Raw genomic sequence first — 71,202 nt, forward strand, 5'->3', positions numbered from 1 at the left:
CACCACAGGAAGTGCAGAGAAAAGGAGCGTGCACTTCGTCTTCAGGTCACCAGACTGAAGCGTACGGTAGACAGCTACAAAGAAGAACTGCGGAAACTGAAAGAAGATAGCAACGTTAGTACCTTCCTTGGTGTTGCAGCTGACGCTGAGCAAAAGAGCGTGAAGGCTGCGTTCATAGTAGACCAAGTAAAGAATTACACCAAGAAGAGGGCAACGTGGGGAGAAACTACTGTCAGGTACTGTATAGTCCTCAGAAACTTATCAACCAAGGCGTACGAGTATATTCGCTCTGAAGGGCTGCTACGCTTGCCGTGCCGAAATACCTTGAACAAGTATATAGGAACATCAACTGGTGAGGTTGGTTTCAGCCCTTTGGTCCGCTTGCGACTTAAAACAGAGATTGAGAGCTTACCTGCGGATCAATCAAAAGTGTGCAGCCTAATTGTTGACGAGATGCACATAAAGCAAAAGCTGGAATATAATAAGCAGCGAGACGCTTTTATAGGTGATGTTAATATGAGCCCTGATTTAGAACACCTGGTGCCTAGTGATCGAGATGATTACCTCGCAAACTCGCTGCTATGCTTTCTTATTTGTGGCCTGGCTGCACGTTTTAAGATACCGGTTGGGTATTTTTTCACCAAGTGCTGCACAGGACCTGACCATGCTGCAACCATCATCCATGTTGTAAAGAAGACTGAACTATTGGGTTTCGAAATTGTCCGCCTTGTGACTGATAATCACAAAACAAATGTCTCGGCAATGGAAATTTTGTGTAAGGGACAGCAAAGCACATCAGCACCACATCCAGCAAATTCTTCCAGACGCCTTTTCATGGCATTTGATCAGTGCCACATCTTGAAAAATGTGAGGTCTCAGTTTCTTGCGAAGTGCATGGGTGGACACAAAGAGATCTCATCAGCTCCCTTAAAGGAGCTCTACAAGATGCAGAAGGGCTCAACAGTGAAACCAATAAGGTTTCTGACCCGCAAACATTTGTACCCCACAAATATAGAAAAAATGAGCGTCAGACATGCCGTACAGATCTTTTCGCCCCCTGTCACAGCTGCACTGCAGTACATGAAGGATCAGGCAGGCCACACTTGCGACATTGAGTTCGCAACAGTTGGCCCAACTGTGGAATTTATGGTTGCGATGCACAAGTGGTTTATTCTAATGGATGTTAGTAACACGCAGCAACATATCCATAAGAATGATCCTGACACTCGGCACTTCACTGATCCAAATGACTCTAGGTTGGAATGGCTGGAGAAAACCTTCCTGGACTATCTGAAAAGGCTAAAGGATGAAAGTCACCCTGATAGCTTCTTGAGCAAAGAGACTTACAACGCACTGGTGCTTACTACAACTTCAAATGTAATGTGCATCAGGTTCCTGCTCAATGAAAAAAAATTCATCTTTGTGCTAACACGAAAATTCTCTAGTGACCCAATTGAGGCACTATTTGGATTTCTGCGGAGAACAGCAGGGTGCAACGATGCTATGGACGTAAGAAGTGCACTATCTGGCCTTGAAAAAATATTGAAGACCGGCATCGTTTCTTCATCATTGCAAAGCAATGTGAATGCTTCAACATCATTCTGTGCTGCCACAGCAATTTCAAGCCCCAGCACCCTGAACGCTAACCACCCAGACAAGAAATTTTTTCCAGTAGCAGCAGAAAATAGGCTGCGAGAGGTGTGTGTTAGGCAGAATCAATGGCTTCCCAATCCAGAGATTGCCAGCTTAGCTCTGATAGGAGGATATTTGGCCCGTGTTGTGGCAGAGAAGCTGTGCTGCAAAGGCTGCAATGAAATTGTTGAGAAGCCTAAAGGAAATGCTCCTGTGGATGGCCTCATTGCTTACCAAGACAGGGGAGGACTGAAGTACCCGACCAAAGAGCTAGTTTCTGTTTTGATAAGCCTCAAGAGGTTTGTGGACATTGTGCTTGATTACAGGAAAGCAATTGAAAAACCTCTGGAAACTTGTGTGGAGCGTGCTGTCAACATTCTGATGGACCTTCCAATCTTGAAATGCAAGAACGAAGACATGGCTCACAGGAAACAGTTTTTACTGCTTTTATGTCGCAAGTTTATTAAGCCGCTGCTGAGCAATCACGCCGTGAACATCACAGACAAGAACTCTGTGGCAAAAATGTACGCGAAAAAGCCATTGTCGCGGAAGGTGCTCAAACTGTAAGGAGTGGACGTCGTGTTGCTTTTGTCATTTCTAATGTTATGTGATTTTGTCAACTGCGCCGAAAATATAATCTCCCTGCCTTGTATTTGTGTCGTCATCATTTGTCATTCATGAAGCTGAGAAACATAAAAGCATTTATTGCTCAGGATAAAGTGGCATATACTAAACGAAAGCGCGTTGCATAGCTTTTTGTGAAAAACAACGGCAGAGCTAGTGAATCGTAAAATCCACCTGCTTGCGACATATAAGAGTAATGCAAAGTTTTTGTATTCGATAAACCAAAACGTAGCGTGGGAATTCAGCCGATTCAGTAACCTGCACAGCAACCGTGCAGCGCGGGTGCTGGGCCGGTCATCGAGGGGTTGGCCGGCGATAGTGTCAGCTGGTGGCGCCGCACTGCGGCAACGGTGCGAAGCGCGGCGTCCCGCGAGCTCTCATTGTTCGGCGCACGATCTGACCGGCATCTAGCCAAACCTACAACGTGGCTACGACCCGGACGCCATGGCCTGGTCCGAGGTTCCAGCAAATCCAGCGCCTGATAGCCCTGACTCTGCGCCCATCAAGAACTTGAAGTTATTCAAGCTAGTGGAACGCCGCTCCCGCAAGCGGAACGCTAACTCCAAGAAAGCGGACGCCACGTCACCAGGCCGCTCAACACGGCACAACGCTGCTGCGCGCGCTGCAGCGCTTCACGGTGGGCCCCAGGGACCTGCTTGGAAACCAAAGCCGCTTCCGCGGCTTCATCCCGAAGACACCGCTTCCGCGGCTTCATCCCGAAGACATCGTTATCATCATGAAGCCCCGGGTGACCGTCGCTCTGAAGGATGTCTTTCAACATGGTGAGCTGGGAGCAGCGTTCGCGGCCTACCTGGGCACCAAGGCCGCAGTATCGCTCAGCCTGCTCCCCACATGGGAGCAAAACCTGATCGTGGCAGGCACCCGAGAGCCGCACGTCGCCGACAAGCTACTGCGGGACTTCGAACTAACAATACCGAAAGGCCAGCTCTCTATGTACGGCCACTTGAAGCTCACTGGTGACGTGTGCCGCGGCGTCATCACCGTGGCCAAGCACGAGACCAGTGAGTCCCTGCAAAACAAGATCCAGTGGCGTGCTGGAGAGCTTGCCGATATCCGCAAGCTTGGAACATCAGACGTTGCGGCGCTCACCTTCGTGGGCAAGGTGGTGCCGCGATACGTTCATTACAACTCAGAAGTCACCCTTGTACGTGCATATAAGAAACCGATCCCGGCCTGCGTGCGGTGCGGTACTGTGGGACACCGAGCGGACACATGCCCCTGCCCGGATCAAAATTGTGGCCTTTGTGGCCGTGCGGTGTCGACCGTCGACGGGGTGGAGACACCGCATGAGTGCACTCCGTCCTGTGCAGTCTGTGGGCAAGCCCACGCCACCAACTCCCGGGACTGCACGGGGAAATTCAGGCAGCTCAAGGTGCCCGGCCGCAAGGCTAGGCGCCCAGAGCCAACACCCCCTGGACAGGTTTTCAGGCCTGCGCCCAAAATTCTGACGTCACGGCCCGCCGGCCGACGTTCCCGGCCTCCCTTCTTCCCGTCAGGAATGTGGTTAAAATTGAGCCGTCACGGAAGCGGCTACAGTGGCCAGAGTGACCCTCGACCTCGCCTTGACGGCCGTGCTTTCTCTGTGCTATACTGCAGTCAGCATTTCAATGCTTGCTACTTGCTGACTTCCTATGCGTGTTATAGGAGGTTGAAGGTGCGATGCCCAATAAGTGTTGCGTGCCGGGTTGTTCTGGCAATTACCTGAAGGGAAAAAAGGTGCAGGTGTTTTCATTTCCAAAAGACGAGAACACCATGAGAAAATGGACACGTGCCATTCCTCGGAAGGATTTTGTGCCGACTTCGTACACCAAGGTGAGCTCATTCTTGCATCTCTGTAGCTTTTCTAGTGCCACTTCATCTGCGTTAATCCTGCTTTATTGAAAGCATTAATTGCTGATGCAACGATGTGGCAGGATAACCGGTAGTGGTAATGTTTGTGAGACTGAATGTGTACTCCGTGTTTGCGCAGGTGTGCGCCGATCATTTCGATCCTTCGTGCTTCGAGCGAAAAAACGTACACCGATCCGAGGACAGGAAGAGTGCTTGAGGTGGACTTGCCAGTGCCTCATTTACGCCTCGGATCTGTGCCGAATTTGTTCCCTGAATGTCCGTCATACCTATCAAAGGCAGGTCACAGCACAAGAGAGGCGCCCGACGTGAAAAGAAGCCGACAGGAAGCTTCAGAACTAGCTCGGGCTCTCGAAGAGTCTGTAGCGTCATATGAGGAACAGCGTCAACAACGTCTCTTCTCAACGCTTGAAGAGATGCGAGTGCGGCTCGAAACTGCACAAGTACCCAAAATGTGGACAGTCATTCATCAGACCCAGTGCACAATGTTTCTGCAGATTGTCGATGAAGGAACACCATGGCTGAAAGCGTCAGTGACAGTTTTCGGCAATCTGCAACTCAGTGCATGCCATTATGGCGTTCAAATCAAGAGGGTAGCAGAAGGTGTTGTGCCTGACTCTGTTCGCAATGTGAGCGACTTGATGGATTTATTAGAACGTCTTGGCTCGTTAGGTGATGAGCACCAAACCTGTTCTCACTTTCTGAACACAATAACTGCTCTCATCGACAAGCTTGAGACGTCTCTGGATGAGAGCAAAAAAGAGACCGTGAAGTTTATGCGGGAGCAGTTGCTACTAGTTGGAAAAGAGCGCATCCAGTACAGTTCACAGACTATGGTTCTTGCATGTATTTTGCACACAATTTCAGCACACGCGTACAAATTTTTAAGGAAAACAGCCTCAGTCATTCTGCCGCATCCCAGCACTATCAGGAATGTGTGTTCATCTTTCCGATTGTCGCCAGAGAATGAGTGCTCAAACAATAATTTCTTGCAATATGTTGCACAAAGGTTCAAGAATCTACAGCCTCATGAGCACACAGTTATTCTGATGCTGGATGAAATATATATAAAAGCTTGCTTAGACTACAAAGGTGGCAACATATGCGGCGCCGCTGCCAATTTCAGTGAAGCAGCGACGTCGGCGCATGTGTTCATGATTCAAAGCCAGCTAAGTTCCTTTAAAGAAGTGGCACACATTCTGCCTGTTAAGACGATAAATGTGATCAGCTTCATGCTGTTCTGAAAACAGTCATTTTGGGCTTAGAAAAAATTGGGTACAGAGTAGCTGCCGTCGTCTGCGACAACAACTCTCTCAACAGGAAGGCGATGATGATGTTCTAAACACCACGTAAACTTCGCATTGTTTATCAGAATCCAGCAGATTGTTCGCGACCACTTTTTTATGTGGTAGATTCTGTCCACCTCCTGAAATGCATTCGTAACAACTGGCTAAATCAAAAAAATTTTGGCACATGCTTTTTCTACCCTCACTTCGACCTCTCGGACAACAGTGTCCATCCCGAGAGCATTAAAACAGCTTCGTTCAAAGACTTGCGCGAGCTGCACAAGAAGGAAGCTTCAGAACTTTTAAAGTCAGGTTATGGGCTAACATCAAAGGCACTGATCCCCAGCAATTTAGAAAGGCAGAACGTAAAACTCGCACTTCAAGTATTTAATCCACATGTAGCGGAAGCCCTCAAAGCCAAGAACTCAGACACTTCTCTCTACCATGCGGAAGCGACTTCGAACTTCATCAAGATCATCAATCGCTGGTGGAGTATTGTTAATGTTAAATCTCCAAAAAACGGATTCCACCATCGCAATGTGTTCGAGGAGCCCATTTCATCTACTGAAGATGATCCAAAGATAGCCTTCTTGTCTTCCTTCATCACATGGCTTGATGCCTGGGAATTTTACCGTCACGACACAGGCGTGCTGACAAAGGAAACGTTGAGCGCTTTAAGGCTTTCATCGTACTCTCTAATGGAGTTTTCAAAGTATTGCATTAGTGACCTTGGCCACAAGTACGTACTTCTTGGAAAAGTTCAGACCGACTCTTTAGAAAGCCACTTTGGGCAGTACAGGCAGATGGCAGGGGGACAGTATCACATTTCTGTTCGTCAGCTGTACGAAACTGAAGGAAGGATCCGCCTCCAGAACTCTCTTCCCGTAATGAGTACCGAGGACTTGAGAGATATTGATGACACTGACTCCAGCAACGAGATGGAAAACAGTTTCCACATAACAGTTACTGACGCTGACCTTGATGCTCTGAAGTCGCGTATGCCTGTCATTGCTTATGTTGGCGGCTATTGTGCTCATGCTGCATTAAAAGTCGTAAAATGCGACAGCTGTCGAGACAGCCTGGTTGTTGGTAGGGTTGAAAGTGCGCCAGATGATGATGCCCATTCATTAATAGCCCAGCTTGATCGCGGTGGCCTGAAATTCCCATCAGCATTTGTGGTCACCGTGGTGATGCACGCAGAAGCCGTTGTCAGGAAGCTTGTAGCAGAAAGCACCTACGCACACTTTCTACAAGTCGGAAATCAAAAAAAGCTTGTAAGGTACCTGACAATGAAATCACTCCCAAGCTTTGAAGAGGTGTCTACTTGCGAAAAAGGTCACACATCCGATTTGCTGGGGGCGTTAGTGACTAACTGTGCCACAAATATTTTGCTCAATAATCTGTGTAAGCAGAAAAACGATCTTGACCGTGTCGCACGAGAGGATAAGTTGAAAAAAAGGAAGGCGAGCATTTTTGTTGAAAAGTAAGTTTTGCCTGTCTTACGCTTTGTGTACTTGTGCGCCGAGTGATATATGTAAATACATGTTATATTTATTTGGCTATGTTTTTGATTCACTGCTTGCAGAAGTCATGTACGCTTGTCCTTCGCCCCCCATATATTTTGAGTGTTTTTCCTCATGTACACTTTGCAATAACGTTAGCATCTAAACAAGTTCGCCGATCATTTTTGGTTCACGCGTGAGTGATGCTCAAAATAAACAAGGATACTTCTGTTTGATTTCTGTCTGTCATTTAAGGATGTATGGCTCACTGGAATCTGAAACCGTACAAAATGTGTACTCTAGCTCCTTACCAAAAGTTTGTCTGGGAGAACAACCTGTTTCTTCGTGGGTCATCAGCACAATAAATGAACACCAAACGGATGTTCAGCCGGCGCGTCATGAGCTGCGTTCGTTTACATCTCTAAAATTCCTATTTTTATACGTAAAACACACGTCCGTATATGCCGATGCTTCCCTTTTCATGCTCATGCGTTCGCAACGCGCGCGAATGAATACCAGCCAAACCGGCTGGCCTTCGCGCCGTGACGTCGCCGACGTCACATTAGTGACGCGCAGGCCTGAAAACCTGTCCAGGGGGTGTTGCCAGAGCTCCCTGGAAAACAGCGACCTGGCCGGCAGCCAAGTCATCCCAATTCAGGTGCCGGTGGCGGAACGTCGCGTGGGGCTGACGCCATCGACAACAAAATGTCATCATCATCATCCTCGGTGACGTCACCGCCCGGGAACAAGACTACGCCCCCACCGCCACCGCCCAGCGGCAGGAATGCTGGCCACTTCCCGGCGCTCAAGACAAATGGCGCTGCCGGCGCCCGGGCATCAGCGTCTCAACACGGCAAACAACAGGTGAGCAGCTGGGCTGAGATCGCCTCCTCCTCCTCCCATTCCCCCTCCTCCCCAGTTACCGTCTCCGCACTCGACGCGGAATACAAAAAAAAAATGGTCTGGCTTAGCTTACGGTTAAGCCTAGGATGCGAAGCATACATCGCTTGGCAAGCCGTACTTCTCGTTCTTCTCCCGTTTCCGTGGCTCTTTGTAACTTGCGCTTTGCGGTCTGGCGAGCCGCCCTCTCCCTGGCCGACATCTCGCTGCTCAACTGACTCAACGAGTGCGTCGCCTTTTATACAATTGCGTGACATCAGTATATCCTAGCGGTAGGAGCGGGAGTTAGGCCGCCGGCAAAGGCTGCGCGTCCGCAAGCGAGCGCACGAGTTCAGCCAACACCTCCTATATACTTGTCAAGGCCTGCGCCTTCACCTCTGACGTCACTGGCCGCCGGCCTAGACCGGCCTGGATTCGGACGCCAGGCAGCCGGAGCGAGCGGACGCATGTTCGATGAGCTCCGTCGAACACGGCCGCTCTAGCCCAAGTTTGGACCGTCAGTGCACAAACCATCGTTGGAATCAACTATCAGCGTGACAAGGAGTCTATGGGGACCGCAACTCTCGAAGGTAGGCACGCGATCTGCCTATTTCTTGACGACCACGCGGGATTGTTAGGCCTAATCGCTCGGCCTACTCGTAGGCCCAGCAGAGGAGAGACATTCTCGGCGGCGTTTGCCGCAAAGGAACATGAATAGCTCAATGGAATGTGTGGAGGGGGAAACCATCGACCCTGTAGAACTGAAGACAGGGACGTGGTTCACCAAGAAAAAGGGCCGCGTGGGGCCCCTCGGAGATGAAACCCGGGCCGCTACCAGGGATGGGGAGGAGCGGCAGACTACAGGACATAAGGCCGCCATCGGATGGAGACTGGCGGCAAAGTCAGTGGAAAGACAAGCAGTGTGGATGCCCAAGGACGCCGAGAAAATAATAATACGCCCCCGAGGCGGAGTCAACCGCCTCATAAAAGGAGGAATGATCGAGCTCGCAGAATCAATTGCCCGCGCCGCCGGCATCGAGCCTAAGGACGCTGAGGACGACATCTTCTCGGCAAACGTAAAACAACAATCCATACTAATCGCCACAACCAGCGAAGAGCGTGGAAGAAGATACTCGATTTTACGCACCGTCCTTTACGACAACGAAAACATCGAGGTAACGGCGTACCCCACCATGTCTGAAGACTGTGGCAAGGGAGTTGTGCACGACGTCCCACTGCACTACTCCAATGAAGAGCTCCTGGAGCGTATATGCAGGAGAAAGGAAAACCCTACAGTACTTGGCGTTCGAAGACTGGGAGCGGCCTCTAAGTCAATACTGATCCTATTCGAGGACCAGAAGGTGCCGCGCTGGGTATATCTATCTCCCTTCGCACAAAGATGCGTCTTATACAAGAAGTATGAGGTCTGCCTCGCGTGCGGCCGCATGGGACATCGAGAAGACGTCTGCCCGGACCCGACGAATAGGAAGTGCCGGGGGTGCAGCATAGAAAACCCTAAAGATGACCACCAATGCGAGCCGAAATGTCAGCTCTGCGGAAAAGGACACCTTCTCGGCGACAAACGCTGCCGGGAAATATATAGGGCCCCATATATCTCCAAAAAGAGACAATGGGAGAGGAAGCTGGACCAGCAGGACCAACAAAAAATGACCGATACACCACGGGCCGGCGAACGCGAGGGCCGCTCGAGAGCCAAGAAAAGTGACGAAGAATCCCGAACACCGGGAAGAAGATCCAGATCCAATAGCAAGGACTACTACCATTTCACAGCCAAGGAGGGAGACTTCCCAAGGCTGGAGGAAAGAGCAACCGCCAACTCCATGCGCCGCCGCTCCAGCTCCGGTACCAGGAGCCGATCCAGCTCAGGGCGAAGGCGCTCTAGCTCGAGAACCTCGGCTGACTCCTCCTCCACGGCCAGCAGTCCCGGGCGCTTCACACGGGACCCCAAGGCACCATGGGGGCCACCTGCAAGCAGACGCGGTTCGAGTGGAGATCGAAAATCGGTAAGCTTCACAGCCAGCAGTCCCCAGGCAAATAGAGAGGCAGATGAGAGAATCGAAAAGCTAGAAAAAGAGAATCAAGAACTCAAGAGCATGCTCCGCACGCTCACTGCCGAGATCCAAAATCTAAAAATGGGAGAGTACCCCTCCTTCTCCACCGAGGAACCAATCGGTACCCCAAAAACAGGCACAGAAACAGACGCCCTCTCTCCCGCCTGCGAAGGCAGTAATCGCGCGCCCCGAGCCGAGGGACAACGAAGGGGAGAAAATGACTACTGAAACAATCAGGCCACCCCTGCAAAAACGCAAAGGGGATGAGACGGACCCGCTGGTGGCACTCGAAAGTAGAGTAGAAAAGAAACTAGAGGCTAGAGATGCTAAGTACGAAGCAAGATTCGAAAGAATCGAGACCCTCCTCACCCAACTAATGGGTGCAATGAATCAAATACAGACGCAACTCGCGCAATTCACTGCCGTGCAGAACGCCTTCAACGAGAGGCTAACTACATTAGGAAAGACGGTTACTCAAATACAGCAAAATGGACAGGCGCAGCAAAAATGAAAACACTCTGGTGTGGCAGTGGAACTGCCGCGGTTTCCAACGCAAGCGAGCGCTCTTGCAGCAGCACATAGAGCAGATTGAAGAAAAACCTTTAGCTATAGCCCTTCAGGAAACTGGAAAGGGACCACCAAAATTATCGGGATATCAAGCGTTCCACAGTGACCGAGGAGAAAAATCTCGCGTCTCCACGCTAGTTAAGACATATAGCGGTAGTCGAGCATGAGGTCAACTCACGGGATATCGAAGCCGTATTAGTAGAAATTATCACCGGTCGCAAAGACAAGGCTAGTCTCTTCATCTTAAACGTGTACAGCACCCCCCCAGCAAAGAAAGGCACGTTTCCGCGCCCTCTTCCGCAAGGCGATTAGAGCAGCTGGAAACAACACACTCATAATCTTAGGGGACTTCAATGCCGCCCACCAAGAATGGGGCTACAATAGACACGATCCCAAGGGCAGACAACTATGGGAGGACATACACGAACTTGGCCTCACCCTCCTGACGGACCCTAACTGCCCGTCCAGAGTGGGAAACAGCGTCTGTGCAGACACCACCCCGGATCTCACCCTTGGGAAAAACACGAGAGACGCGGCCTGGAAAAACACGGCTCAAAATTTAGGCAGCGACCACTTTATTCTGGCTCTCACCCTCAGCAAGGGCGTCAAAACACGTCGCCTCAAAAAACTCAAGATCACTGATTGGGACATGTTCAGGCAAATTAGAGAAAATAGTGAATCGGAAGGCGATATCCAAAACATAGAGCAATGGGCGGAGGAACTTAAGCAACAAGTCGAGAGGGCAACCACGACCCTGCGAGAAGACGATGCGCCAGCGACGGTTGATAGCAAACTCCTTCACATGTGGGAAGCGAAATGCGGCATGGAGAAACGCCTCCGGTCACAAAGATGGAACAGGAACCTTAGAAGAAGGATAGCAAGGCACAACAAAGAGATTGAGGATTACGCAGCAAAACTCTGCGAACAAAATTGGTGCAATAGATGTGACGAGATGGAAGGGAACATGAGTCTAGCTAATACGTGGAGTCTACTCAGACACCTGCTTGACCCTGATAATTCGAAAACCCAATCGGGCATAAGACTTACGAAAGCCAGGCACACGTTTGAGGGCTCGGACAGAGAACTCGTGGCAAAATTAATTAATATGTACATAGGAGATACAAAAACCTCACTCCTGCCGGAGTACGAAGGACCCCCAAACGAGGCCCTAGACGCGCCGATCACGGAAGCGGAGGTTCGCGCCGAAATATTAGGCCTAAAAACAAAGTCGGCCCCTGGTCCAGATGGCATTACAACCAAGGTCCTCCGAAACTTGGACGATAATTCCATCCGCATGCTCACCAAATACATGAACATCGTATGGGACAGAGGCCGCCTCCCACAACAGTGGAAGACGGCAAACGTGATTTTAATACCGAAGCCGGGCAAACCCCCTAAGCTAGAAAACTTACGGCCAATCTCTCTAACATCCTGTATTAGGAAATTGATGGAACGGGTAGTCCAAACGCGCCTAACGCGTTTCATGGAGCTCAACGATCTGTGGCCGCACGAAATGGTAGGGTTCCGACCCGGCCTGTGCACACAAGATGTAATGCTCCGCTTGAGACCCGACATCATAGAAAATAGCACCAAGGACGCGAGGGTAATATTAGGTCTCGACCTGACGAAGGCCTTCGATAACGTAAAACACGCGGCAATCCTATCTGGCCTCCGAGAGCTGGGGATCGGAAACAAAACGTACGGCTACATAAAGGACTTCCTGTCGGGTAGAACGATAAGAATAAGGTTTCAGGACATTGAATCCCCCGCCGTCAAACTAGGTAGTAGGGGTACGCCGCAGGGTTCAGTGCTGTCCCCATTCCTCTTTAATGTTGCCATGCGAAATCTCCCGGCAGAATTGAGAAAAGTGGAAAACTTGAAATTCAGCATGTACGCGGACGACGTCAACCTATGGGTCACCCAGGGCAGCGACGCGAACATCGAGGAGCGCTTACAAACGGCAGCAGACACCGTAGTGTCCTATGCGGCTGAAAGGGGCCTCTCGTGCGCTCCCCAAAAATCGGAGCTCTTTATCTACAATCCGAAGGCGCTCAGGCACAAACGGCAGATAAACATCAACATAACAGTAGAGGGCCAAACAGTGCCAAAAGTCGAGCAGATTAGGATCCTGGGGCTATTTCTACAAGCGGACGGGTACAATGATACAACGATAAAGAAATTGAGTGCGTACGCCACGCAAGTCATGGGTCTGTTCAGGAGAATCGCACTCAAGGGTCGAGGCCTTAAAGAACGAAGCCTCCTGAAACTAATGCAGGCTTACATCATTAGCCGCATATGCTACGCCACACCATTCCTAAACATCAGATCGGACGAAAAGCAGAAAATAGACGCACTCATCAGACGATGCGTGAAGAGGGCTCTGGGACTCCCCATCTCGACCTCTACTGAACGCCTCCTCGAAATGGGTGTGCACAATAATTGGACGGAGCTAGCGGAGGCTGTGCGCATGGCACAACTGGAAAGATTAAGCAAATCTACCACGGGCAGAACCATCCTTGGCTGGGTGGGGCTGCAGTCAGACAGGGGGACATGCCAACACGCGGACATTCCACGAGGATGCCGCGAACACATAACAGTGCCCCCGCTACCTAAAAACATGCACCCCACATACAACGGGGAGAGGAAACGGAAGAGGGCCGAGACTCTCGCAAAAAACGCGGACAAAATAGGGCCGAAAGGAGTCGCCTACGCGGACGCGGCTAGCGGAAAGTTGGGGGCGGCGGTGGCTGCGGTCGTTGACGGCCGCGGCGTACCCGTCGCCGCCGCTTCCGTTAGAAGTCGAAACATAGACACGGCCGAAGAAGTTGCTATAGCGCTCGCTTGCGTTGGCACGGAAGCCAGTACGATCATTAGCGACAGCAAAACAGCTGTCTGGAACTTTGGAAAAGGGAGGGTCTCGAAGGAGGCAGTCAAAATCATGGAAAAGGGAAAACTCGATAGACGAGTTCGAATAATTTGGACCCCCGCGCACGAATCCGTCCCCGGCAACGAGGCGGCGCACGAGCTAGCCCGAGCACTCTACTTCCGGGCAGCCGCAGAGCCGCCTGGTTGCGAAGGGATGGACGAGAGGCTGCAGACATACAAAGAGATCATAGAGCACTATAGACTTGGTAGACGGTCCCTGCCACCACCGGACCGAGCGCTAACAAACAGGGAGGCAGTCGCATGGCGGCGCCTGCAAGCTGGGAACTTCCCGAACCCCGTCTGGCTCTACCACACGCAAGTGGAGGAAAGAGCCGACGATAAATGCGCGACATGTGGAGAGAGGGGTACTTTAGACCACATAATCTGGCAATGCCCTGGTTCCCCGGGCGCCAAGGAGAACATAAGAAGTACAGAAGCCTGGGAACTGATGCTGCGAAGCGAGTCCCTCGCCTACCAGCAGCAAGCCATCCGCCTGGCGGCTAAAGCCGCGAAGAAACACTGTCGCTTCGCCTGTCTTTAGTCGCGGAGACCCCGGCCCCCGTTCTCCAGGCCTGCGTGCCGTGGGTTTAATGTCCAAAAGCGACTCAGGCTATGAGGGACGCCGTAGTGAAGGGCTCCGGAAATTTCAACCACCTGGGGTTCTACAACGTGCACTGACATCGTACAGTACACGGGCCTCTAGAATTTCACCTCCATCGAAATTCGCCGCCGCGTCCGGGATCGAACCCGCGTCTTTCGGGCCAGCAGCCGAGCACCATAACCACTGAGCTACCGCGGCGGCTCAAGTTGAATGCCATCCATACGAAAGGAGTCTGGGAGTGGGCTTGGTAACAAAGAATTTATATCTGAGTTATTCACACTGGTATCTGAAGAAACTCCAACGGCAGTAAAATATGAATTAAAGCTGTTTACAAAATTTTGATCAACCACGGCAGGAAACATGTTTGAGTGGCTTGCCTATAACACTATTCCCGATTTCTCAGAGTTTTTGGAATTACCAGAGCTCTGTTCAATTAAACGTGTATTCTTTTTTTCATGTACACATAACAGCCACAGAATTATTGCGCATCTTTTTGTACTGACCCAAGTAATAGCTGTTATCCTTATGCTGTTTCCATTTATGACACCAAAGTCCTTCTGCTGTAATACTGCTAAAATCTGCTCCGTCATCCAGGGTGAGACAGGCACCTTATATGAGCGAACAGATCTCTTAGTTCTGGTTCTAGATTTAACACAAGTCAGAATGTCACCCAGATTGGAGAATTTAATGTTGACGTCATGGTGGTATATGGTACTAGTGTCAATTAATACCCCTGTCACACGGACACAGCTAAAGTCCTTTCAACTCCCTTCAACCAAGGATGTCTTTATCTCGAGGGAGATGCACGCCGTGTCACACGGCAGTCCTTTAGCAAATGAAGTTTAAGGAAGTTCCTAGCGAAAGGAGATGGAAGGTCTCCCCTGCAGACTGAAGGGAGTATTCTTGTTCCCAGCGTGCTTGAATTTTGAGTCAAGAAATCACCCTCATTTTTATTAATTTCATTTTTACCCACAATTATAACTGTTTTTATTGCATATAATATAGCAGTTGAGCACTGACAAAGACATTTGAGTTAAGCAGCTACATTCGTCTCTAGAACCGGGCGTTTTCGGAATGGCTGCTGCGTTTGCCCTAACTGCGCCATTTTTTGTTTTGGTCAACGCGATCGCACGTCTCGCGCATGCGGAGTGAGTGATTCCCGTCTTTCCCAAGAGGAGCGCAGCCGGCCGCCTATTCCACGAATGACGTGGACCGAAGCGGAAACGTGGCATTAATTCGCCTTTGGGAAGACTGTTTAGAGCAGCTGCGAGGGGAAAAACACAATGCGAAGGTGTACGATGCTATTGTGCAGGCTCTGTGCGCCAACGGCATTGTCAAGACACGCAAGCAAGTCCAGCCGAAAATCGCAACTTGACTCAAAAATACAGGTGAGCGTCGTCCTTCTATGCATGCATGCGCTACCGCCCAGCGATCGGAGTTGGCAGTAATGAATGCAAAGAGGGCAGATGTGTCTGAGCAGTTTGCTCCCACTTGCACCTATACTTCAGTTTCTTGCTGTGCTAGCTGGTGTTAGTGCTGATGTTCAAGTACATACATTGATAGAACTAACACTGTGCTGCGTTGAGCGATCTGCATGCCTTGTATTATTAATTCACATGCATTCTTTGTCCTATTTCTTAACTGCGCTTGCCATTTATTTTTAGGAAAGAGGCAAGGGATAACACAACGGGCTCCAGAGCCACAACATGGATTTATTTTAGAGAGCTCCATAGATTTTTAGTTTAGGTAGCCTTCCTGTGAATGATCGCTCTCTTGTGCAAGAGAGCGTGTGCTACCCGGAAGAAACTGTCGAACAGGTGAGACGCACTTCCACTTCCTGTTCACCTAGCGAGCAACATCAATATGAACCTAAATGAAATAAATACCAAACTTTCTTCCTTCACAGCCTCGGCATAAAGCTCATTTTTAATCACAATTTATAAGTTCAACTCTTCAAAAATCTGCAAAAGCGTTGTGGTTCATTTATTGCAAATTTGATCAGGCACCCGGCGCTATGCCTGGCTGTTTTAACAACTTGCATTGTTGTAAATTAAAACTGTGTTTCAAGTCCATGCAAATGTTGCCTTTTAAAACAAGCACATTACGTAGGTCAAACTTTTACTCGAGTCGCATGCTTTTGCTGTTGCTTGGTAATCATGAACTTACAAAATTTTGCATGCCGCTAAGAGCATCACCTTCATATTTTCTGAAGCCATACAAGAAACTCTCTTTGATATCTTTATTTCAGATCATTTCAGGAATGCGGCCGGAAAACCAGCCATCGATGCTCATTTCAGAAATGCAGCCAGCCAGCCATCGACATCAGATGACGAGCTTGGAAGCGTTTCAGGCGAGCCCACTGTTGAGCGGGCTATGGAACATCGGAATATGGACCCTGAAGGCATGATGCAGGCTATAGCAATGCCTTCAACCTCTGAACTCAGTGGAAGTTGTAGTGAACGCCAGAGGCCACACCGGAAGAGAAAACGTGTCCCAACAAGAGAAGTTTCAGGAAGCGCTCTTGGAACAACAAAGACAACTTACTGTAGCCCTTGATGAGGTTTCAAAAGATGAGCGGGCGCTTAGGGAGACGCAAGTAACAGCACAAGAGAAACTGGTGGACCTCCTGGCAGATTTCTTGAATAAAACTTAAGCATGTGCTTTTACTGCTCTTTTCAGTGCTGTGCGATTTGCTGCAAATATTTAATAACAGCGCCTCTGACTTCTACTCCACTTGCAACTTGCATGTACGTTGCATGTGAGGGTTGCTCATGCAGTGTGTCCTGAAGCTCTGCTTCATTCAGCCACTGCTGTGATATGCAGTCATTGAAATTTTCACAGATATTGTTCAGCACACAGCACGCACGCACAATTGGCACATTCTTGACATCGCATTCCATGCGCTTCATTAAGAACCTGAAACGAGCTTTTAGCCTTCCAAAGGCATTCTCAACGCTCCTGGCGCAGCCACGAATAACGCCACAAAAAGGCGTCGTGGTCCGATCCCGGGCAGCGGGGGTCAGCAGCAATAATCTTCAGGTTGGAGTCGCACACCTGAGAGAAAGCACACCACAAGGTTAGTTGTGAAGTTCCGCCACCAAGGCCCGAGCTTGCAGCCGAACATGCAGTCAAAAACGGAGAGCGAAGCGTACTCACTACCATTGTGTTGAGGGCGTAGTAGCCCTTACGACCGCAAAAGGCGGCCTTGTGTGCAGCATCGCCCCACGGCGCCTTGATGGCGATAAATGTGCCATCCACACACCCAACGACGCCGGGGATGCTGCCGTGGCGAAGGAAGCCCTCCTCCGCCGCCGCTTTCTCTTCCGGGCTCGCCAGGAACCGCACCCAACCGTCCCGCGACCCCACTTTGACTACTTCTGCTGACATCCGCCGCACACACTTGCTGACCGTGGGCTGGGCTATCCCGACGTTGCCCTCATTGCCCACGGCGCCTTGAAATCTGCCGGTGCCGAAGAAGCGCAGCGCGCACAACACCTTTCTCTGCACTGACAGTGTCACCCGCGCACCTCCCAGTTCATCGGCGAGTTGGTCGCACAGCCACTGTGCAGTCTCCTTCCCGAGTCAAAATTGGCGTCGAAACAGCTCGTCCGGCAAGTCAAAACCGTCTTCGTGCACCCTCCTACGCCGTTGCTCAGGCGGCCAGCCGTGTATGGCGAAGTAAACAGCCGCCATTTTCTGTCTCAGAACGCTTTGAGACTACATTTCCCAGTCTCAAAAAATCGTCTCAATCTGCCCGCATAATTAGGTGGGCAACGTCAACACTTCTGGGGCCGTTTACGACGTCAGTCAGTGATGCAAAAAATCAAAATGGCCACCGTCCACGGCCAACCAATAGGAGGGGGGCAAATGAGACTGTTTTTGAGACAGTTTCAATTGAGAGCGATCCGTAATTCCACCCCTGGTCACCAAATAAAATTTGTCACCAACATGACTGTGGATGCCAAGTACTTGCGTGCATGTGCTTGTTTCATCCCTGTATTCACTGTTCACCTCTGTATTAGATGTTCCTTCTAAACAAAACAGAGCTGGGAGTCTAAGCATGCCTAGTCTAAACAAAACAGAGCTGGGAGTCTAAGCATGCCTAGTCTCCCTTCGTCATTGTACCGCACATGTTGGCGCAGTAGTGCTTCTAACAGTGCGTGTATTAGTACCTTCATCTGCACTTCTTTCCCTCTACCCACAACTGGCTGAGTGGACACACCCACTGTCAAAAGTTTAGGAAATGAATCACAAGACACAGACAGGACGGTCTCGTCAGTCTCGGACCGTTACCAATTCGCCCAACAAGTTGATGAAAAAAAAAAAAACTTTTTGCCAATGTGTTCTGCAAACTTTTAACAGCAGGCATACAATGCAGAGAGTTGCAAGGTTTATTATCATTTCTGTTACACGTGGTGCCCTTTACTAAACAGCTGGGATATTAGAAAAATGGAAAACAGCCAACAGTTTGTACTACAGCTGCAGGCTGTGCTCTCATTATTCCTGCACATTCTTGCTCAGATAGAATACTTTTGAAATGGTGCCACGCATTCTCAGATGTGTCTGAAAACACGAAATGTCATGGAACAGACTCACCACTTGTGAGTTGTCATGAGTAGCTGGCAGTTTTTTCCCTGTTACAGTGATGGCGATAGAGGCCCCTGCATGATATACGTGAAGATAAGGTGCAAATCAGAGTGCATGAGAAACATTCATTCGTATGTCAGCACAAAAGAAAGGACGGAAGTTCTAGCTCAAGAGGTAAAGTAACAAGGTCCCGCTGCAGACATAACTAAATTCAAAGCTTCCCACACTGACTTTAATCCCCCCCCCCCCCCTCTCCTCCAAACCAGAACTCATTTAAATGGAAGACTAGGTGGTTGCAGGCAAAATTTTTTTCATTTTTAGTGTAGAGCATTGAAATCTGGCATGCTTATTGCAAAGTCCACTGAATGCCTATAAACAAAATTTCACAGAAATATCTTAAAGAGTTCTGACGTAAATTTTTAAATACATTGCTAAATTAAACTTACAGGAAGCTGAGAGTGACAACACGCATGGTAGGAGCCTGCAGTCGCACTTAAGTTTTACCCAAAGAAATGTTTGATGCAGTGACATTCGCCAATTATTTTTAGGAGCCAAATTTTTTTTTCTACGCAATGTTGTATCCACGCTTGCATAATATCCTCCTAATCATCATGCTAAATTAGTGACAGTGAAAAAAATGAAAATAAAATTTAAAATAGAGAATTTATCAAGGAACACAATGCAACAAACCGCATGAAAATCCATGAAGCCATTTTTATGCTATGCATTCTGCAAGCAGAGCACTCAGTCGAAAAACAGTCAAGAAAAAACTGTCATTTTACAGATTTCAGCCAGTCTATGTTACCTAAGGTCACAAAAGCTTTTTAAAGTCACTTCTGGGCTGTTTTCAGGGGAAATTTTTTGAATATATTTAAAAGAGACCTTACTGATACGAAAGCTGGCATATTCTGAAATTCGATTTTTTTCGAGATTTGAAAGCCGCTTTCCTCCTCAAGCGCTAACCACAAGACGCCGCGTGATGAGCCGAGGGCTGCCGGACCACTGTTGCTTGCTTCTGGGTTTGCAGAAAATTTTGCCCATTGCCGTGGCTCACATAACTACCCAAACGACAAAAATAAAACAAAAGTCACTCAAGTCAACCATAAAGAGTCAGTTGCAAGTTCTTAGTTAAGTTATCCAGCAATACTTTTCCCATTCAAGAACTTTTAAGACAGTTTCATATTTGTTATGCCTAGGGGTAGGACTTTTCAGTTTTTATTTTTTTTAATTAGGTGCAGCTTACTCGGTTTTCACTTCAAGACGAAAAATTGTTGTTTCGGAAAATATAATTTTCAACGAATGAAATGCTGAATTTTTTCAGCCACTTACTGTCACAAATCTGTGTGGCGAAAAGTCACAGTCTATCTTGGTGTTTTTGTCATCCTGAACATTTTATTTACCAATAATTGATGTTCAAATGGTGGTGCTTGGAGCTTTGCTTGTAGAAGAAATTGCTGTAGTCTTTATATAGTAACTCAAGTTGAATGAGATAGCCGGCAGACAAAAACGGAAGTGGAAGTTCCCTTCTAAGAACTAGGTTTGTTGTGTTATCATTGTGTCACCACGCTGTGGTGAGCTCTAGGATGGGACATCACGTGGTCTGTGTGTTGATGGCAGTGGTGGAAGGATGGAACTGCCGCTCAATCGTCACGGTAGCCAGAACATACCTATTCATAAAGCCCACGCCCGGTTTCATGTCAGTGTCCGACGTGCAGCTGATTAAACTACTTAACCGACTAACTGCTCTAAGCAGGTGATGATAGTGAACAAAGAGTGTTTAGTCAGAAAGCAACAAGGAGGTGATGATGCTTCCCGGTCTGCAGAGACGTCTAAGCTAATTAAGCTTACCCACAGATTGGAAAACTGTGCTGCTTACCCACAAGACTATCGTTGCATCATGACCTACTTAGTTATTTTTAACTCTGACTAGGTTGACTCGCATTCAACAGCCAGCTAGCTACACCTTGTATGCCAGGAATACTGACCTTTTTCGGTTAAAACCGGATTTCAAAAACTGAAATCGGCATAGTTTGGTTGGCTACTTTCGGTTTAAACCGAAAAGTCCCACCTCTAGTTATGAACAGGAGGTATCGGGTTCAAAACAGCCGTTCTGCAAGCATAACTAAAGAGCACCATTACGTTAACCCTTTATAAGGCACAAGCTGTCAACCTTTCCGGTAAAAGGTAAATGAAAAAAAAATTTGCCATATGAATGGTACAATGACACTCGGAATGACTAGGAACTGAATGACATAACTTTCAAGCAGCTTCGACTAGTTTTGTAGAAAAAAAAAAAGGAGGGGGGAGTCAGAAACTGGTTTAGAATTGAAAGTTGCCTCAAGGAGTATCATGAGGCAGTTGACCGATGAGAAAGGCTTCAAGGCTCAACAATTTTCCGGTTTTTTTTTTTTTTTACCCGTCAAGAGCGGTCTAGCCGAACTCGACACCCGTGCTTGCAAAGCACACAGAACACCAAGCAGGCACGAGATATAAAAACACATTGAATATCGTTTGATAGTTCAATATTATTATAGAAGCAATAATATTGTAACTACGTAGGTGCATCTTTTTTACGTTTTTCGGCACTTGAAGACGTGTCCCGCTGCCGCAAATAAAATGTTTAGCAAAACGATGGGAAAACAAAAAAGGAGCAGTGTCGCTGCGTTCAAGTTGTTCAACATGATGCGCGCTGCAACTTCTTGGATAAAACATTTTGAGATGACTTTTTATTTCACTTGTAATTAAAGTTGGCCTGCATTAGAAAAACTCTGCCTTTGTGAAGCGACTTCCTACTTACCATAAAGGCTTTCTTCCAACTTCCCATTCAGCACAGCGTTTTGCATTGCGTTCGGCGGCTGTCAGTCACTGCAAGGAAGCAGATGTCTGCGAAAGTAACGAAGGCAGCCAAGTCGTGCCCATGGGCGCATGAGGCGGGCTTCTGCGGCAGCGTGCAGCACATAGACTACCGGTACTACATACATGGCATGCTACATGGGCTATTTAAACAAAAGTCACGTGATTAACCAGCACATTTTTAAATTTTTTGCTTTCATTACCCTTGCATTTATATTCTAAAACCGGCGTTGGTCAAGCGTTAACTGAAATAACCCGCAATTGTTTTCGCGCGCTGTTTTAATCAGAAGGTTATCTGTTGGTGATCAGCGACGAAGGTTGGCCATCAGCGAGATCAGCAAGATCAGTGCGTGCGAAACTACGGAGTGCATGATTCAGCTACGCCGCAGACGTCACAACAACGTTCATTATCGCCATAAAGAAAAGCCACGCACGTTTGGGTGTAGTCGTCACGCATAGTGTGCCCGGCCAGGTGCGTTAACTCGTTGTAGTGTTTCTGTTGCGCCGGCTGCCTGTGCTGTTTACCACTCGCGCAAAGCAGGCCGCACCAGAAGAAAGATGGCCACGCTGACAAAGGCCAGCCTCGTGGAAAAGCTGCAACAGAAAGGCGTCGCAGTGCTACCCAGCTACCCGAAGGAAACGATCGTGCGACTCTACCGCCAGCACTTTCCGGGATCAGATACGACGCGCGGCGACCTAATGGACTTTTCGAGTGACGAAGAGGCGGATTCGAAGGTATGTCTGCAGTCCCCTGCGGCCGGAACTGGACTGCAGCGTCTCGCCGGCAGTTTGCAGCCATTGGCGCCGCTTTCAAAATGGTTGTCTAGCTGGTAGCGTGCGTCAGGTAGTACAACGCCTGCCTCTGTTGCGAGTCGGAGCAAAGGGAATTTAGTGGCAGTTTGCCAAGTCGCACAGTTCGCTGCCGCTTTATTGTTTGTTGGTGCTGAGGTTACCCGAGTTCATGCGTTGCATGGCTGAGCTGTCGCTGCTAGATAAACAGTACGGCGTACAGGTGTGAGCAAGAGTGGACAGACCGCGGGAACGGTGTCAGAACTTTATCAGCGCAATCTGACGGCGCATGCTTGTTGTCGAGATATGTGCAGTGTTGCGCCCTGCATAATATGCTAGCCTGTTTGCACAGGCATTTCAGTTTAGCACTTTTTTTTTTTCACAAAAGAGCCGAAAGGGACCCCCCACTTTACCTCCGCGGTAGCAAGTAGAGTGGGGCCCGGTCGAGTTATCGCGCGCAAACCGTTCTGTCGGTAAATCTTTTATCTGAAGCAGCTATCGTGACACAACTTTGACACAAGTTCTGCACGTGGTTCTGCGCGAATAAAACGCGAACGGCGAGTGTGGTAAAAAAGTTCGCGCCGTGTAGCATCTTGCTGCAAGCTGATCCCAACGATCCGTCGTCTTCCATTGACTGTTATAGGCGGCTACTTCCACAGCAGGCACAGCCCGGCACGAGAAATTGGCAAACATTGCTTTTCACAGCATTTACGCCTCGTTAATGTGGAAACTCGCAGTTCGGATAATGGAGTGTTGAAATGCGCAGAGCCGATTGGAGCCCGTGCACCTGTGTATGTGGGCAACATTGAGAAAACTACTTCCATTTGTTTTCAGAGGGGGGAGACCCACTAGGAATACGAGACACGAAAGATTGACCATGTGAATAAGTATCTAGGCATATGGCTCAATGAAGGGGAAAATTATCTGGAAGAGCATGATTCTGAAGGACTAAGGGAAATAGGATTCAGACATTATGAAGCATAGAGCACTACGGAACTATAATAGATATGAGGTGGTTAAACGTATATGTAAGGGAATCATGGTACCAGTCCTCGCATCTGGAAATGCAGTCCTGTGCATGAAATCAGAAATACAATCAAGTCTAGGAAATAGACAAAGAAGGGTAGTAAGGCTAGCCTTGGGAGCACATGGGAACACTCCGAACGAGGGAGTCCTGGGAGGCATGGGCTGAGTGTCGTTCGAGGCAATCGGCCAACTGAAATATGATCAGAGACTAACCGAAATGGAGAAACAAGGTGGGCAAGAAAGGTGTACAAGTATCTCTACATGAAAAGTGTTAACACAAAATGGCGAAAAGAACCCAAAAGCTAAGAACGAAGTACCTACAGGTGAGGGAGGGGGCTGAGCAAAATACTAGTTCAAAACGGAGGTAAGGGAGGCAGAAAAAATGGTGTGGAAGGAAACAATGCAGGGAAAATCAGTGCTAGGTATATATAGGACACGAAAACAGGGCAGCTCGTTTCTTTTCGGAGCTAGGACAGAATGAAAAACGTACAGGGCCCAATTTAAAGAAGTGGATATATTATGCGCTGCCTGTAGAACTGAACCACAGACCGTGGAGCACTTGGTTTTCAGGTGCGCAGAACTTCGTTTTGTCAGCCACTAAATTGGTAGCAGGCTTGCTGCACGAGGGCCAGCTTGGCCACCTACATGACCTCGTGCGGCAAGCCCATTGCCAAGAAAGTGTTTTCTGTCTCTCTTTCTTAGTGTAATATGGTAGACTTGTTTAAACTTCCAATTGACCCAGAGATTTTTGTTAAAATTATCAGAATTGCACCTTAAAGTGATCCATGACTAAATATGGTTTGTTTTATGGACATCTAAGCATGCACAGTATCTTATAACTATTTCTCTGTGCAAACATAGCTAAAGGCTTTACCACAACATAAAATGTGGGTGAAAGGCACTGGCGTCTTTACTGAACTAGCGGTCTCCAACTGGTTGTGTTTTTGAAAAAAATTTTTTCAGTAATGCACTGATTTCTCATAGAGTAAACCCACATAGAGACCTCAGGGGACTGGAGAAAAGGTTCAAATTATCTGAAGTTCTAATAGACAAATGGGTACAAAAAAAACTTTCAGTAAGCAGTTTTGCACCACAGCAAATTTATTGATGAAAGAATAATCAATGGTCGCCTGCTTTGTGGCAGTGGCAGTTTTTCTCAATTCCGTCATGGTGTACTGCACGCCCAATGTCGGGATTATCAGAGCACAACTGCTCCAAAGATAGCAAAGCCTTCCGTGGCCTCCTCCACAGCTGCGGTGCATTACCGGTGGGGCCTCCACACAAGGAGAAGCTCGTGATGACCGCACATCATCGGCACACATGACCACGCTGAAGGAATCGAGGGAAACACACATTTGCGCCAGAACAGCGCGACACCTAAAAAGAAAAAAAAAATACCAGTGACCCGTCAGCCAGCGTCTGGACCGGTGCTCAAATGGCCTTGGCTCCCTGGTGCATGGCCGATAGCAGATATCGTCGCAGGCTCGTAGCGAAGCTCAGAAACTGAAACTATGCGGAGGCGGGCGCTCGCGCGGCACAACATAACTGGCGCATCCAACCTCAGCTGCCGCTCTTTTGCTCGCCAGGAGCGCTTGAACAAGCCAAAAAGTTTGAATTTAAGTGAATCCACGGTACGAATTAAGAGACTTTAAAATGCATCGAAAATGTCGCTAGCCAAACAAAATTTTGCTGTTTGTTCGAGTTAACTGAAAGTACGAATTATCAGCTTGAATTATCGCGAGTCTACTGCGTTGGAACACTACCTTGGGTAATAGTTCAATCAGCCTCAGTTTGTTGAAAATGAAATGCAAAAAGGCCTGTATACAGTGTACTTGGAGAGCCTTCCGCTGCATTATGACTGTAGCCCGAGGGCAGTACTGCTTGGCACTTACAAAACCATTACTTGATAGAAATGGCATAGCTGGGCAAATGTACAGTAAATGGCATTGTTGTTGGTGTCTCTATCTGCAGAACAGCCTTCCTGTGGAGGTGTCGCACGGGGTGCGCTCCCTGACCAATGATCAGCTCTACACAAAGCTGCAGGAGTTTGGCGAACCAGTTGGCCCCATAGTTGGTGAGTGTTCGCCTGTGCCTGTTAGCCAATGCGTAGCAGTCCCCCTGCTGGACCATGAGAGGAGTTGTACTTGCCTTTTGATTGCCCCCTCCCATTCTAGTGTTTTCCTCCCGGAATCCTGGTTGCAATTGTTGTGGGGTCACTTAGTGCGGAACACTCTCGGCACACTCTGAGGCCAATGCAGCGGAGGAAGGGAAGGCCAAGAGATGCCCTCGCTGTAAAGTTGCATGAAGAGAAGTGTGCCGAAAGTCGCATGTTTCTGCAAAGTCTACTGGGATTCTTTGGCTCATCACATAGTGACGTTGTCTGCATCACCCATAAGGCAGTGCGAGATCATCTACTCGCCTCGGTCTTCGCAGCACAAGCGGCTCATGCGTAAGCGCACAGTAACGAGGAGCCAACTGACTGCTGTAGCCCTCACTTAAGTCTGCAAAAAATGTGACTTAACGGCTTCTTTCCTTTCTCCATAGCCAATGCAAGTGCAACTACTTGCAAGAGGACATGCCTTTCGCACATTTTTCGCTCTGTTGTACGCTTGTGCTTAGATTATGGTGCATAGTTCATAGGTCTGTGAGCCGACTGCATAGCTAACCGACTAGGCCAACTGCCTAACCTAATTTTGCACCTCTCAGCTACTGCATGCAGAACATCTCCTATAAGTAGTCTTTATGTAGAACAAACGAACCGCCACTTGCAGGCAGGAGAACAATTCTTACATGCACATATATACTGAAAATAAGATCCCTGCCAAAACGTGTCCGTTATCCCGTAGTTACTAAGTGCACATCCAGAACACTGCTCTGTAATAATCCACAGTATGATACAGCCCTCGTGCTGCTTGTGACTTTACATTAACACACTTTCAAAAGCACCCATCTCATGAACGCATGTTACAAAATACCTCGCACTGCAAGAAAAATGCGTTACTCCACTTAGTTTTATGCAGATGGCTACGTCGCAAACTACGTCGTAAGTGCTGTAAAACAAAATACATGGAGGCTGCCGAATTCTGCAGCCATTTTTACTGCCAAATGTTATGCGGTGTGTGTAGCTGTAGACAAAATAATAAATGAGAACATAGCAAGCAGCATACTCTTCACTGATTCTCTGAGCCTATTCACAGCGCTAGAGTCAAGAAATGCTGTTGAACCCTTAGTCGGAAGCATCATACACAACATAGAAAAAGTCATGACATAAGGCTATATGATAAAATTCAGCTGGTTTCTAGGCCATGTCAGGATAGATTGTAATGAGAGCCGACTTATGTACATGTGCTACACAAGCTCGCAGTAGTGAAATCAGAAGGGTAAAGCTGCCGTGTAGAGACTGCACGAAATTAATAAACAATAAATTGAAGGATAAAAGGCAGGCTACTCGTGATGATTAAGTAAACAAACAGCACTTTGTAGGGCCCATCTTGGAAGAATGGAAATCATGCAGTCGTCAAGAACGCTTCATCAAATTTTATGCGATCTTCCTATTGGGCACACACACCTTACACATGTAACTTCTTACAAAGCAAGGTCGAACCGTTTTGTAAAAAATGCGGAGATGAGCTCACAATAAACCACGTCTTACTCTCGTGCACAAAACTTTAACACTGGGAAAAAGTATTTTGCTTTAGTTTTTCAATGAACACATCCCTTTTTTTTGTGTGAAAATCTATTTTTGATCTGTCACCAATTTTGCTGAACTTTGTGTGGCAAATCTTGACCCCGAAGAACAGGGCTGAAAAACTGCCTCATAATGTAGGGGAGGAGAACAGGAGCAGACTCGCTGCATGGAGGAAGACTGTAACCACCTGTAGCGGGTGCCACTCTCACCTCGCTTGGCTCAACCAATCCGAGCGTGCTTCACAACAGCTGCAGCCAATGAGGAGCTGCATCTCATTTGCGTAACCAATCGTACGTAGCACGCACTTTCCACAGCTGCAGGCTGTGAGAGTATGTTTGGACACTTTTAACCATGCTTCATCGGGTCGTGACATTCGTGTGTAGGGCGTCCGTGCACGAAAGGCGGAATGACGAATGTGCTTTTTGTCCGAAGGCAGGGTGTCCTGCCCAGTCTTCTGCCTCCGTGAACGGCACAATCATTTTGTGTGGTGTGGTGGGGCCATGCAGAAACGACGCGGGGCGTGTATGAGAAGCGGCTGCAGCAGTACCTGAACAGCCAGCACGCACCACCACAGCAGCCACCTAGCCAGCCTGTCAGCGCAGCGGCTGAGTTCTCTGCGGAGGAGGAGGCAGAGAATGATGACGACGACGATGGCACCCCGCTGCAGGATGTTCCTGTATCGCGACTTGGCTTGAGGTATGGTGGCTTTGGGTGTGCAAACTCGTCTGAAGGGCAGTTTTTTGTTTCCGTTGTCTGAAATTGAATGATCAGCACCTCTGTCCTTTTCGGGGAACAAATTACAGGCACGCACCTTGTAATTTTACCCCTTCCTGGTGCTCGTGGCATTATTCTGCAGACTGTATTTAAACACCACTGTAGCCGTGCTTAGTGATAAGCAGATGCCTTGTTTGTGTGGGAGGCATTGGGTTAAAGGTAGCAGGTAGGCACGAGCATGCCTGAGGCTGGTGCTGTAATAATGAAATGCCCGTTTGCTATGGTACACAAACCACTAAGCCACCGATGTGGTCTATTGGCCATTACTCATTCAGTAAGCTGCTTAACTGCACACGATGTCTCACAAGGTGCAAGTGGCGAACTTGGTCATTAGTTCTATGTATGACCAATCTGTAGTCTGTGTGTAAGTTTTGCACTTATTTTGTGCTGTAGCTGTACCTTACCTCATCAAGAGGCCCAGTGGAGGTGGCTGCAGTACTTCATTAAAATTTTATTTAGTGGCACACTGCATAACTGTCTGTCTGCAGTTGTTTAGTGAAATTGTACATTCGTGTCTATGGCAATCAGAACAGCAAAGTTAAGTGCTAAAAGAGAACAAGTGGCTGTGTAAGTTGTACCAAGTTCACCGACCCGATGGAATCATTGCCATCTTGTCGCCTGGCATATTCGGTACCTGGCAGTGCTGTCTTGCTTTTGCTTTGAGCATCTGCCTTGTTGTATGTGAGAGGTGCGAGATTCGATCCCCTGTGCTGGTGAGCACCCACATGTTACCGATGGTTGCAGATTTTCCCCTGACCTGTTGCTCAGCTTCTATGGGGCAGAATGCTGGGGAAAAAAAAAAAGGCTGGTAGCTTAGCGCTGCATAGCATGAAATATTGTGCAAAACCACGGTTCTTTCCACCACCACTACCTCAGGGATCCAGGTGTCCGCTGACCCAGGGAGTCATTTGACTGCCTTTCCTTTCCTCAAAATCAGTCTAAACTTTCCCCTGGTTTGAAGAAAAGGAAAGGCACATAACTGCCCTGATTTGTAGGTGGGCGCCACCACCTACTCACAGGGTGATTGAGGTGTCTTGGACCCAGTTACACTTGCTACTCTGATGCTTCACACACGTACACATACACACTGCTGAAACCTGGGGGGTGCAGCTAGAAGTGCTTTTGCACATCTGCTGACCTCGTATTGGCCAAACACTTTGTGCCACGGCACTCATTGGCCAAGCTGCCATTGCGCTGCAAAAAATTGTCTTTGATTCAATAGACCGTTGTTCAGAGTTTAGCAATGTTGGACACTGCAGTGTGGCACAGTCCAGCTGTGATACAAGCTGTGCATATCATTGGCTGAACTGCCTTCGTAAGCAGACCGACACTCCAGCCTTTGCCATCTGTTTGCAATTTCAGCTCTTCTGGAGGTGTTGGTTTGCGGCCAGGCTTCTCCGCCAGCCGCGGTGGACTGTTCGGCACGACAGACGACGTTGAGAGCCCGCTGACAAGCCGGACGAGTGCAACATTCACGCAAGCCAGTGCCCCCCTGCAAGCATCACTGCGTGCCAGAATGTGAGCATTGATACTTGCTCTCGGGATGCCTGTGCGCTTTTGTTACAAGAGAGCTATGTGTCTGTGAACACTCTCGGGCTTCTTTAATCATTGCCACACTCGTGGCTCGTAATGGAGGATTGGTGCAGTTGCTGGGGGCAGTACACAAGCAGTGTGAGAGAGGTATCTGTTGAGAAGCGTTGTACTAATTGTGTGCGCCTATGTCACATTATCTTTTTGATACATGCACTGGATCCCTTGCAGACCCCAAAGTAGGTCAGATGCCTTCCTTTCATAGCATATCGTGGTTTGTAACAAACCTGAGCCTGAATTTTCAGCTGGTAGCCGACCTCCTACTTTTACTGTCTTTTCAGCTGGCATTATGACTGACGCTCTTCTAACCTGGAGTGGTGTTTACTGGCATGGCGAATATTGAACTTTAGTGCAGGCAGCAGGTGACTCCGAAGTACAGATATACCTAGTTAGCATGGACACTCCCCGCACAAAACTTTTCGTAAAGTGAGTCATCCACAATAACAAATCGTATAGAAAAATTTTCAGAAAAGAAATCTACAGTCCAGCTAGGTCTGTTAGTGTGCATATTGGTGGGCACCGCAGTGGCAGTTGGACAAAATCTTGGTAGCATCAAGTGCATTATCCTAGCACCATTATCTTTAAAACAATGCGGTGCAGTTTTGAGCACCTAATATTTTGTGAGTAGAGTGATGACGCCCAATGACATATCTCCTACTACGACTATTCACATCCCACGACCCAGCGGTATGTATAGGTACTCAGTCGCCAGACAACTGCTGAATGCAGCTTACAGCGTAGCACAAGGTGCAGCGAGCTGTCTTTACAACTATTCATGTTGTATGGCAAATGGTAAGGCGCGTGAGCGGGCAGATTTAAACTGTTATGCCTGGAACAAGAAAAAAAGCCCTCACTCAAACATCTGTCAAATTTGACTGCAGAATGAAGAGGCGAGTTGCAGCTGCTACTGAAGACATTGTTGGTCAGTGCAGTTGGCGGTGTATGGAGATGTCGTCAAGGAGTGGAGTATTCCACGTAAGCGGCAGAGGGCATCCTTTTTAATTTCCCCACCGTAAGCGCTGCAGCATGCGGGAAGGAACAAGTCTTTCATCTTGCGCCCTTCTACTCAACAAAGAGAGAATGAGCGTAAGAAGGCGAAGAGAGCAGCGGAGACGCCTGAACAAAGAGAGGAATGACTTGCCAAACGGAGATGCCAGACTGCCGAGCATAATAGACGGCGCATGGCCGCCGAGGTGGAGCCCAATGTCTCTCATGGCTAAACATAGTGACCACAACAAGCTCAGCCAGGGAAACATGCCTCTTGCTATGTATATCCTGGCATAGCAGAGCTAAGCCACTGCCAATTTTTTTTAACTCCCCTACCGGACTTGGACGACCCAGGCTCGTCATAAGCCAACTGTCATTTCCAGCTCGTGACGAATCCAGCTTGATGTGTGCTTGCTGGCACTCTGGCCAGCAGTGTCATCCGAAGCATAGTTTCGGTTTGCCGACTGGTGGCAGCATGGGTGCTAAATAGCCATTCTGGTACTCTTTATTAACATTGTAGACAAATTGAAGTTGGCCGGTATCATTAGTTTACCAAATTCTAATGACAGAAGCTTTCACTGAAAATGAACTTTTAAAAGCTAGACAAAGCCAATCATTGAAGTACAGGTATCGGCGTCGTCAGCAGTTTCCACCAACAAAATAGACGTTTCTTTTCCCCTCTGTTTTGGCCTAGGCCCTAATCATCATTCACTTCCCGATGGTGGTCACCAAGTGCTTTTCATTACCGAAATCACCAGTTCGTGTTGCATGGTAGGGATAAATATGTTGTTTTTAAATACAATTATCTCTCCTGTAAGCAAGTATTTTTATGCTGAACTAACAGACTTTACCAGCAATAATTTAATGGATTTGTCGGTGACACCCCTTTAATGGGTCACCTCAAGGTCAGACTTGCTGTGAACGCCTGGTTTCTGACCTTCAACACATTTCCGTTGTGTGCAGGGGGGCTGCGAATAAACAGGAACTGGGCCGCAGCAGCAACCACGTGCAAGCATCAAGCGGGCAGCAGCAGTCCATGCGTAAGAGCTGGTCCCCTCTTGTCATCAAGCTGGCCATCGGGGCAGCCGTGGTGCTCGTCAATGTGCTCATCTATGCCAACCTAGAGTACTTCAAGTCAGATGTGCCCGTACCTTCAGTCCTGAAATAACGGGCTTTATATTTGCCAGGAGCCAGCCATTTGGACTAGCTTCTTTTAGTCGGCCTGTTTTACTGCCCTGCAAGTTGATATAAGGAGTTTTAACTTGTCTGATCTTTTATTCTTTGTGTGATGAGTTGTTGCAATAAAAAATGTTTCGTAATACTATTACAATGGTCCATGTGTGGTTCCCTGTGTATTTAGTAGGGGTGTGCGAATATTCGAAATTTCAAATACGAATCGAATATGTTTCATATTCGTATTCGAGAATTTCCGAATATTCGAAAATCCACACCGCGCCGACTTTAGTAAATCTGATTGTTGCAAAAGCGCAATGTTTGGACAAATTATCTGAATATAGAGTTTAAAGTTCCAGGAAAAAATATTAAGGCCCTGTTCTATTTCTTCTCCATCGTTTATCGCGTGGGCCGATCGCATTCCGATGCCGCTAGGCGTGGCCTTGTGCGCGATTCCGCAAGTGGGCTTTCCTACATACCACACGTGCTGCGAACAACGTCGGAGACGACCCGCTTCTAACAATTGCAACGTGAAAGCGCGTTTATTTTTTTTATCGTTCCGTAATATGTTATCTAATTAATGCCCACGCCCATGGCATTCATTGTCACCTTAACCCTCTGAGCGTGACCACTGCCATCTTGTTTTGGTCAACTACACTATGCGGGAAAGCCTACTTGCGGAATTTCGCGTGAGGCTTCCGAAGGGGCGAGCCGAGCCATCACAACAGGGCAAGTGATCTTGCAAAAATCCCGCATATTGCATGGTGCACTGTAACCCATGCACCTCTTAAATGGGCCTAACGGCAGGCGTGACAATGTTCGGAGGGCCCCTGTCACTAGGTCAAAAAAATAACCTGGCCGCGTAGTTTTGGTTTCTGAGCTTGGCTACTCGCCCGTTGCAATGGCAACTGTCGGCCCGCGCATTCGCCAGTAGTTCAATCTCGGCACCGTGCCGCTTTCAGACGCTGACTGACACGTCGCTCGTCATTTCTTTTCCATTTTTAGAAAGTCTCGCCATTCCGACGTCAATGTGCGTTCCCATCTCGCTTACGTTCGCGATGTCTTCCAGCATGCCGAAACTCTGTGCTCGTCACGGGATTACATTTGCACCTTAGAGCCGACTCATAAGACTACTGCATTTTCGTTGTTTTTTTTTCGGGGCCGCGGGGCATTTTATAAATCGACCTTCAAATAACCTGGGGCATTTCTGTCGGTTCTTTGAACTCCGAATTAATGAGGTTTTACTAGCCATCATGTTGCTTTTGTTTCCAGTCTTGTCATGTTATGGATTGCATTTTGCCTGACCACATTACAGGTTGGATACTGTTATGCAGTTCAATTAAGTAGTATCTATTTTTGCGCTCATCATGTTTTTTTTTTTATACGATGCTCAGGCAGTCTAGTTTTGTTTATTTCAGTTGCAAAGGCCACACACTATTTTGAAAAAATTATGAGCAACAATTTTTGCTTGTTTATTATTTTTGTGCTGACCAGATATTCGAAGCCATTTTTTCTTCATACTCGCATTCGAAAATTTTGATACAGTGAAAGCTCGTTAATTCGAAATTTTGGATAATTCGAAATAGTCATCGTGGTCCGGTCCGCAGTGCATAGAAGTCTATGCATGTAACAGCTCGTTAAGGGGAGACGCGGGTCAAAAAGTCGCGGTTTTCTAAAAAAAAATCACTTTTTCGTTTTAAGCTGCATTGTCATCTTTGGTGTATAAGCTTTTATTTCTGTAAATATCAAGCCGAAATTCGCACGAGAAGTTACCAAAAAATGCGCCTAAGTGAGCGGCGGTAACTCTATAATCCACCGAAAGTTTAGAAAGTCCGCGCCGTTTGCATCGTTCTCACGCAATCCAGCCTCACCGCCCGCCATTTGCAATCATCGGGGCGTGCAGCGTCAGCCCTTTCCTCCAAGGTTCAATGGCTGTCAGTCTCGTATGTTCACGGAGAATAAAAGAAAAACGAGAAAGAAGACGAGACTGTCGCGTGTTTTGAATTGCGCGCCATGCAGCGTGGCGCCGCCATTGGACGGCGGTGCTCCTTTTGTGCAGTAAAGCCGAACCACCGCTGCTGCGTGTTCTCGAAAGCCGCACAGTTTCCCGTGTTCTTTCCGCGTTTTCGTGATGACTAGCCCGAAAAAGTGCAGTTCCGACGCCCGGAAGTATCGAACTCGGCACAAGTATTGAGGGAAACGGCGTAAGACTGTTAAAAAAACGACAGCCGGGAATGACGCCCGCGACGCTCCGGCGTCGGTTAGGCCTACCGCCGACACCGGTCACCGCGACAGTTGTGAAATCGACGCTGCTATGGATTTCGTCAGTGCATCGCAGAAAAAGATGGGATTCTTCAAAAGTGACTCAAGGTCGGTCGGTGCCCCTGCTGCTAGCACGGTGTTGTGCGAGATCGGCGCATTGACGGCACTGGTGGCAGGATCGGCATGCCCTACTTGCCGCGAACGGAAACTCGCCGTCCGAGAAGCAGCTCAGAAGCGCAAAGGGCTTTCGTCGTACTTAGAGCTACGCTGCGAAAATCCCGACTGCCCAGAGTCTGTGCTTTCATTGACGCACACGTCGAAGCGGATCATTTCGGCCGGTGAGTGCGGTGACCCCGGGGCGAACACTCGCTACGACAGCGGGAGCTCGCGCGACGGCTTCGCCGTAAACATGAAGGCTGTTTTGGCAGCGCGTGCTATAGGTGCTGGATATGACCAGCTTTCGCGATTTTGCGCAATCATCGGCCTTCGAAAACCACTGCATCACAAGACATTCCATGCTATTTCCAAGAAGCTCCATGGTGCTGCAATGGAAGCTGTTCGCCAAAACTTGGAACAGGCATGAAAGGTGACAAAGGACGCCGTTGGCGGCGGCGATGTGCCGGTCATGTTTGACGGCACGTGGCAAAAAAGGGGCCATAAAAGCCACAACGGAGTGGGCACAGCTGTGTCCCTGGACACAGGCCTTTGCTTGGACTTTGAAGTCCTTTCAAATTACTGTCTTGCTTGCAGTATCCACAAGCCCATGGGTGATGATGATGAGGTATGGCAAGCCTTTCATCGCCCTGTATGCAAAAAGAACACTGAATGTTCATCTCATGCAATGGAACCTGAGGCAGCAGTGCGCATATGGCAGAGGACTTTGTCATATGAGACCCCACTGCGGTTCACAACTTTCTTGAGCGACGGTGACAGCAAAGCCTATACTGCCGTCTGTGGGGCTGAGGTGTACGGTGACACTGTCATCGAAAAAGAAGAGTGCACTAACCACGTTGCAAAACGCCTAGGCACTGCTCTGCGAAAAATGACAACGCCACTGCCACGAGGTCAAAAGCTATCTGTCACAGCCATCCAGAAACTGCAGACATATTATCAAATAGCCATAACAAATAACAAAGGCAGCGTGCGCAGCATGTACACTGCTATATGGGCCTCCTATTTTCATTGTTGCTCCAGTGATGGGGCCAGCAGCCACAAATTTTGCCCTGCTGAACCAGATTCCTGGTGCAAACATAGGCGTGCTGAAGCACTGGGGGAGCCTACACCACGCCATACCCCTTTGTTGACAAAAGCTCAGGGCTTGGCAATTATGCCTATATACAAGCGCCTTACTGATGAGAAGCTCCTGGCTCGGTGCCTTCATGGCAAGACGCAAAACGCAGCGGAGTCGCTCAATAGTAAAATATGGCTGCTGTGTCCAAAAACAAAATTTGCTTCTCGGACATCTGTGGAGACAGCCACGGCTATTGCCGTGCTGTGGTACAACAAAGGCCATGCCGGCTTTGAAGAAGTCCTTCAAGAAATTGGGGTACTTCCCCCAGAAGAGTTGGTTGCACGCAGCGACCATTCTGATTACATGCGGATAAAGAAGATGAACTTGAAGCGAACCGCAGAAGCAAGGGCGCACCGTCGGAGCGCAGTGAAAAGGGCTCGCACCGAGGAGACCAACCGTAGGAGCCGGGAAGGGCCAAGCTACAGCGCAGGAGCCTTCTAGAAACTGTGTGTGCTTTCTGTAAAGCTGCTCTTGGGTGTGACCAAGATTCATCGGAAAACAATCGCATTTTGAAGAATAGAATGTTTTGAAACTTTCAAACCTGTTTTTCTCATTTTGAAATTTTTTTATATTTTCGTGTCTTCCGGGAAGCCTTTTGTACTCTTAGAATTGGTGTATACTAACGAAATTTGGCATACATATTCTTGAAGGTATGTAGAATGCCGATATCTACTTGAAATTTCATTATCGGTCGTCAGTAATTACAATATAACGAAGCTATGTTTCAGGGAACTGAAGAAAGCAATGGTTGAAGTGTCAATTTTTTTTGTCTAACTTCCAATAACTGAACACGTTTTTTGACTAGATATCGGCACTCTGTGATCTACAAAGAGCTAAATAAGCTATAGCACAATACCTTTTGTGAAAGTTTAGTGCATAAAAAAGTGCCCATAAAATCGTTATAATTTGTCATTAAGTATAATATAACTTTAGAACTGTAGCAGCTACATAAAAACTAATTGCATATTTGAAATCTGCATAAAAAACTGTCTAGTTGGCTGAATTTTGAAGTCTCTGGTACAAATAATAAAAAAAAAGTTGTTTCGAGGAGCCTCTCCCCTTAATTCACTCAAAAATTGGCGCCGCCACCCATAATTCGAACTGCGCGCCGCTGTTGAAAACCATCGTTGGAAGCTTTCATGGCAGAACGATAGATGGCACAACCATCGGGGCACCGCTAGGGTGCTGGAACAAGTACTAACCAGTCTTTCCTGCCGCGACTGCTTCGAGGAACAACGTTTTAGTGTTTTAGCCCTCGTTTTGCATGCCGCTTGCTGTGAGCTTGTGTCCACGAGATGTGTTTGCGTGGGAAATACTGCGTCAAGACGGTGAAGGAGAAAGCGGCAATTTTACGCGAGGTGGACGAACGGAAGGCCAGCAAAGTGGAAATCGCGAAAAAGCACGGGATTCCACCAAGCACGTTGTCGACCTACGTCCGAAATAGGAAGGCCATCGAGGATGCCTACGAAGCCGAAGATTTCGCCAGCAACAGAAAAAGGCTCCGATTAGCCAAGTATCCGGAAATTGAGACCACTGTGATCACGTGGGTGAAGGAAATGAGAAGCGCAGACATTCCACTGAGCGGCCCAATTATCATGGCGAAGGCGGCTGATTTCGCCCTGCGCATGAATGTGGAAGATTTTGTCGCCTCCGAAGGATGGTTTCACCGCTTTCAAGACAGACATAATCTTGTCTTCCGGGTGTTGTCCGGAGCAGCCAAAGAAGTGGACGCAGAAACTTGTGCCAGGTGGCGAAGCGGTGCTCTGCAGCAGTACTTAGAAAGCTACTCGGCACAAGATATATTCAATGCTGATGAGACGGCTTTGTTTTATAAGCTCCAGCCCAACAGAACAGTAACATTTAAAGGGGACAGCTGCGCTGGCGGCAAGCGAAGCAAAGAGCGCATTACTGTTCAGGTCGCTGCTAATATGACCGGGATGGAGAAGGTCCCTCTTTTTGTTGTCGGAAAGGCACAGAAGCCTCGGTGTTTCAAGAACATTAGGACACTGCCGACAGATTACGCCGCCAACAGCAAGGCGTGGATGACGGGCAAATTGTTTAAAAAATGGCTCCTGAAATTCGATCGGAGGATGGAGCTAGGGAAGCGTCAAGTTCTCCTCATTGTGGATAACTGCTCGGCACACAAAGTCGACGGCGAGCTGAAAGCCACAAGGCTAGTATTTTTGCCCGCCAAGACGACTGCGGCATTGCAGCCAATGGATCAGGGGATGATCAGAAACATTAAATGTTTCTATAGGCGCCACATGATCGAACGCAAGATTTTGTGCACTGGAAACCAGAAGACCAGCACCATCACATTGCTCACAGCAATGCACATGTTGGTGCGTGCATGGGAGCTGGTCACGCCGTCCACAATTGCAAACTGCTTCCACCACTGTGGCTTTGCTGCCGGAAGTATGGAAAAAAGTGGCGGCGATGGGAGTTCAGAGCCTCTGCCTGCGGCTGTGCGTGCTGTGCTGCAGGACGTTAGTTTTGATGATTACGTTGAAGTAGACAGCGATGCAGCAGTGTGCGGTGCCCGAAGTGATGAGGACATTGTCGCTGAAATTGTTGGGGAGCAATCTGTCCCAGAAGAGGCAGAAGACAAGGATGACGACGAGGAGCAAGAGCCCGTGCGTCCGTCCGCGGCAGAAGTTATGGGAGCGCTGAATGTCGCGCGCCTTTTCTTCAGCTTTGAAGAGGGGGAGGGAAGAAGACTCCCTGCGTCGCATTTGCGCGCTAGAAGACCGAGTGACTATGGTAGCCCTCAGAGAGAAGAAGCAGAAGATGACAACAGATTGTTTTGCTAAATAAATGTTTTTCGTGCCCTCCGGGCATCAAACGCATCCATTTTTGCTCACTTTCATTAGTTCGAATTTTGGTTAATTCGAACTGGCCTGGCGGCCCCGTGGAATTCGAATTTACGAGCTTTTACTGTATTCGCACACCCCTAGTATTTAGTTAACTGGGCCTTCTTCTAACCCATAGTGTATGGAAAATGAATGTCATCGTCATCAGCCTGACTAAGCCCATTGCAGGGCAAAGGCCTCTCCAATTAGCCCTGTCCTTTGCCAGCTGCGGCCACTGTATCCGTGTGAACTTTTTAATCTCATCCACCAATGCTGCACTTGCTGCATGCCCTGCCCAAGCCCATTTCTTCCTCTTGATTTCGACTAGAATGTCATTAATCCGCGTTTGTTCCCTCACCCACTCTGTCCGCTTCCAGTCTTAACATTACACCTATCATTTTTCTTTAAATAAACTGTGTTGTACGTAAGCAGAACACTTTTTGTCAGCCTCCACGTTTCTGCCCCGTAGGTGAGTTCCGGTAAGATACAGCTGTTATACACTTTTCTCTTGACGCATATTGGTAAACTGCCATTCATGATCTGAAAGAAACTGCCATATGCGTTCCACCGCATGCTTGTTATTCTAGTTATATTTCCTTCTCAAGATATATCGAATCTTTATCGCATGATATCCAAAGTACTGTAGAGCCACCTGGCATTCTCTCATATAGCTGCACAAGGCAAAACTGGGGAAACTATTGCGGCTGGTCCTCGTTGCATTCCTTTTGTTTTTCCGGGCTATATAGAATTATGTGTTGTGTGCTGCATGAAATAGGACTTCTCCTGGGGAAACAAATGCTTGAATCTCTGGATCAAGCTGTACTGTATGACAGTTCATTTTAACCTTGCCAACTCAGGAAATAGTAATATAGCTTGCTGTTGCAAAAAATTACAGGGCCATTGCCACCTTATTTTAGTTGTCAGTTTTCATTTTTCAAATGATGCGTTAGACATAAGGACACACGGTTCACCATGTGGTATTTGCCTGCGGCCACTAAATAATATGTAATCTATTTCTTCTCGATGCTGTTTTGGTTTCAGCAATGGAACAATGGCTGCGATGTGTAATGAGCGTTTAGGTCGTGTGAGGTATGAAAAAGAAGTGCAACATAATCGTTGGTACATAGTTTTAAACCTCTAAGGAGGAAGCTGTGTGCGTGTCTAACATGCATACAAATGAAAATTGCGCTAAGAGTGACTCCTGGAGTTTAATGACACCACTTTCAAGCCATTTCGACAGTTGGTTTTGTACAATAAAGGTGTAAACAGTTGTACTAATCAGTTAGTAAATCAGTTAGTGGTACATGTCTGTACATCAGTCTTTCTACTACTTGCATTATAATCGAAACTTGCTTCAAGAATTGAGGCGGCTGGCTGGTGGTAAAGGCTTTTTTAAAAGCTCGTTAATTTTTCAAATTTTTTTTTCCTGCTGCAGCAGGCCTTTTTGAACTGTGCACCTGCGTTCGTATAAAAACACGTCACCAAGGCCTATCAGCAGAAATAAAAACCTACTGAAGGGTTTGTTAGATAGTTCTGTAGCATTTAGAGCGTAAAAATATGGTACATAGGTCCACTCTGTTTTTCTGTGTCAAAAAAGTTGGCGTCCAAGATGCCGGATTCTGCAGTGGTATTGCTAGAAATGGCACAAATTTTTGCCAAGCATTTGCGAAGCCATCTGTCGTTCAATTGCTGCCTTATTTTCTTTATTTTACCAGCTTGGTGGCTTCCACTTTCTTTCTAGCAGTTTGCCACTTTTGCTAGTTTCATGTTCTTATGAATGTGTACTCACTGGAATCCCACTTTTCCTTAGGATGTTTCTCTATTTCTTCCTCATAGCCTGCTGCTATTGGTGCCATTTGTTTGTCATTTAAATCTGCGTTTCCGTCATGTGTTCCCTGCATTTGTCTTTTGATCAGGACTCCCATCTGCAGGCCAATACATTTATGATCGTTTCCCAAGCTGTACTTCCCTCCCTCGTCCATTTCCATTTTTGCGAGCTTTCTATAGACTCCCTGCAACAGGCTGTAATCGACGGTTGACTGTTCCAGAATTTCCACATGATTTGTCCTGCACATTTAGGTTCCTGTTCTGAGTAAAAATGGCAAGCTGGGTGAGTTGATTTGACATGCCAGGGGTGGTGAACAGTGTTAGCATTCTCCGTTTCTCTCTGTTTCCAGATTCTCGATGTGGCCATTAACGAAACAATTCCCAGCACTGTATGTAGTACGTGTTTGTCTTACTGATCTGCTAAAGCACAGATTGGAGCTTGGAGAGCATCATCGGATGTGCTCTAAACGCGCATTCAAAATTGGCGCTGCGTGCCACGGGGATTCCTGGCGATATGCTGGGAGTGTGAAGTTCACGGCAACACACTGATCTCCACTATGGGGCTGGATGCCGCATCGAGCGCCCGAAAGTGAAGCCACCGGATGTTGGGCGGCATGTCCCGTAAGTCAGCCTTTGGCAGTGCAAGAAATGAGCCGTCAGCAGTTTTTCGGCTTCAGTTTTCGGTTAGCATTTTGTCTTTTCATCGTTCCTGCCTTTTTCTATAACCATGCCCGCCTGTTGCGCCATAAACTGCTCGAACAGACCGGAGAAGTCGTCGAAAAAGACATTTCACAAGTTAGTGCTTCGATGAAAGGGCCTTTCGAGCGCAAAGGGTTCGCGCAGAGCAGACGACAAGACATCGCAACACAAAACACCGCCAGTCACGGAACCTTGTCCGCTGTGCTCCCTGTCGTCTCGTTGCGCTGCAAAAGACCCTTCTGAAAATGAACCAACAAGTGCAGCACGAAGTTTTTCTAAGTTTTTGAGGTTATGCATAATTTACATGATACAGCTTGTCAGCTTGTGTAGCAGACGACACAATACATGGCTGACGTCGCTGACGCTCGGTTTTGTTCTATGCAGATTTCTGCTCTCTAAGCCCAAGCTATATCAGCAATGGGTCATAAATTTAAGAAGAGACAAGTAGAAACCTCCAGGAAGCTGACTGTGCAGTGACCATTTCACAGAGTCGTGTTTCGATAGGACCGGAACAAGGACAAGGCTAGTACCAGTTGCGGTGCCGACGGTGTTCTCGTTCCCTGAACACCCACAAAAGGTATGGTATTTCTTATACAATGAAGGGCATCGAGTACTGTTTGGTATCGTACTGCACACAGTACTGTGCATCTGGATCGGCTTTTATTCATTGTGCTGGTATGGTGGTATCCTAATACCTCAACCACTACAACCGTGTACACCCATCACCCCAGCGTGTGCCTCACATGAGTGCACGCGGAGGTGTGTCAGGGGGGAGGAGTAGTGTATGGTGGGGTCTTTGCGACAAAAGGCACTTTTAGGATCTGAAGTCATTCTTTAAAAAAAAATATTGAAGGCCAAGCTCTTTGCCGTCATGCATCAGAAAGGGGTAAAATGGGGCGCATCAACCACTTCCCTCCTAGTAGAAGAGCTAATAGAAGATCCGTTCACGTTTATCGATAACATTTCTGCTTGGCCTTAACGACAAATCGTGTCCAATCAGAAACTCACTTGTACATAGGCACAGTGCTACGACCGGAGCAAAACTAATGAAAAACGAAGACACCCTTCACAAACAAGTCAGTCAAGGTTTCGATAAATATATATATGCTGTCACATATCAAACTTTTGTTTTTATTATCAATTTTAATTTTTCCCTTCTCTACTAGGCTTTATTTTCTCTACTAGGCTTTTTTTTTTTTACCATGGCCCTTCTCATTGGACCGAGGCCGCTATAATAGTGTGGGCAGGGGATAAGTTTTTTAATAGCTTTTTACATTACCAGATACAGAAGTTAATGGTCAGAAATTAGTTAACGATATACCCCTTTCTGGTGTCCGCCAACACTGGTGCTATTATGCTGCAAGAGTCATCTCAAAAAGCCTGTTTTTAAAAACTGGTTCCGGACTTCCCTGAAAAACTGAGTGCTGTAAGCGTAATGGATATAAGCATTTTTTACATCGTCGACCCAGAATCATTATTTTTTCTTTTAATTTCAAGCAACGGATGTTCGTTTGGCATCATGTAGACATATGAACACATCTTTGTGGTGTCAGGGTCCGAAGTGTGTTCCAAAACACAAAGGTTTAAATGCTCTGTATTTGCTTCCTGTATCGTCTCTTCCTAATCAAACTGTATGGCTGCAAATGTGATAAATTGTCAAATAGAGAGGATATTGGAAGGTGCTTTTTTGCTCACACAAGCTACACACGGGATTGCTTACTCTACCAACTGCTCTTTTTCCTTCAGGCAACTGAGTACAACTATGCTGTGCTCGACACCCCAAAGACGTTAAAAAGGAAGTTTGAAGCCTGCTCAACTGCTGCAACAAGTGCTAAGAAACGGCTGGAACGGAGTCTGCAAAGGGAGCGGCGACTTAAGCGAAAAGTAGCAGCTTTCAATGACATCATTTGTGACCTCCGAAAGAAGCAGCTAATTTCTGATGATGCCTCACAAATGTTGGACAGGTGCTTTAAAGGTGTCCCCTTGGAAGTGATTATACGTTTACTGGGGCAAACATCGCATGAAGGCCACGAGTCTGCTCAGCTGAGTCTAAGCAAGTACTCTCCACTGTTGCGTATGTTTGCACTCACGCTGCAGTTTTACTCAGCAAAGGCATAAGAGTTTGTAAGGGACACGTTTCAGTGTGGTTTGCCACACCCATCAACCATAACGAAATGGTATAGCTCCATAAATGGAGAAACAGGCTCTACAGGCGAAGCAATGAATGCTGTCCATGCTAAGGTGTCTGAAGCAAGGCAGGAGAACAAACAGCTTCTTTGCGACTTGGTGGTTGACGAAATGACGATGCGAAAACATTTGGAATGGGATGGGAAGAAGTTCCGTGGTCATGTTGACATTGCCAATGAAATGGATGATGACAGTAACGAAATTGCATCTGAAGCTTTTGTTTTTATGTTAGTCTCCCTAGATTCGCACTGGAAGATCCCTGGTGGCTATTTCCTAATCAATGGCCTTTCTGGCAAGGAACGAGCAAACCTAGTGAAGCTGTGCCTTATAAAACTGCATGATGCAGGTGTGGTTGTGACTTCTTTGACATGTGATGGGCTTTGATGCAACTTCACTATGTTTAAGAAACTCGGAGCTGTTACTGACTATAAGTCCGCATTGGCAACGTGGTTTCCCTACCCTGTCACACAAGACAGGATTTACTGTTACTTAGATTCATGTCACATGTTGAAGTTGGTACGAAATGCCTTTGCTTCATTGAAGTGGCTCAAAGATTCTTCTGGATCATTAGTAGAATGGAATTATGTAGCACAACTTCATGACCTCCAGGAAAAAGAAGGCCTGCATGCAGCAACAAAGTTGCGTGCCACACACATTGACTGGGAGAAGCAAAAAATGAAGGTAAACCTTACAGCCCAAACCTTAAGCATTAGTGTGGCAGATACTATCGATTTCTGCCGGGAAGACTTGCAAATGCTGCAATTCAAAAACTCGGAGCCAACAACTAAATTCATTCATGTCTTCGATCGACTATTTGACTGCCTCAGCTCGCGTAACCCTCTGGCCAAAGGCTTTAAGGCAGCGCTCAGGCCCAGCAGCAACAGCACCTGGAGTTTTTTACAGGAAGCTAGAGAGTACATTAAAGGCCTTACTGATGTATGAGGGAAGTCAGTCTTTTTGACATCCCACAGAACGGCTTTCTTTGGCTTTCTCATGACCATTGAAAGTGTCCAAGGCTTGGCATGTTCTCTGCTCTTGGGTGAAGCACCACCACTGCATTACCTACTCACATACAAGTTGTCACAAGACCACATTGAGTGGTTTTTCGGTGCTGTGCATTGCAAAGGGGGCTGGAATAACAACCCTAACAGCATCGCAGTTTGTTGCTGCTTACAAACGACTTGTCATCCACAATGAGGTAAAAGGTGGTCGAGGGAATTGTTCATCATTAGATGCAACCTGCATCTTTCATCAGGTGCAACCCGCATCTTGTATGTCGGTATGTCAGCAGTGACTCTTGTGCATATGATAAACTGGACATGACAAGAGCAAAATAAAATGGCGCAGGCAATGTGCCACTAGGCACACAGCTCACAGAAGAAAATGCATAAGATGAACTAGAAAGCCTTCCTTTGCTTTCTCCTTATGTGACCAAATGTCACTGACTACATCGCAGGATTTGTTTGCCAAATGGTACAGCAGAAAATTCCTTGCACTCTGTGCCATGCAGCTGCCATTGCAGAAACATGCCCCTCAGCACTATTGCGCAGGAAGAATCACGGTGGTCTCACCAAGCCGTCTTCCTCCACAACTCACATCTGCCAGCTAACCGAAAAGGTGATTCAGCAGCAAGAGAAGATGCATGATGGTAATCTGAAGGAATACAATGCTGATTACCTGACAGTTAGGGTTATGAGAGAGTTGCCTGGACACCCTTGTGAGTTATACTCTGAGCTACACCACCATATGTTTGAATCAACTGTTGAATCTAACTATTTTGTTTGCCTTGTGAAATGTATAATTAGATGCTATTTAAAGATCAGAATGCATCATGCTGCAAAAAGAGCAACTGCAAAGCTCACTGGTCCCAACATTCGCAAGCGAATGTCAAAACTCATTTTATTCAGACACCTGTAAACATCACTGCAGTGGACTCTCGTCAAGTCAAACTCGCTTAACTGGAGCTTCCAGTCTGGTACCGTCATCCTAAAGTCTATTAATATGCTTCCCTTAATGCGGCCCTTGCATAGAAAAAAATTTTGGCCTCCTTCGATTCTGACTTACTGAGAGTCAACTATATTTCCGAAATTCCTGCACAAGAACTGCATTGCTTTCTGGATGAAGAAACCTGGCATTCTTGCAGTTCCATACTGAAGCACTGCAGCTCACTTATTTCCTGGTTAGGCTTCTATGTATTTTAAAAATAAATACTACATTATTATTGATTTGCCAAAAGGCACTGTGTGCATTACGTGGATGAATAGGTGTGTAATAAATCACTTCATTTTTCTGTTCAAATAATCATTGTATTAATTTTTATGAATAAATGCGGTAAAAACTGTTGTGAAATAATGGTGAATCTTGCACGCCCTAGTCGTCTTGCTTTACGCTTGTCTCATAGAGGACAAGAATATAATGTCTCGCGAGGAACAAAACTTTAACCCTCTTTTGATTTTGCCTTTGGATAAGTGCAAAAAATTATTTTGCACGCTGCTTGTAGGTGCCGCTATATAAATGTGATTGCGCTATGACACAATGTTAAGTGTGAATGGAAGGTGATGATGCCATACTGCAATGAGATGTCCACGCACACACTGGCTCGTACTCAGTTTGTCACACAGATTCTAATGCCTAGCACTTGCGGTCATGTCTTGCATACACAGATGCACATCACTTGCAAGTTGCACATGGTTCAGAGATGGTCTTCCATGCACTCACAACTTAGCACGCTCACTTATGGTAGTGCAGCTTTCACAGCGTTAATGGTGCAGTCCACGTACAGCTGCAGAGACAGGCTGTAGATAGGCACACGCACGCACGCGCACAGACACACGTAACAGCACACGCGTGATGTGCAGTGTAAATCATGTAGGCTCTGCACAGCACCCTAGCATGAGTGAGGAGCATGTATCTCGGCCCTCTCACATAAAAACAGGAACGGCCTTCGACGCGCACCAGCCATCAAGCCCTGGCAAAGACAGCTTCCTCCAAGAGAGGGCGAGTCCAACCGTCCGACGGTAGCTTCCAGTCGTCTCCTTACATCAGTGCAGAGGCGGTAATCGCAAAGAATGTGACGAATTGTCCCGTAGATATTGCAGTGTAGGAAATTTAGCTGCCTCCAATTCCGCTTTTGTAGAACGGAGTGTCTAGCGTTCCGTCCAGACGGAACATTTGCTGCTTCTGCAGTTCCGTCCAGTGGTGGTGGTGGTTATGTTGGGTTAGGTTGGGTTGGGTTACGTTAGGTTCGATTCGGATGGGTGAGGTTAGGTTCCGTCTGGAAGGAACTCTAGCGCGAATTGGAGTTCCGTCTGGATGGAACTCTAGCGCAAATTGGAGTTCCGTCTGGACGGAACTCTAGCGCAAATTGGAGTTCTTGTTTGGGTTGGGTTACGTTAGGTTAGGTTGGGTTAGGTAAGGTTGGTTTGGGATGGGTTAGGTTAGGTTCCGTCTGGACAGAACTCTAGGGTATAAATTGGAGTTCCTGGACGGAACTCTAGCCACAGCCTTTGTAGAAACATTTGCTGTACGCGACGCAAAGCCGTAACCGATCGTACAGGGTCTCCAGGAGCCGCACGACCTTAAATGAAAGGTGAAATGTAAATCTTCAATCTCCGTCGATCCTACAGGTGAATTCTTGTTGATGGCTCACGTCGTTCCAGTGTAGACCTGCCGCTGTACTCTCGGGAGAAATCGAGTGGCCATTCGAGCGACGCTCGCCCGGATTTGCCGCATCGTTCAGACCTTCATTCCTGCGCGGAAATTCCGCTTTAAGAAGTCGTTAGTCTTATCGTCATTCGACTAGTGCTCATTTACGCTCGGAAGTGAAGAACGTGGTGTTTAATGCACGTACCCATTTGCCGAGACCAGGCAGAGAAGGTGAGACCTGCATGCCTGTTTTTTTTCCGTTTCTCTGAGATTAGAGGGTTCCCCAAACGATTCTACATTTCTCGCGTTCAGGTTGTTTGTTCCCTTCATATAACAGCAGGCATTACACGAGAACAACGCAAATAACTGAGAACGAAGGCGCGAAAGGCGCGACTCTTCGCATTGAAATGCACAGCAGACAGCACTTCTGGGACATGCCCCCAACTTCCGGTGGTTTCACTTGCGCCCACTTCGGAAAGCGGGAATAAGCGGGAATGCGGCATCCAGCCACCTAGTGGAGATCAGTGCGGCAGCAGTGAGGCAGCGCTGCACAAACTTCAGTTTCGGCTGGCTCTTTTTAGCTAGCACGGCTTGTTTGCACTGAAATAAAACGCGATTTAGAGAGAGTAGAATAAAAAAAATGTCTACATAGTGAAAATCAGACCCTAGCACACCGCGTCTGAAGCAAGTTCACTACCACTACTATAGTGCCTAGAATATTCTAGGCACTATACCACTATGCTACACAGCGTGCGCGTTGCACCGCCTCTAAAAAGGCACCTAGGGAAGGATGGGTTCTCGTTTGAGACACTCTTTCATCTAGTTCACTCCTCACTCCACTCTGGCGACAGGCTGCTGATGGGTGGGTGGGTAAATGGGTGGATGGATAAGGCTGGCTGAACAAGCCACCTAGCCATGACTGATGAAGTTTCACTCTTGTCTTGATTTTAGATATCCTTCGTTTGTTTAATTCTACCCGCTTAAGATCTACTTTTCCTTCACAGCCATCAAGCGCCCAATGAGGTGGCTCACGCCACCTAGCCATGACTCGTAATGAAGACTGGGAACGCTCCTCTCCGCCTTCCCTTTAACGCGAGTTATTCCACGACCTCCAACAGAGTGCGGATAGAATTTCAGGCTTACCTTGATTTTAGCCACCAATCAGCTATCCTGCGTTCAAGGTTGATTTTTCCTCCATGACTCTTAAACTTAACGTTTTGAATAAATCAGTCCCGTTGCAGTGTACACTCAATAAAAAAATGCTTACGTTAGCAGTGTTTTAGTAACTCTTGAATTAAGCTACTACTTCATATGAGTACTTTTTTTTAACAACGGTCAAAGTTTTTTTAGCTAAACTTAGGGTCCTAAGCGTGCTGGTCACTCAACACTGTATCTGTCTCTTTCCTGTCCGCGTGCGGTTGTCGTCGCGTCCATATTGCGGTGTCTCCGCCGGCACGTTTCTTTTATCTGTCGCGTTTTCGCCTGGAACTGGACCGCGATCCGCCACAAGAACCATGAGTACACCGACGTTCATTGATGTCGGCTTGGACGAGCAGTGTCTCGACCTGCGCGCCTACTTCAAGGGCCTCGGCGCCGAGATCTCGGACGAGCAGTTCCCCGAGATCCTGGCGCTCAACCTGGCCGAGATCATCAACGTGTGCGACGTGTGCTTTCGCGAGACCTCCGACGCGGACATCGAGGCGGTGCTCAACAGCATCGTGTCCCTGCTTGTGGACGTGGGGCCGGCCGAAGGCGAGGCCCTGGTGAACGCCTTCTGTGCCAAGCTGGCGCAGGCACCCTCCAACCGCCTGGGCCTCATGGCTGTCCGGGTGCTCCAAAATCTTTTTGAGGCGCTCAGCACCGACAGCCCGCTCCGCTACGATGTCTACTACAACCTGGTCAAGGCAGCCGCCAAGACCGACCTCATAATGTCTGTTTTCAACGATCTTCCAAAGGTGGGTACCGCCGGGGCTGTCAGATGACGATGCCTGGCCAGCAGCAGCCCTGTGCCCGCTGCGGTCTGTCGAACATTGGAATCACGATTTTCGAGTGCGTCTTTATTAGCGTTAAGTGCGCGCCGAGCGCTTTTTCATGGCGTGTCTGTCGTGACTTGCTAGAAAGAGCTGCCGAAATGGCGTGGCTGAAGTTTGTGGAAGGCCCATAAGCCCGCCGTGGTTCTCATTCAGTAAAACAAGCTTTTGGACGAGTTGGTTGCAGCGTTTGACCGCGTGCGCAAGTTTCTTCCTAATGTGAGTGTGTTTCTTGCTCCGCATTTACGTCCTAAGAGGGCTCACTGTTCGCGCAGCGTCCCTAGAATTCAAACTCCTCTTAGTTAGGGCGCTGTTTGCTGCGTATTTCGAAGTGTTGTGTAACAAGAGGCAGCATCGTGAAGTAAGCAGACCAGTCTGATGTTGGGCAAAGAAAGACCAACATGGTGCTGCCACATGTCCCTGGGTCGTTTGCCTGCCATGTCTGAACGTTACGGTTGCGTGAGATCTGCTGCGGCGCAGCAATTTGCTTAGCGTGATGCATGTGCGCACCATGCATCAGGTAAATTTAACTGCTGTCATCTTGCCACGGAAAAGTTGCCCACTCGTGGCTGCCCCGGAGTACACTGGAATTCTGTCGCGTTGTGCTAAAATTTCGCTGGCAAGCGGCACTAATCATCCCCTTATATAATTTTAGCAAACGCGCAACATAGCCCAATGCAGAGAACAAAACAATTGGTATGGGTGCCCAGACACCTGGGAATAGAAGGGAACGAGGCTGCTCACACAGCCGCCCGAGCGTCTCTCCCCCGGAGTTCCACTAAATTCCCAGACTATGTCGGGACTCCTGTACCGAATCCGCTTACCACATATGCGGGCATTACAGCATATCTGCGCCTCAGTAGGCAGACGTTCCCAGAGCCCGCCAAGGGCCTGGATAGAACTGAGGAACGACACCTCAGAAGGCTGCAAACGGGGTCGTTTCTAAGCCCTGCGATTCTAAAAGGTCCGACATTTTTGGGGTACTATAAATTTTGTGAAATGTGGGCAGATGCATATCATATGGTATGGGCCTGCCAGAAAAATCCGGAAATGAAGAGAGTAAATCAGCCGACGAGACAGGGCTCGGAGGCGACCTTGTCCGACTGCTTGGACCTGGAGTCCCAGAGGGCTCTGGTTCAAAGATCGGGGTAGCGACTACCCACCACCACCACCACTCTCCTTTAAAACCCACCCCAGAGCATGCAATAAAGTTTTACCACCACCATCGCGTTGTGTTTAGTGGGCAAAGAAATAATGCACATGAAACGTACATTTGCATGGCACAACTGGAGAAGCAACTGTTGGCTCAGAAAAATAAATTGGTTATGAGGAAAGGCAAGGTGCATTGACCCTCTGGTTGTGGACTTCTGAACCTGGCTCAGAGCCAAGAGCCTTACTGTGCTAGCATCAGATGAGAATGCTTCAGTGCTTTGGCTGTTGCTGCGGTAAAGGAGGTCTGAAGCTATTGGAAGTCATCTGTTCAAGCGCTTTTTGGTTTATCCCGTAGAGGCAGTTAATGTAGCTATTTTCTCTTGTAGTGTTGTCACACCATAGAAAATAGGGGTTCTTTCGCACATTCACCAAAAGCCATTTATGTTTTTATCTGGGTTCCCTCCTTTAATCCCCGTACCTTGAACTGCACTGTTGCCAACCAAGCTGTCCCAGTGGGTGACATACTTATACCTATACTTTTTTCCTTTGTGTGGGCGGTAGGACATGCTATGTTTTGTTATGAATAGCAGGGAAGTGCCGTCTCGCAACTTTCGTGGACCAAATTTTATAACTCTTAAAGGAGTCATGACATGGTCATCCAACATATTGTCTTTATGGATTCAAGAAAATGATACTGGTGCTGACTGGTTATTTTATTTCCGAAGTTTGAGTGCCCTGGACGCATTCGTTATTCTAAAATGAATTACTGAAACTGAGAGCGTGAAGCTCCTCCCACTTGCAGCGACCGCCATGTTGAAAGGTTTTTTTTTTTGTGATGTCGTGAATTGGCGCCAGCCGCTGCACCGTCTGCAGTGCCGGCTCTGAAACTGCCGGTACACTTCACAAACAGTGCCGGCACTTTACCTCATAGATGTCGTTTTGCGTGCAAGCCATCACGACTCGTAATGACTACTGTGCAGATTCGTCAAAAGAGCTCACAGATCGTCGTGCAGTGGAGGTCTATTTCTTGCTCCGCATCCACCTTAGGTGCTGCCGCCGGAATCTATGGCAATGACGCTAGGTGCACAGGCGGAACATAGTGAAGGCCGCGATGACGGCGACACAGTGAAAATATTCTGAGAACTTTCTCCCGGCCGAGAAGACTGCTTGTAATCACCTACTACTCGAGGAACATGTATGCTTTACACGAGATGCTACCAACATATAACAACATGGCTAGCTTTGAACGGAATGCGAAGTTTGCTGCATTTTATAGCTCAATTTGCTGTTGTCTGCAGTTCTGTAGTGCAATTCCATGAAGCCGCATGCTTCTTGCATACACATTGTAGAGTGTATGTGTGAGCAGAGCTTGCAAGTTCAACTGCTGATGCTTAACAAAGCTGACAGCATGAAGAGCTGCTGGCTTATTTTTTTGTTAATGGCTGGCCAGAAGCATCAAAATTTATTCCCTGTCCTGATAACCATATTTTCCAGAATAAGCAGTAGCTGCTGTCATCGTGAAGTGTGTAAAAGCGGGAATTTTTTGTTTTTTGACCTGGTGGTAGTGAGTTCGACTCCACGCTAGGCCAGATTTTTTTACTACCATTTTTCTTTTTTTTTCTGAAAGCAGTTCCTAGCAGTTACCATTAAGATATGAGCTAACCATGCTGTGCTCTGCCTTTGCGAAAAGTGTAATTGTATTAATTTATTCAGTCAGCAGCACTTAGTACCCGCATACTGCCAGAAAGCAGGATTTTCAATTAATTTTTTTGTGCCTGGTTTTAATTTTTTTGTGGACTGGACAAAAATAAATTGCTGCCATGACGGAAGTAGCGTAACATTGTCGTAATACAAGAGAGAACTATGTATGTGCTAGGATGCATCAGTGATTATACTGCCCACGTGTTATGAATGAGAAGCAGATATACACACATTTATTCTTCTGTGCAGCTTATCAATTCACTGATGATAATGTTCATTCTGTTGCATGCTTGATGCGGAAGTATGCATAGATTTGGTCCACTCTCATATTTGTCATACCTGTATGCACAGTTCCTCATATGTGGTACATCTGACTAGACCCATGCCTAGGTCGCTGCATCATCAGGGCCGACATGTTTCCTGCATGTCCGTGATTTCATGATGGCAATGTGCCATACTTGCAAACGTTGGAACGATACTAGACGAAGTATGCTTACCTTGGTTCACTCTTCAGTCCCAGAGTTTGAGAGCTGAACGGAGTAAGCGTATGCTTATGTCAGAACAAGGCTGTTTCACTCGATAGTCTTCTCTGCCTTTTCAGGGTGGAACCAGCGGAACACAGACGCAGGACAAGAAAAGGAGGTACACACACACACACCACACACACACACACACACACACACCAGCGGTGTGTGTGTGTACCTCCTTTTCTTGTCCTGCGTCTGTGTTCCGCTGGTTCCACCCTGACAACATTATGAACCAACTAGCCCAGCAATTTACGCTCTTCTCTGCCTATTTCATGCTGTGAGAGTGACTTAGTGCTGGCTTGATGCTTATTTGACAATTTGATCACAGAGTCGACATTATAACAACCCTTGTCAGTTGAGAACGCATGCCTACCGTCCACGGCATGCTAGCCCCAAAGGCTGCACAGAAACGGAGCAGATGGCGGGGCATGCAGGGGAGTTTGTGTCGGCTTATGTTGTCATCGATTGCAACAGCTGCTGGATCAGCAAGCTGTTCGGGAAGAAACTCAAAAATTCATTTCAAAAGTGTCTGCTACACCAATTGAACTAAAAATTTGAGGTTTTGCAGATTGGAGCATAAGCAATAAATGCAATAAACAGTTCACATACCACAATTGGGTGTCACGACCCCTTTAAGCTGGCCTGGCGGAAAACCAAAATATGCTTGTCCTATGCTTTTCACAGTGCCACTATGCACAATTCGAGTCTGCGGAACTGGCGGTCTCCACTCTGCAACATTGCACAACTGAGCAGTTTGACTGGACATAAAAGCAATTCGTCTCGTGTCAGTTGCACTTGCGAGTGCCGTCGTCTAGCAGAATGCATGTTACACTATGATTGTAGAGCTGATTATTCATGCCTTGCATGGCTACAGTTTCAATACAGCCATGCTTTTTTTAAGTCCCCACATTATGTAACAAGTGATGGCACTATAAAAAGAAGAGAAAGATTGGCTGGTTTGGTGTTTGCAAATGTGCTGCTTCTGAAGTTGGTTTTTTTGTTCGCCCATTCATTAATATTTCACGTTATGTGGTGGCACCAAATTTTCTGCCACGATCAGTCCGCAAGCAAGGCCAGGTCCTAAGGCCTCATCTCTTTTATCATTTCTGGTGCAGCTGAAGTCTTGGCTGTCAGCACTGCGGGTGCCGGTGCCACGGATACAGCGGCTGCTGCGGGCACTGCACGAGGCCCTGCTGGAGGCGCGCCAGGGTGGCGAGCTGGCCTCGCGTGTCATGGTCGAGCTGCTCTCCACCTACACAGAGGACAATGCCTCGCAGGCACGTGACGATGCCCACCGCTGCATCGTCTCGTGCTTGGCCGACCCAAACACCTTCCTGCTGGACCACCTGCTGCCCCTCAAGCCCGTCCGCTTCCTTGAGGGAGAGCTCGTGCATGACCTGCTCACCATCTTCGTGGCTGACAAGCTGTCCGCCTACCTCGCCTTCTACCAGGTAATGCATCACGTGCTAAATCTATAAACCGGCGCTGGTAGCTGCAGGTGTTTGCTGTGAAAGAAGGCATGAGTTAGCAAAGTTGGTGCATCTTAGTGTGAGACAGTCATCGTGAGTGGAACTAAATGGTGTTGGGCTTGAATAGACAAAAGACTTTGACGGCACTGCACTTTTAACTGAAAAGTTTGACAGAGTGAACGCATACATAGCCGCAAGCAGTGAGAAGTGCCCAGATGCCACACAAACTGAGACATGGCAGCCATGAAGTTTAGCACACTAGCTCGAAGTGTAGTGCATGTTGAAATCAACAAGAAATGCGCATGGGTAAGGTATGTAATGTGAGGAAAGATAACTGATGGTCATTAAGGACAACAGAGTAGATTCTAAGAGAAGGCAAGTGTAGTAGGGGTGACAGGAAGGTGAGCGGATGAGACTAGGAAGTTTTTGGGGATAAGGTGGCTGCAGCTGACGGAGGACACGGTTAATTGGAAGGAAATGGGAGAGGCCGTTGTACTGCAATGGCCATATTTACTTGCATAATGAACACAGTTTTTTTTTTTCCCTAAAATTCTCTGAAAATTTGGGCGGTGAATTCATCATGTGAGTTTAATTATTTAAGAAATGGCCAAAAACTAGGTTGGTGGAATAAATACTTCATCCTATGCAACCCACCTGATAAATAGAATAAAACACACTAGTCAAGATGGATGCTGTGCTCGCGAGCATGCTCAACAGCATTTATCGTAAACCCATGTATGAACTTGTGCAGCGGTCCATAATGTTGTCCAAGAAAGCACAACTACAGGTTACTCTACCATCCCTCATAGCCTGAGTCGCTTTGGGACGTTAAGCCCCATAAACCAAACCAGAGGTTACTCTAGCATAAACACAGCCGCAACAAGTCTCCACGATTGTTAACATGGCAGATGAAACAAAGAAACACTGTATGACCAGCTGTGGTTTCTATTGGTTCTTGGGTTCCTCGCTGAGCATTCTTATTGGGTCTTTGAGTTTTAAGGTGAGGTATAGTAGTCTTGACATTTGACCAGTGGCACTTTGGGCCACTGGTCAAATGGTTTCCGTATCAGCTATCAGCCCCTCCGTATCCGTATCAGCCCTATGGTTTCCGTATCAGCTATTTCAGCATTCAAGAAAGGGCTTTGGCTATCATTCGCTTTCATCACCGGCAGGCTGCACATCTCAAGAAAGGGGTGCATTCATTACGCGAGGAAAGGAAATAATACTTTATGACAACCAAAATGGGGGTGCATTCATTACGTGAATAAATAAAGTAGCTAAAGTGATGATGACAATGACATGTCTGGCTCACGTATGAAGCAGCATTTTGTCTGGCTCTACAGTTATCTTGCCCTTCTTTCTATCTAAATTCTTGTTAGAGTTGTGTAGACATCTTTCATATTTGCAAACAAACAAGGTGATACTGAATTCACTAGCGAGCCCACGGTAGGCAAAAGGCCACGGAGCGGTGCAGCGACGAGGCCTTGAGCAAAGGTTTTAAGGCTTATAGGCGCTTGCTTTGCTTTCTTCAATTCCCAAGCGTGGTTGGCTCTATGAACTTGGTTAGTTTGCTCAAAAAACACGGCCAGTGTGCGACGTTCTGCACTAGCCGGTATGGCCGAGCACATGTGCGCTCCCTAGTCTGTGGGCACACAGAATATCGGAGCAGAGCTTATTAAGTGCAGATCGAAATTCTCTGGTGAAACGCTGTAGTGAGATGTCTGGGATTAGTAAATGGATCATCCTCTTAACCCAAATACACAAATGATGCAGAGTACCTTATATTTCCCGGCTACGATCATTTCTGTCTAAACCGTCAGCTAAGCAGAGGTGGCGGTATCTCAGTTCAAACACTTATATACCAGGCTGTGTAGTAGTTGCCGATTACAGTATGATAACAGAAAATTACGAAGTGCTGTGTCTCAAAGAACACAACAACTTATTCGCAGTTGTTTATCGTCCTCCCTGTGGAAATCTTTCAGCTTTTTTTTACTTCACTGATAGCGTTCTTTCATTTGCAAATGATGCTGGACATAACCTCACAATTAGTGGACATTTCAACATAGATCTTTTGAAAGACTCAAAGCCTTCCTCAACCTTCACATCTATACTTGAGTCTAATGGTTTTTTTAGTACTGTCACCTCACCCACGCGTATTACCGCGTTAACATCATCATTACTCGACACATTTAATACAAATGTGTCTGCCGAGGATACAGTATCCGGTACGATAAGCTTGGATATCGGCGATCATTTGCCCATATTTTTATCTGTGAAACAGCATATTGTGCCCCTGCCTAGTGAAAACGAAAATTATACGCATCGTCTGATAACGTCAAGTACGCTAGAAAGTTTCAGAAAAGAAATAGCCGGAACAAATTGGAGTAGAATTATGACCGTCAGTGATGCAACTGAGGCATACGAAAATTGTCTAGCTACGTCAAAAATACTGTATAGTCAGTCTTTCCCTGTTCAAACGCATCGAAAGTATAAGAAATCGGGTAATCCGTGGATCTCAAGGCACCTTATTAAGCTAATTAAAATAAAAAATAAACTGTATCAGTCCTTCCTGCAAACCCGTGACCCGAGGAAATGGATGGATTTTAAAACCCTTCGAAATAAAATAAACAAGAAGAAACAGAAAGCCAAGAGTGAGTACTATCATTGCATTTTCAATAAGGATAGCATAAAAAGAAGTGGCGTCATGTGGCGGAAGTTAAATGAAATGCTGAATAGAAAATCTGGTGGCAGACATATGGACAGTGTGACTATCGATGGCGAAACAATAAATGGGGTAAAACTGGCAGATAGATTCAATGACTTTTTTGTTGAATTAGGGAACAGAAACAATGACTTAGATACTGCTTCAAGCATTCCAGTTGTTACACAATCAATATCCTTTGCACCCACTTCCATCCATGAAGTCTGTAAAATTTTTAATGCCTTCAAAAACAGCCATTGCCAAGATGCGGATGGTATAGAAATTGGGCCAGTGAAATATGTAATAGATTTAATTTCGCCTGTGTTAACACATATTTTCAATGCTGCCTTTCCACTGGTGTTTTTCCGGAACAGATGCAGATAGCGAAGGTCGTCGTTATTCATAAAGGAGGTGATAAAAACAACCTAACAAACTATCGCGCAATATCTATATTGCCCATATTTTCTAAAGGCCTGGAAAAAATAATGTCCGTATAGAGAGTTTTTCGCAAAAACATGACCCAGTTACTGACTGTCAGCATGGATTTTGAAAAAAACGCTCTACTGAGATTGCTCTCTTGCTACAAAAAGATATTATCCTAGATAATTTTGAAAAAAACTCATGACGCTAGGTATATCTTTAGATTTCAGCAAGGCTTTTGATTGCGAAAATCATAAACTACTTCTTTGTTAACTCGAGCCCTATGGTTTCCTTGGGACACCATTAAACTTAATTAAGTCTTATTTAAGCAGATGCAGACAGTTTGTCCAAATACATGAAGAGAAATCGAGTAACCGACCAATAAAATTTGGTGTGCCGCAAGGTAGCATCCTTGGTCCGGTACTTTTTCTTTATTATATATATGATATTGTAGCAATCAGTAATACCTGTAAGTTCTTTATCTATGCAGACGATTGCACCATATACGTGGAAGGAAAGGATTTGGGAGGCATTTTAAGACAGGCTAGCTCTCTGTGTTGCAGCCTTCAAGATTGTTCTGTAAAGAATAACCTAGTACTAAATGAATCTAAAACAAAATGTGTTCTTTTTCGTGCAGCAGGGTCTCAAACAAAAGTGGCTGGAAACATTACATTAGGCGAAACATTACATTAGGCCCCTACTCAATCACAGTCGAAAAACACATTAAAACTTTAGGAGTAATTTTCTCAGAAAACGTCCTGGAATGAACATGTTAACGCTATGTGTACAAAAATTCGCAAATCAGTTGGCATGCTTAACAGAACCCGGCATTCACTTCCTGTCGCCATAAAAAAACTCATATACTATTCTATTTTCCATTCTCATCTCTGTTACTGTGTGTCAGTTTGGGGAAATACGACGTCCCAAAACCTGCATAAATTGACTATTTTACAAAAGAAAGCAGTACGAGCCATACAAAATGCACATTTTCTTGAACATACGGAAGGATTTTTTCAGACACTTAAAATACTTAAAGGGGCAGACGTGTATAATAAACTACTAAGATGCTATAAAAGTGCAGTCCATGGAAAACTGGACTCATTTTTACCAAATGCCAACCTAAAACACACCCACTACGTGTACCCATATAGACACCAACCCTCATGGCAAATACTATTCTCACGCACAGAGTACGGTCGGCAGCGGGCAAGTTGTACTCTATCTAAACTAATAAACTACTTCGATCAACTAGGTATCGATGTATTGACACTAAATAATCGGCGCCTAACAGAATTATTCTTGTAGGTAATATGCATCACATTTAACTAGACAAAAATGAATGAAATATTCAATTACAAGTGTAATCGTGTTTTTCTGTGTCTCTTGTGTACTGCATGCATCTGTCTTCCAAGATTTACATATTTGATAACCATGTGCTAAGTTTTAATAATAATAATAATAATAATAATTGGTTTTTTGGGGGAAAGGAAATGGCGCAGTATCTGTCTCATATATCGTTGGACACCTGAACCATGCCGTAAGGGAAGGGATAAAGGAGGGAGTGAAAGAAGAAAGGAAGAAGAGGTACCGTAGTGGAGGGCTCCGGAATAGTTTCGACCACCTGGGGATCTTTAACGTTGCATCGCACAGCACACGGGCGCCTTAGCGTTTGTGCTAAGTTTTCGACACAGTTTTCTGTTACAACATATGTTATCATAAATGACAGATCTGAGTGGTATTTCTGTCTTTGTAACTCTTGATCAGCATCGATTACATGTTTTTTTTTCTTTTGTTATCAGTGTGTGTGCATGCATTTTTTTTTTTTACATGTACTATAGCCTGTCACTGCTCGAGGGGCGGATGGGGCTTTTGTCAAGCTGCGAAACTTGCAGCTTTTTTTCCGCCGCCCTTTTTCACCACCTGTACACTTTGTTGGTGATATAAATGCTCATTGAACGAACCCCCGCATCTCACTAGTGTTTCGCCAGACAGTTTCCAATGGCATGCCTCCAGAACATCACGGACCTGTGATGTTCACAATGCAGGCATTCGGATTGAAGGCGATGGCCAAGGTCGAAAAATACCACTTGTCTGAGAACTGTGTATGGTGTTCACAGCTAGACATGTAGTTGTTTCTGCAAGCTTTACAGTATTTTTTGTCACTGTTGTGAGTGGCAAAAAAAAAAATGAAAAAAAATGCTCTGCAGCTCAGACAATGCCCGTCCTTGGTTGTCTCTTTGTACACAAGTTTGTGATCACGCACCGCTTCACGAAACAGTCATGCAATGTATCATATGCAGTTAAAAAGCTAAAGATGCTTTTGTTGCTTTTACTACATGATAAGCCACGCTATTCTATGCATGTCAATGTAACTTTGTAAGAGAGACAGTTTAGCAGACCTCTCTACACAAGCCGGTTACTAGTTTGTCATGGTGAGAAATAGTGCCAAGTATTTCCACAAGTGCAGAAATAGTGCAAAAGTATTGTGTAGATGATTCCTTAGAATAAGGCACCAATTGGCCCAAGTTTATGGTTTGAAAAATATTCTGGCAAGCTAACCCGCTAACCGAGGTCCGTTGATGGAAAAGCACTGTAGTCAGGTACAACTCTAGAACAAAGTGACAAATTCTCCTCAAAGGAGGCCCTCCAGCCATTGGCATCCACCGATTCTTATGACGCTGTGGTTCATCCCACTTGACCCGCTAGCGTGACACCGCATGGGGCTGCAGATCAAAGGGGATTAACCACAGCTTAATCGGATTAATCGTGGTGTCACGAAAATCTGTCGATGTCGTTGGCTGCAGGGCCTCCTTCGAGGGGCATCCATCGCTTTGTTCTTAAGTTGTATCAGACTGTAACAGCGCAGAGGATTTCAGAAAAAATAATAATAAAAAACACCTGCACACTGCGTCTTCTCCCAGCCTTAGGAAGGCCGTATGCCACGTGGGCACAAAAGGGATCACCGCATACTATTTTTTCTTATACCAGCGGTTGAGTTGCTGTGCCTTGTGTAATTTACCTAACTAGATATTCGCACTTTTTGAGTGCCCCTAAGTTTAAAGTTAGTGGCCTCTATATGTGATGCTAAATGCCCCCATGTATGACATTGAGTGCCCCTATGAGTGAAATTTCACAGCAACCATGGCAGGGGCTGGCGGAACATGAGGATGAGATCAGGAAGCTGGCACAGAAGGACAAGGGTAGCTGGAGGGGATATGGGAGAAACCTTTGTCCTGCAGTGACATTGTCTTGCAGTTATTCTGATGATGCTGATGTGTGAAGTGAATGCTTTTGTGTGTGACCTGGCATTGATGTGTGCTCACCCTAACTGCCTCTTCCTAGGCCAACAAGGACTTTGTGTCATCGCTGGGCCTGTCGCACGAGCAGAACTTGCACAAGATGCGGCTGCTGACGCTGCTGCAGCTGGCAGAGTCACGGCGCGAGCTGCCTTTTGAGCTGCTCCAGCAGGAGCTGCAGCTGCAGGACGTCGAGGGCTTTGTGGTGGAGGCGCTGCGGACGCGCATGCTCACCGCCAAGATTGACCAGACGGGCCGCAAGGTCATCGTGAACGGCACTATGCACCGCACCTTCGGTCGCCACCAGTGGGTGCTGCTCAAGGAGAGTCTGGTCCAATGGCATGAGCGGTTGCACCAGGTTGAGGCCAACATGGACCGCGTGACACGCGCCCACTTCGAGCCGCTCACAGCACCACCCACAGCCTGAAAGGGAGGCTGTGACCCCCATCACCCCTCCTCTTTCTAGGAAATATAAATCTTTTTTGTTTCCTTACGACTTTGTCTACAGAGTGCTGAACATTAATGACTTTTCCGCTTCCACATGGCTGTCCTCAGTGGCTGTGGCAGGATACCCCGTTTTCATTTCACAACGGATGAAACTCTGCGTCTTGCTTCAAATTCTCACATTGTATGCAACGGCGATGTTGCATAAAATCCAAACCCATAAAACCCAAACTGCTGCTATCGTCTGAGGTACCAGTCTTGTCCCATGGGTGCACTGGTGTTAGGGCTGATTTCATTGTTAGCTGGAAGATGTCTTGGTGGACACATGGAGTTTCTTGATATCACCTAGAGGGAAAAGTGGCACTGCAGTTGTTTACCCACCATTGAAACTCTGGAATGCCGAGAAGATGAGGTTTGGTATTTGGTTTGGTTGTTGTTGGATACGCAGGCAAACCTCAGAGAAATTCTGTGGAATTTTCCATATCAGTCTTAACACCTGTCTCTTTCATTAAATTTACCGAAGGAATGAAATATGCACTATTAAAATAGTGTAATCTGCGCACAGAGGAGAGCATCGCGGTGCAGCTATCGATTCCGAGGCAGAATCCATGTTTTGGCCCAACACTAGCCGAGTCTTAATACGAAACCTTGTCTTCCCAGCATTCCCGCAGGCAGTGAATGAAATGCTCTTTAAGAAACTCGCATGGACGGCGGCTCCGCATTTTGCTCTAGGTAATATTGAGAAACTATGGGTGGACCCACTACTGTAGTGTGTTCTCAGATGCAAGGGTCTAATGAACTGCGGCCTTCATCCACCTACTTGAGCCAGCCTTCCCCTTTACCGAGACACTATTTCCATTTGTCATAAGCCACTGGCCACCGCAGTGGATCAGTGGTTATGGCACTCTGCTGCTGACCCGAAAGACGCGGGTTCGATCCTGGCTGCGGCAGTCGAATTTCAATGGAAGCGATATTCTAGAGGCCATGTACTGTGCGATGTCTTTGCATGTTAAAGAACCCCAGGTGGTCGAAAAATCTAGACACCTTCACTATGGCGTCCCTCATAGCCTGAGTTGCTTTGAGACGTTAAACCCCTTAAACCTAAACCAAAACTAGCCACTTCACTACCTTCATTCACTAAGTAAGTTATGCAGACTAATATTATTGCGTTACATTACAGTTGATGCAATAAACAATGCAGGATGTTGTAGCCGTTTAAAGAATAATGTGTTAGGCTGGCTCTGGCTGTTGCCCTTTCCTTTCTTTTTTATGTGCTTTTGTCATTCAATTGAGACAGGTTTTCCGTAATAATTTTCCAGCTTGGCTGACTCGTAAACTGATGCAAAAAGAAAGTGCCAACGCATTTTTAAGAGGTGTGCATAAATATTCAAAGCTTTCAAATACAAATAAAATGTTAAACATCACTCATATTTGATTCTAAAGCTACATGTGTATCCTAAGTATTTCAGATTTTTAAAGGAATGAATATTCAAGACAAACTCGATGTGTGAGTGCATTCACAAGCATTCATTTTCTATTTCGCATGCAAGGCTTGGAAAATTCACACGCAGCTCTTGGGGTGTAAAGCAGCCCGTACAAAAGGCCAGCAATATATAACCACATTTAAACAGGTTGCCATTGCTTGACCACTGCATACTGCTCTGGCTGCCGCATTGGCAAGTTTGATAGGTATGCAACAAGAGAGCGAATGCTAGATTTGCGAGACTTTATTTACATAACAGTCATGGTCCTGCATCAGCTCCCATCTTGTAGTTGCTGTGGCCCATTTCGGCTTGTGGAGCCGTCTTAGCCATGGTTTCACATCACCAACCTGTTACTTGCTACCTCCATTGCCTTGGATCTTGGCCTGGTGGAAAAGGATGCTCGGGCACTCTGGCATGGCTGTGCTAGGCAATCGCATAGAATGCAAGTATTGTGCCGCCCACAGAAAAAGCACCCATCATTTTGAAATCAGACACAATCACCTGTTCCAGCTTTCCAACACTTCAGCATAAATTGTGAGTATATATAGCAAAATTTCTCTACATTCACTTTTTTGCACTACTATTATCGCTGCAATGGCTAGTGCAGTTCCAGCCAAGATGACATAACAGGAAAGGCAGGTAAGCTGTCACCACACAGCCAGCAGCTCCTCATTAGAGGCTCGAACCAATCGACATGGACCAAATTAGGTATGCCCATTTAGTGGGCACTTTCAGACCCTGGCCACCCCGAAATGTAGTTGAAGCAGGAAGAGAGTTTCCCTAGAACAGTGTAGGCTCAAGCATCAATCTGCATGCAGCTTTCCTTAGCTTAATTGATCCACTCACAAAAGCTTTGAACCTTCATTTCATTTGCACAATGCTTATCAGCTGTCACCATCGGATCTCCTCCTTTATACTGGCACGTGAGTTTGCATCAACATAAGAGGAGAAAGATTGCAGGCTGACTGAAATGTAGGCTGTGATCTTGTATAGCAAAAATACATCTGCATGCTCTAGAGGTTGTCATTAATCAACAAATCTTAAGCATGAAAAATTCCAGGGTACAAAACCATGGCTTACGTCTGTTGTAATATCGGCCTGCATTTGAGAAGTCTCAGCAGAAGAGTGTGACGTAGGCCTTGTAAATAGGGTTTTTTGTAGGGGTGTGCAAATATGAAAGTTTAAAAATACGAATATGAAGAAAAAATAGCTTCGAGTATCGAATATCTGGTCGGCACAAAAAATAAATTCAGAAAAGATAAACAAGCAAAAATTGCTGCTCATATTTTTTTTTTTTTTTTCAAAATAGTGTATGGCCTTTGCAATTTGAATAAACAAAACTAGACTGCCTGAGCACCGTATAAAAAAAACATGATGTGCGCAAAAATGTATACTACTTTACTGAACTGCATAACAGTATCCAACGTGTAATGTGGTCAGGCAAAATGCAATTCATAACATGACAAGACTGGAAACAAAAATAACATGATGGCTATAGTAAAACCTCATTAATTCGGAGTTCAAAGAGCCGACAGAAATGCCCAGGTTATTTGAAGGTCGATTTATAAGTGCCCCGCGGCCCCGAAAAAAAAAAGTACCGAAAATGCGGTAGTCTTACGAGGCGGCTTCTATCGTGCAAACACCTGTAATCCCGTGACGAGCACAGAGTTTCGGCGTGCTGGAAGACATCGCGAACGTAAGCGAGATGGGAACGCACATTGACGTCGGAATGGCGAGACTTTCTAAAAATGGAAAAGAAATGACGAGCGACGTGTCAGTCAGCGTCTGAAAGCGGCACGGTGCCGAGATTGAACTACTGGCGAATGCGCGGGCCGACAGTTGCCATTGCAACGGGCGAGTAGCCAAGCTCAGAAACCAAAACTACGCGGCCAGGTTATTTTTTTGACCTAGTGACAGGGGCCCTCCGAACATTGTCACGCCTGCCGTTAGGCCCATCGGAGAGGTGCATGGGTTACAGTGCACCATGCAATACGCGGGTTTTTTACAGCATCGCTTGCCCTGTTGTGACACCTCGACTCGCCCCTTCGGAAGCCTCACGTGAAATTCCGCAAGTAGGCTTTCCCGCATAGTGTAGTTGACCAAAACAAGATGGCGGTGGTCACGCTCAGAGATTTAAGGTGACAGAACGAATGTCATGGGTGTGGGCATTAATTAGATAACATATTACGGAAGGATAAAAAAATAAACGCGCTTTCGCGTTGCAATTGTTAGAAGCGGGTCGTCCCCGATGTTCGCAGCACGTGTGGTATGTGGGAAAGCCCACTTGCGGAATTGCGCACAAGGTGACGCCTAGCGGCATCGGAATGCGATCGGTCCACGCGATTAACGATGGAGAAGAAAGAGAACAGGGCCTTTATATTGTTTTCCTGGAACTTTAAACTCGATATTCAGATAATTTGTCCAGACATTGCGCTTTTGCAACAATCAGATTTACGAAAGTCGGCGCGTTGTGGATTTTCGAATATTCGGAAATTCACGAATATCATTTCTCGAATACGAATATGAAACATATTCGATTCGTATTCGAAATTTCGAATAATCGCACACCCCTAGTTTTTTGCAAAGCGTGCACCTTTCAAATATATTTGCTTCTTCATCTTCTAGTATGAAAAGCAGGAAAATGGCATATGGATAGTTAGTAGAGGTGCAGAAATATCAAATTTTTGGATGTGAGCCAAATCAAATTGAATATTTTTCGGACAGTTTTGAATATCAATACTGATAGGTTAAACCGAAACAAACATTTTCCCACCAAATGCAGCTATGAACAGAAACGTATTGCAAATTTTATCCTTGCCCATTACGAGTGCAATTTAGTAATTGAATAAAAGAAGAGGAATCATGTAGTAGCAGCAGCAGTAACCTTTTTGCATACTAGCCAATACTTTGTTTAAAATTTTTTGAACAACACTTTTGTTCAGTGAACAAAGTGAAAGTTTGACTTAACGCTTCCATCATGAAGCAGTTTACGGTATGTTGTCTCGAAGCACTATAAGGTATCCAGATACTTTCTTATTGAAGGAGTGACGTCAGCAATTGATTATTGGAGGGGCAAGGTGTATGGCGTGTTGGCGAGATGCAACAAGAGAACTCGTGAAAGGGACACAAAGTGGCATCTTGAGCTGCAACGCGAGCAGGACCATCCCAAATTTCATGCTCTTGTCTGTGTAATGCCACTCCAAATGCAACGCTGGTGATGGCACATAGCCAGCCTAGCCCTTGCGTGCAGGTTTAATCGAGCTGCAACCTCCATGCAAACACTGCCAGAAACCGAAGGTGCGAAAACAAAACCACACCATGCTTTTGCAGTGTGCTGGGTGCGTCGATTCAATGAAGAAATAGCAAGTTAACTGATGTGACAAGTGCAAGTTAATATAAAGAGCAAGTGCCGTTTGGATGCGCTGCGATGTTCCACCGAGAGTTCAGATGACCTGGAATTTTGGAATTTTTTAATGTTGAGTAGGTTCGAATATGTACTTCCAAGAGTAAAAGTGCGATGTGAAATGAATAGCAAGTATTGTTCAGAAACTATTCTAAATTTCTACTTTTTGCACATCTTTAGTTAGCAATAACCGCTCAACACCATGACGTGTGTCTCGCCACTCTTACCATTTAACTAAATGCAAATGATGTCTAGGCCTACAAGTCCATGCACTAAAGAAGCCCTGGGCTTCCACTTCAGCTAATTATCACACTGATCTAAGAGACTGCAGTGCGGTGCAGCACCACCTATTAGAGGTATTTGTGTATAACTGCATCCAAATTTTCTTCAGTAAAAATCGATCGTTTTGCTCTTGCTGGCTCACCAACATTTGTCCAGCACCAAAAGACACCTTTACTGCTGAGAATATTGGATTTCAAAATTGCCCTGCCGCTCGACTCTCGACACCAAAAAGACTCCGTAATCGCCGTTTTGAAATGAATAGCGGTGTAGCTGTAACCTAAGCACAAAAATCTGCGCCAAAAAACTGTCGTAACGTATCGCAGTTTGCTTGCTAGTACCGGCTGAGACGGCACCTTTATTTCATCTTTTGGCTTAGTCCTACTTATGAAGGCTTCATTTTTAGTGAAAGTAGCATCTTTGTCCTTAGGGCACAGTAATCTATCAATATGGGTCAACTCTAAATTTGGCTTGGGTGTCCCTTTAATGGGAGCCAGGTTGTCAAGGGCAAGTGGTGCAAGGCATGGCCTTGGTAAGTGGGTGACACTCCCGGAGGTACAATGGTATAGAGGGAAAATGTAGTGCAAAATTTAAGTCCGGACAATAAGGCCGAAACATAACGTACATTTGATTTCTCAGTTTCGGTCGCACATTTAAAAGAAAGCTTTTTAAATATGACATTGTAACTATACGGAATGTTTTAACTACACTTTTTAAAAACTGCTCACTTTCCTAACCCAGCAAGAAAGCAAAGAGTTCAATGAAGGCTGGCTGCAAGCGATTTTGCACCTCAGTGTCCAACTCAGTTAATATGACTGGCATTTCAAGTTGAATGGTCAAAGCTAAGTCGCTGTTATCTATATGGAGCTCATACAAACAAAGGGCACAATGTGGCCATCTACATGTTGGCCATCTCTGGGTGGGTGTCAGCTCGTTTTCTATATTCAAAGGTGCACAACACATTAGTGATGAAACTGGCAAAATGTCGACAGCTGCATTCCTTGAGGAATGCAGCCCCAGCCATTAGTCGCTGTGATTGCAGAGGAAGCTACAATCAAGTTAATACAGGATGCTTGTAGTTAATTTAGTGATAGATTTTACAACTAAGCTACCTATCTGATAATGACTATCACGACCAGTTGTAACGGCCTGAACGTTTCTGAATTCGATTCCATGCAACCCCTGCAAATATACCAGCAGTAACAAGAAATGAAAGAGCATAAAATATCAACACAAGCAAAAATGCATGCATAAGAAGACTGGTTTATGGTTTATGGGGTTTAACGTCCCAAAGCGACTCAGGTTATGAGGGACGCCGCAGTGAAGGGCTCCGGAAATTTCGACCACCAGGGGTTCTTTAACGTGCATCGACGTCACACAGTACAAGGGTCTCTAGAATTTCGCCTCCATCGAAATTTGGTCACTGTGGCTGGGATCGAACCAATGTCTTTTGGATCGGTAGCCGAGTGCCACAACCACCGAGCCACTGCGGCGGCCACATGCATAAAAAAAGATAAGGCAAATGCATACACCTCTGAGGTCACTCTTTAACATGAAGATCACCAGCTTGGCCAACTAAGGGCCGATCATGTCATAGAATGCGCTGCCGTTAACTTCTGGGCACAACAGTAACATTTGACTGAATGGCCTGCTGATAAAAGATCAAGCAGAAATACTCTAGAAATGACTTTCCTTGACTTTGACAGCAAGAAATGAAATCAGCTCAAACCATGAGGGATTCTCATTCAGACTCTTTTTATACATACTTCTTCGTTGCAGAGTACAGCGGCTGCAAGCAAATAAATGCGCCAGCCATGATAGTCGCCATCAGCTATTTCCTTGCTGTTAGCAACCAAAGTAGCCACACTTCAAGCACAGAGCATATCTACTGCTTACAGTACCGACAGTCAAAGGTCAACTTGTCAAAGAAAGCACTTAGCTTCTGGCTTACGACACATCTTGCATAAGACCTGCGCACCTGTTTAAAAATCAGGAACCAAGGAAACCAGAATGGTTACTCAGTCAATGTGTATATATAACTCGCTTTATCAAAGCCAAAACAAAGCACAACAAAAGTAAATTAAAAATCTCCCAACAAAACGGTTAACATAAGAAAATAAAGCGATGCTTGCATCACTTGCACAATGTAACAATTTCTTGCAGCAAGAGCACAGCTGTAAACAAATGAGCTCAGACAATTCCCTCTCCTCATGTACGGGCGGCCAGCCAGTCACGTTAGTGAGTGGATATGTGCCCAGAAGCACGAGGCGGAACGCATTTTATTCAATAGCTCATGCATCACACACACAATGCGCACTTTGCTGGGACATCTAACAGTTCGTAACGAGAGAGCTTGCCTAGAACAGAGTCGGCAGGTTCACCCAGGCAAACAAGATCTGCTGAGATTCCAAAATTTCACCTTTGGGCAACAATGCCTGCTCCATTCACAAAACTCAAAAAGCCCAAATGTTCTGGCCAGCATTTTTGCTCCACAAGAGCAGCCATTGTAGGAACTAAACGTTTCATAAATGCACTTAATGCTGCCAAGGCAAAAACGATGCACTGAAATTTGCCGGTACCTTGGCAAAAATAAATTTCTCGTGGGGCTCACATATCCAATACACAACTTTTCTTGACAAACAGCTTGTTCACATTTCAAGACAACTGCCACAAGTACGTAAAATGGATCTCTGTACAATGCAAGAATTTCTACAAATCTGCATCGCCTTGCTACGAATGCTGCAGAAAAAATAACGATCACCCAACAGCCTGAGTTAACCGCCCTGGCCAATACAATTATTAGGGCATGACATTCTCTCCATCCATTTCATGCGTGAATGTTAAGTCACATCATTATCACCACCATCACAGCTTTGTTTTACCAATGAGGCTGCAAAACTTGCAGCTATGTTTACAGCAACAAGTGGCACATGTCCGCCGGTCTTTGCATCACAAGTGAGACGAGACTTGGTGACAATTATCAACAAAGTAATTATCATTGCACAACTCCTGGCATGGCACATGACAAAACAAACTGATGACAACAGCAACGAGAACAGTAATGCGCTGGAGGCGCCAAGGCTTTTGCAGTACTCGCCAGTCACTAGGTTCCCACACCTGTACTTGGCAGCAGCTTTCCTTGGCAAAGAAGGGAAGGCTACAAAGGTGGTGTGCATCCACCACTGGTGCCCTCTATGGAAGCTTCTTGTTACTAGAAGCACCTAGCAAATTCATCGTAATCAAGAAACTCTGCTTTTCCTTGACTTTCGAACGTTGAAAGTTGGGAGTTGTGTTAGAAATATGCCTTAAGTAACGAATACTGACAGTATGTAATGTTTTAAGAGAAAACTAATAACTGGAAGGGGGACTACATTTTGCTGTGTGTGTTTCGGCTCCGTAGCTTTCGCTCCATTGCCAAAAAAAGTTATCACGGAGTATAGAGCTTTTTTTCTCGAGTCACAATAAATAGGTGCACCATTAATAGGGTGGCCACTATGGCTGTGGTATGCCTCTGCAGGGCGAGTGTAACCGGGAAGCCGGGAAAATGAAAAAAAAAAAGAATCGAAAAGAAGCTTGCATCCGTTACCATTCATCGAGCATTCATTAGAATCTTTGTAATCAACAATAAGCATTTTTCACAGTCTACACAGCCAATGCATCTACAAATACTACTGCACTCTCGCTAAAGGATGCCCGGGTAAGCACACAAGACCAGAACAGCAGAGCCAGCATTAGCAACCTCAGGCAAGCAAGAAGTTTAAATGAGTGCCACTGAAAAGAAATCAACAATAAATTTCAAGCTGCCAAATGGACCGACGGTCAGACGCAGCATGTCACTGCTGAAATGCCGCACATTATTGCCTATTTGTCGGCATACTGCTCCCACCCTGTGCATAATAAAATGCATGCACCCACAAGTGCTGAGAGAGGATATTTTGGCAGACAGATGGAAAGCATCCTCCTCTTTTCTTTTCTTTTTTTTGCTCAACCTCCGTGGTTGCTCAGTTAGGCTAAAACATGCAGGGTCAAATACGGCTGAGCATTGCCATGACTAAATTTTTCCTCAAGTGCTGGTTTTCCCCACTGTATGCAGTGATGAAGACGTAAGAACTTCCAAATGTTTCACCAACAGCACCTGCTGGTACTGCGACATGTCACATTCAAACAAAATGGCATTTACCTGAACCCATGCACAAAAAATTACACAAAGGCAGCCATCCACCACCTCACCACCTGGCCTTCACCGCATGTGACGAGTAAAGATGGGCAGGCAAGAATAACGCACATTGCAGCTGGAGCTGGCAACCACTTGAAGGATCAGTTCACCAACAAGGGTGGTAGGGGATGAGGGAGAAGAGAACAGAGGGGAGGGTCCTAGGAGGAGGGGTCGCACGGCCTCTCGGGGCATGGCGTGTGAATGTAGAGCGGTTTCTCCGGCTTCGGCTCTGACGAGGGCACCTCCTCACAGATGTGCACCACGATGCCCGGCTGCGTGTCCGAGGGTGGGTGAAGTTCATGCGGCTCCCCTGCACACATGGATTCGCCAAGCCAGTTTTAGCAGTTTGTCCAGCACTTTTAGTTTCTCGTCTCAGTGAGATTAGAACTTGGGCAAAGTTGCCTTTCCTGACACCTTACAGCACTGTTTGCGGCCAGACCCCAAATACTGGCACCAAAGAAAACAGTCACTGGCTGGTGGAGGCGCATTGTTCAACTCTCTCTGCAAGTCCTTTATCCCATGACATGGTTTATGCAAAAAGCGTACAGGCGCTAAAAGACGGAGACAACACACACACAAGACAGGACTGGCGCAGCGCCTGTATGCTTTTTGCGTAAACCATGCCATGCTACAACCAACTAGCTCAAATGAAAATCTTGCTGCCTTTATCCCAGTTTTCCCCAACCCTTTTTTGTACATCTCTTCACGCACACACACACCGGCATTATGTCTAAACAAATTGATAAGCAGTTAATCATTTAAACTAACTAAACAAAACTGTCACGTATGTCCTAAAGGGAAGCTGAAGCACTTTTCCAGAGAATTTGAGTCGGCGCTGTCATTTCGTGTGTTCGTTTCCTCCTGAACATGAATATCATGCACAAACTGGCCAAGAGTAAGTGCAAAACAGCTTTAAAAATTTCTGACCGCAGCCTCACCCACACTCCAGCTCTTGTAGCCATCTATAATTATAGACACTGTAGACAAGTTCACGTTGTAGACAAATTCTGATGGTAGTCATCATCATGCAAGTGATCCGAGCAGAGCACTGTTGTTTTTTTAAGGGCTTGAAAGGGTTCCTTTTCACGACAGCAACCCACTGAGCTGCTAGGTTTTCTCACAGGAAGCACAGAAAGGTGACACTGCTTCGCCCATTGGTGTTCGTAAAGCTGAAAGGCTGCACACACCACTGGCATGACGAGCCCACTACTTCATTTGTGCTCGCACCGCTTGTACTCCTACTCCACCTACACACCTAAGGGGGCACGGCGACCACAATAATGGACAGTAGCCCATTATTGCGGTCAAAGGGATCCCTCACGAATTCCAGAAACAAGTGAAAAAAGAATTATTGGTATATGAGCACTCAAACGAAAGTCATTGCACTTGGAAAATTCAAAATAAAAAGATAAGATGAAAATGAACTTCACTCGCCCATTGCACTTTCCCAGTGCCAAGACTGGGCACTAGCAGTCAGAACCACGCCTTGCACAAGTACCTTGCACGCGCACAGGGCAGGTGCGATTAACTCCATAAAGGAAGCTCTCCTATGTTTCTTTGTTGGTAAGATTGGAGCTACCGCTGTTCGCCCCCACCTTCCCAATCTCGCCTCCTGCTCGGCTTTTCTCTTCCCATTTTTGCCAAAGCTGTGTCGACTGGCTTTTATTTGTCTTTTTTCGCTGTCTTCGCGGTGTGGTTTGAACAGCACCATTCACCTCCACATGAGTTTAAAGTGGAATGGAAAGTGCCACGACTAGCGTTGTTATTATTAGTTTTTGTTCGCTATCACAACTTTTTTTTTTCCAGTCACTGTTGCATGCGAAAAGCTTACAGCGCTCACAGGCATCTTTGAATACATTCAGTGGTTGTCCAGCAATTTCAAGTTCTGGAGAAATT

At 46.6% G+C, this 71,202-nt stretch overlaps 4 protein-coding genes, 1 long non-coding RNA gene and 1 pseudogene across 5 annotated transcripts in view; 4 read left to right on the top strand and 2 right to left on the bottom strand.

The window, feature by feature from the left end:
* Positions 1 to 21,801: 21,801 nt before the first annotated feature.
* On the top strand, positions 21,802 to 31,575 carry LOC144099494 (uncharacterized). Its single transcript, XM_077632844.1, has 5 exons — positions 21,802 to 22,132; positions 25,184 to 25,286; positions 27,407 to 27,596; positions 29,037 to 29,192; positions 31,215 to 31,575. Exons 1-5 carry the CDS (start codon positions 21,956 to 21,958, stop codon positions 31,417 to 31,419), a joined length of 831 nt encoding a protein of 276 aa, XP_077488970.1. The 5' UTR covers positions 21,802 to 21,955; the 3' UTR covers positions 31,420 to 31,575.
* Positions 31,576 to 33,463: 1,888 nt separating this feature from the next.
* LOC144097403 (uncharacterized) lies at positions 33,464 to 36,026 on the top strand (annotated as a pseudogene).
* Positions 36,027 to 39,521: 3,495 nt separating this feature from the next.
* LOC144099497 (THAP domain-containing protein 3-like) lies at positions 39,522 to 41,491 on the top strand. The gene is given in 2 exon segments (XM_077632846.1): positions 39,522 to 40,448; positions 40,737 to 41,491. Coding segments are annotated over 2 exon segments (465 nt in total). The 5' UTR covers positions 39,522 to 40,380; the 3' UTR covers positions 41,134 to 41,491.
* A 2,898-nt stretch (positions 41,492 to 44,389) lies between these two features.
* LOC144099499 (uncharacterized) lies at positions 44,390 to 47,433 on the bottom strand. Its single transcript, XR_013307411.1, has 2 exons — positions 46,390 to 47,433; positions 44,390 to 46,288 (listed from the first exon to the last, which is right to left on the bottom strand). It is a non-coding gene; the product is annotated as an uncharacterized LOC144099499 (long non-coding RNA).
* Positions 47,434 to 47,573: 140 nt separating this feature from the next.
* eIF3m (eukaryotic translation initiation factor 3 subunit m) lies at positions 47,574 to 59,973 on the top strand. The gene is made up of 3 exons (XM_077632845.1): positions 47,574 to 48,139; positions 52,710 to 53,045; positions 59,527 to 59,973. The coding sequence occupies exons 1-3, from the start codon at positions 47,699 to 47,701 to the stop codon at positions 59,905 to 59,907; spliced, it is 1,158 nt and encodes a 385-aa protein (XP_077488971.1). The 5' UTR covers positions 47,574 to 47,698; the 3' UTR covers positions 59,908 to 59,973.
* Positions 59,974 to 66,828: 6,855 nt separating this feature from the next.
* The window catches only part of sra (RRM_RCAN_like domain containing protein Sra), a 13,862-nt gene continuing 9,488 nt past the window's right edge, over positions 66,829 to 71,202 (bottom strand). The window contains exon 4 of the mRNA XM_077632847.1: positions 66,829 to 69,616. Coding sequence (XP_077488973.1) covers positions 69,465 to 69,616 — 152 coding nt within the window. The 3' untranslated portion in view covers positions 66,829 to 69,464. The remainder of the gene's footprint in view (positions 69,617 to 71,202) is intronic.

Source organism: Amblyomma americanum, chromosome 7 (genome assembly GCF_052857255.1).
Source record: "Amblyomma americanum isolate KBUSLIRL-KWMA chromosome 7, ASM5285725v1, whole genome shotgun sequence".
NCBI classification, from domain to species: Eukaryota; Metazoa; Arthropoda; class Arachnida; order Ixodida; family Ixodidae; genus Amblyomma; species Amblyomma americanum.

Excerpts from the sequence above, each read along its gene's own strand:
- LOC144099494 (XM_077632844.1), top strand. The coding sequence starts at position 21,956 with ATGGCCACGCTGACAAAGGCCAGCCTCGTGGAAAAGCTGCAACAGAAA. Across the intron at positions 27,597-29,036 it reads GTATCGCGACTTGGCTTGAG|CTCTTCTGGAGGTGTTGGTT; the intron begins GTATGGTGGCTT and ends TTGCAATTTCAG. Across the intron at positions 29,193-31,214 it reads GCATCACTGCGTGCCAGAAT|GGGGGCTGCGAATAAACAGG; the intron begins GTGAGCATTGAT and ends CGTTGTGTGCAG.
- eIF3m (XM_077632845.1), top strand. The coding sequence starts at position 47,699 with ATGAGTACACCGACGTTCATTGATGTCGGCTTGGACGAGCAGTGTCTC. Across the intron at positions 48,140-52,709 it reads TTTTCAACGATCTTCCAAAG|CTGAAGTCTTGGCTGTCAGC; the intron begins GTGGGTACCGCC and ends TTTCTGGTGCAG. Across the intron at positions 53,046-59,526 it reads CCTACCTCGCCTTCTACCAG|GCCAACAAGGACTTTGTGTC; the intron begins GTAATGCATCAC and ends GCCTCTTCCTAG.